General features: G+C 61.7%; 3 protein-coding genes across 8 annotated transcripts; 2 read left to right on the top strand and 1 right to left on the bottom strand.

Annotated features, from left to right (window-relative positions):
- Positions 1–7,073: 7,073 nt before the first annotated feature.
- TTC34 (tetratricopeptide repeat domain 34) lies at positions 7,074–24,608 on the top strand. Its single transcript, XM_040459048.1, has 8 exons — positions 7,074–7,892; positions 13,324–14,164; positions 15,387–15,612; positions 16,722–16,926; positions 18,133–18,299; positions 19,302–19,572; positions 20,287–20,501; positions 22,508–24,608. Exons 1-8 carry the CDS (start codon positions 7,112–7,114, stop codon positions 23,033–23,035), a joined length of 3,234 nt encoding a protein of 1,077 aa, XP_040314982.1. The 5' UTR covers positions 7,074–7,111; the 3' UTR covers positions 23,036–24,608.
- Positions 24,609–27,086: 2,478 nt separating this feature from the next.
- On the top strand, positions 27,087–58,985 carry MMEL1 (membrane metalloendopeptidase like 1). 5 transcript variants are annotated; one of them, XM_040459027.1, is made up of 24 exons: positions 27,087–27,448; positions 29,462–29,628; positions 42,118–42,195; positions 42,833–42,892; positions 43,845–44,006; positions 44,232–44,312; positions 45,401–45,496; positions 45,951–46,039; positions 46,543–46,608; positions 47,863–47,997; positions 48,086–48,175; positions 51,634–51,770; positions 52,099–52,192; positions 53,429–53,557; positions 54,017–54,115; positions 54,592–54,675; positions 55,051–55,154; positions 55,402–55,460; positions 55,912–56,031; positions 56,886–57,019; positions 57,131–57,196; positions 57,846–57,941; positions 58,382–58,458; positions 58,580–58,985. In XM_040459027.1, exons 2-24 carry the CDS (start codon positions 29,472–29,474, stop codon positions 58,677–58,679), a joined length of 2,313 nt encoding a protein of 770 aa, XP_040314961.1. In that variant the 5' UTR covers positions 27,087–27,448; positions 29,462–29,471; the 3' UTR covers positions 58,680–58,985. The 5 variants fall into 5 exon arrangements, with proteins under 5 accessions (XP_040314961.1, XP_040314952.1, XP_040314966.1 ...); XM_040459018.1 differs by having other exon boundaries at positions 27,089–27,448; positions 45,896–46,014; positions 58,580–58,679; XM_040459032.1 differs by lacking the exon at positions 42,118–42,195 and having other exon boundaries at positions 27,091–27,448; positions 45,896–46,014; positions 58,580–58,679.
- Positions 58,986–60,005: 1,020 nt separating this feature from the next.
- PRXL2B (peroxiredoxin like 2B) lies at positions 60,006–62,867 on the bottom strand. Of its 2 annotated transcripts, XM_040458975.1 has the most exons (7): positions 62,746–62,867; positions 62,354–62,558; positions 61,732–61,783; positions 61,185–61,248; positions 61,025–61,100; positions 60,626–60,744; positions 60,006–60,177 (listed from the first exon to the last, which is right to left on the bottom strand). In XM_040458975.1, exons 1-7 carry the CDS (start codon positions 62,806–62,808, stop codon positions 60,151–60,153), a joined length of 606 nt encoding a protein of 201 aa, XP_040314909.1. In that variant the 5' UTR covers positions 62,809–62,867; the 3' UTR covers positions 60,006–60,150. The 2 variants fall into 2 exon arrangements, with proteins under 2 accessions (XP_040314909.1, XP_040314915.1); XM_040458981.1 differs by lacking the exon at positions 60,006–60,177 and having other exon boundaries at positions 60,666–60,782.
- Positions 62,868–67,237: the final 4,370 nt, after the last annotated feature.

The following is a 67,237-nucleotide window of genomic DNA, read 5'->3' as shown; positions in this document are numbered from 1 at the left end:
GAGGCCAGGCTGCGTCCTCCTGGGCCTCCCGCGGCGATGACACCTTCTGGAACCATGCGGGGCTCCCCAAGGCCCGCTGCCCCCACCCTTGCCCCCCACAGCCCTCCCCGCTGGGCACGGGGCCACAAGCAGGTGGCGCTCATGCCCCCCCTACGCCTGTGGCTCATCACTGGCTCCCAGGGGGCTTTGCAGGGACAGGGCGGCAAAGCCCGCACGACGTGCTGGAGAGAGAACACGAGGGCATCCCGCTGCCCGCTCAGCACAGACAACGGAAGCCCCCTCTGCGGTCCCCATGCTCCCGGGGGCCGGCTCTCTGCTCTGAGGACCCTCGGCGACCCAGCGCTCCGGCCCTGCCCCCCCCCCCATTAGACGCCGGGCCTCGTTTTCAGCGGGGTCTGCCCTGGAAAGGGGTGGGGATCCAGCCCCAACCATCACGGAGGCTGCCGGCTGCCCGGTCGGAGGCTCGTCCAGGGTCACACCTCAAGTAGCGTCACCGCCGACAGTGCAGCCAGGGTGACGAGGAGACCCCGTCACCATCCATCAGCACCGTGCCAGCGGCTCGGCCGACGCTCCGGCCAAAGGGGACGCGTGGGAACCAGCGAGGAGGAAGAAAAGCCACGTTGCTTCCAGCCGGCACGACCCCGGACCGTGAAAATGCACTGGTATCAGCTGTAAGGCCGTTCCAAGCCCCGGGAAACATCAGTCCGTGACTGGGGACAGAATGAACGTGGAGAAACCCAGAGCCGTCACGGGTGCAAACGACACGTCCCCGTGTGGTAAGATGCCCGTGTAACAGGGAAAAAGGTGAAGTAGGTAGGAGCGACTCAGAAATGAGGAAGGTCTGCAAATGGCAAAACTTCCTAAATTAATCAATAAATGTAAGAAAAGCTCTCCTAAAATATGTCGCACAGCTTTTTATGGGAACCAATCAGATTGTAAATTTTGTTTTAGTGTTTATTTATTTTTGAGAGAGAGAGAGAGAGAGAGAGACAGAGCACAAGCAGGGGAGGGGCAGAGAGAGAGGGGGACCCAGAATCCGAAGCAGCTCCGGGCTCCGAGCTGTCCGCACAGAGCCCGACGCGGGGCTCGATCCCCCGAAACCTCGAGACCACGACCTGAGCCGAAGTCTGACTCTCAGCCGACTGAGCCACCCAGGCACCCCTGGAACCAATCAGATTCTGAAATCCGTGTGGAAAAGAAAACCTGAAGGAGTGGCCAACGCCGGCCCTGAGTTGGCTGCACAGCCCGGGAGCTGACACAGGTGTCTTCACTTCGTGGTGGCCGGAAAATGTCAAAAGACTTGTCTTTTGTGACCCCTGGAAATAGCGGGACGTAACTGTTCGCAGCCATTAGTGAAGTCTTGTGGGCACGGGCTCCCGCCGTGGGTGGTGAGGACGTGGGACAGAGCCAGCCTGGCCGGAAGTGACCATTCCTCCCGGGGCCAGCCCTGTTCTGGGGCGGCGCGCGGCCACGCTTAACCCCACCCCCCGGGGCTCGCCGAGTCCGGCCGAGCGCACTGGAAGGCGGTGCTCAAGGTGCTGGGTCCCTGCCCCGGTCCGCTGACATCCCAGCCGGGGACGCGGACGGTCGAGGGCACGACGGGGGGCGTCTCGGATGGGGTGGCCGGAGCGCGCCTCTGCAGAGGAGATTTGGAACGGAGGCCCGAGCGTCGCCAGCTCCTGGAGGGAAGGTAGGAGAGGAGAGGCCAAGGCCGCGGGACAGGAAGCACCCGGGGTCCGGTGCGATCAGAGAGGCGACCCAGGGCTCAGCATACACCACAGCCACCCCCTCACGGGGCTGTTCTGTAGGGGTGTGTGTGTGGGGGGGGGGGGTTGTGAGGCAGGGGAAGCCGGCGCAGAGCCCGGCACATGGCAGGAGCCGAATGAAAGTCCCCTCTTTTGAGGAGTGAGACCCGATGTTCGGCTGAGCAGCTGCGGGTCCACCAGACGAGCAGGTGCAAACACAGATACTTTGCACATGGCGACGAACTTCGGGGGACGCTAGGAGCCCCCCCCCCACCCCTGCACCAGCCCCGCCCTCAGCCTGCAAGATGTCGCGGAGTCGTTTTGGCCAGAAGCCCCCTCCCCCGATGGCTACTCTTGTGGTCTCCCCACCCCACCCCCCCACCCCCCCGCACCGAGTGCCCCCGGCCCCGTCCCCGCTGGTAGCTGCTCCTGTCGGGGCGGCCTCCAGGCTTGGCTGCGCCTCTGTCCCCCCCTCCCCCGGTGTCGCCCAACCGGGCCGGATTCCCGGCTCCTCCCGTCCACCCCGAGCCCACCGCCCAAGGAGGGTGCGGGAAGGGTCCATCCAGGGCCGGTGTCGGCGGCCTGAGTCTCGGGGGGACGGCTCGCCGGGCACCCCGCCCTTCGTGCAGCACTGCAGCCAGCCCCGTGTCAACCCCTAATCGCGCCCTGCTGGTGCACGTCACCGGGGCCACGAGGCCGCTGCGCGGAGGGCACCCCTGCCCCAGGAGGGGCAGGTCCGCCCGACTTCATTAATCTGACGCCGGCTCGAGTGTCAAAGTGCACGCGATTTCTTGTAAAAATGATCTGGTTGCTAATTAGGCTGTTTATAACTTGTTCCCTGGTCACTAATGATAATTAACATGCAAATTAGCTCGGGGAGGGGAGGCTCTGGGGCCCCAGTTCATTACCCCGTTAATTACTGTTTGCATACTTAGACAGCACAGATATAAATGGCGGCGGTTAACGTAACGGGCAGGATGATAATTACACCAACGACATCTCGAAAAGTCATTTCGTTGTGTTATTTCTCTGCGTGATTAATGATTCCGTGCCTGCTTGATAGACTTCGTTTATTCAAACCAGGATACGTTCTGTGCACAAACCAGCCAGCAGGCCCATTAACCCCCGCGCCCCTCCCCTGCCGGCTCCCAAGTCCCGGAGGAAGGGGAAGGCAGAGGAGAGAGTTGAGTGGCTTTGGGGGAGGAACTTTCCAAACTTTCCCCTTCCTTCCTTCCTCCCTCCTTCCCTCCCTCCTTCCTCACTTCCCCCCTCCCTCCCTCCCTCCTTCCTTCCCTCTCTCCCTCCTTCATTCCCCACCTGTCAGGTACCTGCTGGACAACTGTAGCCCAACCTTGCTCTTCGGGAGCCAACATCCCAAGGAAAAAAGCCAACATCAGGCAAGCACACTGTGCCAGGTGGCAAAGCAGATGAGGCGGCAGGGGGGGAAGAGGGAGCTGCTTTAGATGCAGGGGTCGGGGGGAGGGATGGTCAGGGAAGGTCTCTGTAAGGAGGGACGATTGAGCCCAGACCTGAAAGAAGCGAGAGAGGAAGTGTCAGGGAAGAGGAGCAGGCAGTGCAAAGGCCCTGGGGCAGGACGGGCTCCTGGAGGAACCGGTGGGGTTGGGGACCTCAAGGGAGCCAGGACGGCTGGGCTGAGTGACCGGCGGGGGCGGGGGCAGTCCCATGGGCAGGAGCTGTTAGTTCAGGGGAGCCCCAGAAGCCTCCTTGATAGAAACACCTGATGAAGAGCCGTCTCCACTGGCGCCTAAACCGAGGCTTCACCCACAGCAGCGCCCCTGGCGCAGAGACGGCCCTCGGCCAACCGCCAGCCCTGTAATTGAGACTGAAACACGCAGAGCGACAGGTGGGCGGGTGGGTGAGGGGAAGGGGGGGCGCCCCTCCCCCGTTGCATTATTGATGGGGAGGAGCCGCCCCGGGACAGGTGTGGCCTCCGCCTGCCAGGCCGAGGGACGAGGGACGGGGCCAGGCCTGGGGGCGGTGCCCCGCGAGGAGGAAGCCCCAGGAGGAGAGGGCCTCCCCGCAGGCTCCAGGCTCCAGAGGACGCCGACACCCCCTGCATCGTGCCTGTTTGGCCGCAGGGACGAGAAGCTAAAATTTCATCTGGTGACGACCAGGTCCCCACCCACTGCCGTCCCCGGATCCCTGCTGGTGTCCAGCCACTGTGGCCACAGGTAAGCCCCTCAGGGTGAAGTAGGGGCTGCTCAGAGTCCCGAGGGCGTCCTGAGCTTGGCAGCCGGGGGGAGGGGGGGGGCCGGGCGGCTCACACGCCCTCGGACAGCACCCCGGGGCTCACGGGATGCTGGATGGATTCTGAGCCCAGAGAAAGAATGGAGCCTCGAATGGCCACCCAGCCAGGAAGCAGCCCTGAGCGAGCCCAGAGTCACCTGTTAGGGGCCCAGGAGCACCCTGCCCACCCGCCTGACACGAGGCGAAAGCCACAGAACTGTGAGGTCAATCCCAAGGCCACAACCAGCAGTCCGCATCCCTAAACCACTTCTGTTTCCAACTTCCCTGCCATGCTTCTGCTCACACCGAAGAAAATTCTGGTGACGGGGCTCAGAGCTCCCTTTCCAGCTGGTGGGTCTTTATCCCCGAGTCGGCCATGACCGGGACGGCATCCAGAGCGGGGACCACGCACCCCCGCGGGGGGTCACGACATGGGTGCCCGTGTCCCTCGGAGCTGCCACTCCATGGCTGTTTCCGGGACAGCAAGGAGTCCTACAGGAGACCCCCTCCCTCCCTCTCCGGGCCGGGTCTGATAAGCCCGGGGCGCCTCTGGCAACCGGGAGGGACAGCCCCTGCGGCCCCTGTTCCCACCAGGCTCGTGACCCACACAGCGCTTGAGGGCTCCTCACCGCAAAACCCCGTTTCCCCTAAAGCTGGGGATGAGCCGTGGCCTCCCCTCAAAGACGCCACCTGTCCTGTCCTGTTCTAGAGGACACAGCGGCACAAGGGCTCCACCTGACGCTGGTCAGGGAGTCAGCTTCCTGTCGAATTCAGGTCAGCCCACGCATACGTGACACCTGCTCGCGGTCCTGCCTCCTGAGCCCCCCACCCGGTGGCAGGAGGCAGGGGCCCTGGGCTTATCCGCCAAGTGTATGGCTCTGAGGCCGGGGGGCCGTGGCCACGGCTCGTGGTCCACTGAGATCACCGGGATCGTCTGGCCTGCGCCTGCAGGCGTGCGGGCTCCATGTGCAGGGCAGAGAGGCAGGGGGCCCATCAGAGCTGACGTGCTGGTGAAAGGCCTGCCGCCTGTGCGCCCCGGGCCCCGCACGGCCCCATGTGGCGTCCCCACTCTATTATGGCTTTTGCCTAATTAGGGTAATTTAAGTGAGAGTAATCAAAGCGACGGGAGAGCTCTTCATAAACTGTCACCACCGCGTTCGTTCGCGGCTCGGGGGCTCTGCCCTTGTGAAAGTCGGGGGGACGGGGCCCTGCCAGCCATGCCCCCCCGCCCACCGCACATCTGGATCCCAGACTCTGCCTCTGCCCGTGGTGCCCTCCCTAATGGGCCGAGAGGCCACATCCCAGGAGCGGGATCCCCGGGAAGGACGTCGGAGATGCGACGGCCCCCACTCCCAGGGCCCCCACCGCCCTGCCTCATGGCACCTGTGTCGCCCCCCCACTCCGCCAGAGGCACCCCCGCCTGTTTCCCTGAGCCCCGCAGAGGAACCTGGGTTTACCTGGCATCTGAGCAACCTGAACTGGGAGGGGCCTCGCCCAAAGCAAGAGGATCTCTCCAGGGACATGCAAATCACCGACTCCCCCCCCCCCCCCACCCTCCCTCCACCAGCCACCTGTGCAGGGCTCAACATCTCAGAGCCTTGCTGCTACCTCCTGTGGGGTAGGGACAGCAGGAGGCGGTGGGGGTTCCTAAAAATAGCACCTTCCTCAGCTGCAGTCAGGTTGACCCTGGGCCAGCAGGCTGAGGTCGCTGCTCCTTACAGCCGCTGGACCTCTCCCCAAGCAAGGGCAGGCCCTCTGCTCAGCACGGGTTGTCTGGGCCGGACCCAGGAAGTCAGCAGAAAGGGGCTGGATGTGCAGATAAGGGTCCACCTGCAGGGTGTTGGGAACAGCCCGCGGGAACACCCACAGGAGCCCACGTGGAGGGGGTGGCCCGAGAGCCGGCTTCCACGGAAGCAACCTGCGGGAAGAGGGGCTGGTGGGGAAGGGGCCCCGAGGCAGCCAAGGCAGAGTTCTGGGCGGCCAGGCCTCAGGCTCTTCTCCGCAGAGCTCCCCCCTCCTCGGTGAGGACGGTGAAGATGCGGTGAGTGCTGGTCCCGGTCCCCAGTGGCCCGAGCCCCACCTCCCGCAAACTCGGGGTTCTCTGCTCAGAGGCTGCCCAAACCCTGGCCCTGCAGGGCCGCTCAGCCCTCCTCCTCCCGGACCCTTCCCGGGACAGGGCCTGGGGGCGTGGCGGGGGTCCGGGGCGGGGCCGAGGGCGGGGCCAGGGCCTGGGGGCGGGCGGTGTCTGGGGTGGAGCGGGGCCCGGGGCGGGGCCAGGGCCTGGGGGCGGGGCGGGGCGGGGCGCGCCCGGCCGCTGGGGGCGCCGCTGAGCAGCCGGGACGCCGGGTGTTGACTTTCTCCCGGGAAACGGACCCGGCGACGCAGCCTCCCCCCCCCCCCCCCCCATGCGGCGGCGCGCGCCCCGCTCAGCCTCGGAGCACAGGCGAGTGTGCGTGTCTGCACGCACAGGCGGGTGCGAGTGAGCGTGTGTGCATGCGTGTGTGCCTGGGTGAGTGTGCGTGCGTGTGTTCTGTGTCGCAGGGTGCTTGTGCGGGTGTCCGTGTGTTGGACAGCGTGTATTGGGTGGGGCTTGTGTGCAGGCGCTCTGGGACCCGAGAGAGAATGTCCCCGAGTACTGTCGTTAGGACTTCAAGTCGGGTTTGGCAAGGGAGGGAGGGGACTGGCAGGGGCTAGTCCCCGGGAACCGACCCCAGAACTGACACCCTGGCCTGGGCCACCGAGGCTCCCCACCCCCACCCAGGACCCAGGCAAGTGCCCCTCACCTCCCCAGCTGCCCAGGGCACCCACGTGGAATGGTGGACCGGGGAGGTGGGCAGAGGTGTGGCCCTGAGTTTGGGCGGGTCTCTGCAGATTCAGACAGCTGAGAAGGTGGCCCCTGTGACCAGGACAGGGAGGAGGTCGGGTGTTCCACCTTCCTGAGGGGTCCTCTGCCTGGGTGGGGGCCAGGGGTGGGGGGGAGGCAAGGGCCTAGAGTGCCTGACCCCGCAGGCCCTGACACTGGGGTCTCAGTGGGGAGGGTTGCGGACTAACCACACAACCCCCTCCCCACCCTAGGTGCCCGTGAGGACTGGACACGGGCCCTTCGTGGGCACTGCGTGATGTCGGCCCAAGAGCTTGTGGCCTGCCTCTGCCGGGAGGGAGACCGGCACCTGGCCCTGGGAGAGCCCCCGTTGGCCACCGCCTTCTACCTGGCTGCCTTCAGCTGCCACGCCCCCTCGGCCGTGAGGAGCGTCCGCGCTGCCCTGGCGGAGGCACGGGGGGCGCCGGTGGTGGCCACACTCGAGGCCTGGTGCCGAGGCGACAGCCAGATCCCGCCCATCCACTGGGACGGTATGGCGGTTGTGTCCCTCACGGGGACCCTGGCCTCCGCGTTCCTGGCCGCCCTCTGCCCGGACCACCCGGCCACGGTCCTGCACTCCCTGGCCGGCCTGCTGGCACACGGGCACCACGAGGAAGTGGTGCGGCGCTGCGGCAGCCTGCTGGATGCCCACGGCCAGCAGGCCCTGGAGCTACAGCTGACCCGCGCCCTGGCCCGCGTCCTGTCCGGGCCGCAGGCGGGAGTGGGCGCGGTCGACTATCTGCAGGCCTTTGCCTCGAACGCAGACCGGACCGTGGCCTTCGTTCGAACCCACCAGAAGCCCTACCTCCCCGTGCTGATCGGCACCCTCCAGGACTACATCTCAGGGCGCCGGGAGGCAGAGGACGGCACCGGCCTGCAGGAGACTGCCTGCCGGGGACTCCTGGCAGCCCTGGACCCCGGGGGCACCTGGAGCCACGCCCTGTCACCGGAAGCCCTGCTGCGCAGCGGCAGGTATGAGGACTGCCGGGCAGCGTGCAGCCGGGCCCTGGAGTCTGACCTGGTGGGCAGCGGCCCCCAAGGTAAGAGTGTGACTCTTGTCCCCTATGTGCCGGGTGGAAGTCGCCCAGCCAAGCCTTCACAGCGTGCTTCAGGGCTGGTTACGGTGCAGTGGGGGGGGGGGGGGGGGGCGGTGTTCCCGGAGTGAGGACAGCACAGTGACCAGATGGACAAGCCCCTGCCCTTACAAAGCATCCAAGAAAAGGAACAAATAAAAAATGTGCTTAGCAAAATGGACCGTGCAAGGTGCCACTCTGGCTGGGTGGTCAGCGGGGGGCTTCTTGGAGGAGGTATCATTTGAGTTAATACTGAAGGGTGCCAGGCAGCAGAAAACAGAACATGGCAGGTCCGTAAGAGAGACAGAACTTGGGGTGTCCGTGCCACTGAATGGAGCCGTAGCAGCCGTCAGGGGGCAGGAGCAGAGGGAGAAGGGAGGCCCTGAAGAGATAGCTGTGGCTCAGCCCTGCTGGCCCTGAAAGGACTTTGGACTTTACCCCCAGAGCAGCAAGGAACCATAGAAGAGTTTTAAACTACGGAGAGATGTGCTCTCGGCTGCATTTCTAGTTTCTTCTGTCTGCCGTGTGCAGAATGTGCTGAGGGAGCCAGAGTGATCACAGAAGACGCTAAGAGGCTGGGAGGCTGGGAGGAGGACCAGGCTGGGGGGAGGACTAGGGTAGGAGGAGGACCAGGTTAGAAGGAGGACCAGATCGGGAGAAGGACCGGGAGCAGATGGGAAAGGGGGCCATGGGGGACTTAGGCACCCCCAGTTTGAGATACTGCTCCTCTCTGGTCCGTTTACTGGGTCCTCCTCCGGTGGGGGGCTGGGACAGAGCGTGGGTCAGTGGGTGAAGTCCCAGGAGCCCCACACCACCCTACCACAAACCCTCTAAGATCCTTCCCGGCCGCGCGGCCTCTCCCACCCTCCCCATGTGCACGTGGGGCTGGTGGCTGCACTGGCCTCTGAAGCTCGCTGTTGCGGTTCAGTGAAAATATGTGTCCAACCTTTAAAATGGTGTCACCCATTAAGTACTCAAAAACATGTCCCCTTGTGCCAGTCATGTGGACATGTCATTTGGCAGCTGAGCACATGAGCCTTGAGATGAGAGGGAGCTTGGTTTTAGGAAGAGGTTTCAGAATCCAACACACAAAGAAGGGGTTCAGAGTTAAGGGTCTAGACAGGGAGACAGGGGCAGCCGGGCACCTAGAGATGGGGAAAGGCAGTGCCAGCCGCCTTCCCCTGAACGCTAGGTGGGCAAACCCGTTTTAAGGTTTGACGTGCATCCTCACTGAATGCACACAGCAAGCGTCGGGGGGGTGATCCAGCCACACCCCCGGGGCCGTGAAGTTAGACCAGTGAGCCACGGGGGCACACGGAGAGGGAGGCTCCACCAGGCCACCACCAAGGCCCCGGGCCTGGGAGTGAGGCCACCTTACACCTTCCTGCCCAGGCAAGCCACCAGATGACTGTAGACGTGAGGGAGCCCAGGTGAGATCACCAGAACTGCTCACCTCCACCCAAGTAGCCCAAACTGAGAATGAATCACGGGCTCTTCTGGTTGTTGAAACGGTCATTGTTTTAAGCCACTAAGTTTCAGGGTAGTTTGTCACACAGCAGTAGTAACCAATACAATTGCCGACTCACGGCAACAGTCTTTGATGCGTGTTTCAGCCAAAACTCAGTGAAATAATAGAGGAGTTACAATTTCACGTGTCCACGATCATATTATTCACTACCTTCATTAATGGAAGGAGAGTGTATGATCGTCGCAAGGAACTCAGGAAAAGCAGCTTGGAATATTTTTAACACAATTTTGACAAATTTACGCAAAGAATAGAAGGGAACGTCCTTCACTGAGAAAGCTGCTATCAACACCTGACCCAAATGCCAACTTAACGGTTGGGAGAAGTCTTCCGTTTAAAGTCAAGAATGTGGTGGCTCCCCGCCTCCCCTGGGTCCATGATTGTACTAGAGATACTAGCCAATGCAACAAGATAAAAATAAATAAATGTCGGACTAGAAAGGAAGAAACAAAGTTATTCCAGACAATGTGATTAGCTATGCAGAAAGCCAACAGATACAGCAAAAAGGTATTAGGCATAGGGACAGAATTTAAATGGAGGTACAGACAGCACTTACATGTATAGACACGAGCAACAAACATAAACTTTATCATTTGAAAATATACCACTGACTGTAGCGATGGAAAATAATTGGTTTCAAAGAGCTATAAAACTTTGTGGAGAAAATTATAAAACTTTATTTATAAACTTTTTTTTTTCAACATTTATTTATTTTTGGGACAGAGAAAGACAGAGCATGAACGGGCGAGGGGCAGAGAGAGAGGGAGACACAGAATCGGAAACAGGCTCCAGGCTCTGAGCCATCAGCCCAGAGCCCGACGCGGGGCTCGAACTCACAGACCGTGAGATCGTGACCTGGCTGAAGTCGGACGCTTAACCGACTGCGCCACCCAGGCGCCCCTAAAACTTTATTTAAAAACAATAAAGAATACCCATATAAGTAGATATCCAATGTCCATTGTTAGAAAGGGTTGGTATTACAATAGAAGGGCAAAAAACAATAGCAGACAACACAAAGAAGAAGAAGAAGAAAGGGAAGGAGACGAGCAGGAGGTGGGGGGGAGAGGGGGAGGGGAGAGAGAAGACAGTGGTATAAAGATTTCCCCTACCAGTCGATACAAAGCTATACTAACCAATACCAAAGGTTACTGACTTCAGGGGCAGATGGAAAGGGCAACAAGACAAATTCAAAAGGCCAGACACAGACCTGTGGGCATCCAGAAGTTAATATGTGAGAGTGAGCATCACAGGTCTATAGGGAAAGACGACGACCATTATTTAGCGGGTGCTGCTGATTCTGCAAAAAAAGTAAAAATAAAAATAAATAAATTCCAGGTGGATTATGTGATAGCTACGTTGTAGAGTTTCTAAAAGAAAATGTAAGAGAATGCCACTCTGATTTCTGTGGATAGCTGGACTTCTTAAGACGCAGAAAGTGGAAACAAAGGGAAATTTGTTGTGTTTGATTAAATTTAAGATTTTAAGCTTCCATTTTGCCCACAACTAGAGGAAATTAAAGGAAAACCGACACCCGAGAGAAAATACTTGCAAAATATACAATGGGCAAAAGATGACTACTTAGAGTATTTGGAGAATTCCTACATATCAATAAGAAAAAACATTCAATATGAGAATTGGCAAAAGCATTTCCCATAAGAGAAAACACAGATGGCAGAGAAATATGAAAAATGTTCGCCATCATGGTAATGAGATGAATGCAAATTAAAACAATGAGATACCACTTTCCACCCACCACATTGGAGAAAATAATTAAGATTTTAAAAATTGGCCTCGCTAGTAATCAGGAAAATTAAGATTAAAGCAACAGTGGAATAGCATTTATATCCCCCCATGTTGTCGAAATGTTTAAGTCTCACAATAGAAGCGTCTGGCTTCCATAATGGTGGACTCGCTTGACTGCACTGTGTCCCACAGGTAACAGTGATAAAATTTGGCCAAAATATAAAATGCAGTCCTTTGAAGGCACTGAACGGTGACCAAATGCACACCATGTGAGAGGCACAGGCTTGCAGCTTTTTGCCAGAGGAAGCCCCCTCAGTCCGCGTGTTAGCCAAGTAAAACAGGAAGCTGCTGTTGTACCGGCTTGAGAGGTTGCAGGACAGAGTTCAGGCTGAGAAAAGTGGCTGGAAAGCTTAGAAGGAAAGTCCTGAAGAGGGGGGAGCCACAGAGGGGGTTAGACCCCAAATCTGTGTATTAAATCCACTTGAATCCCTGACGGGCCACCAAACTGCGCATCCGTGGGAGAGAGTGGGTGGTCTGAAAGAGCAGCTGCTGGGAGCTTCAAGGACTCGCCAGAGATTTTAGCTGGGCCCAGCAAAGAGAAGACGGAGTCTGGGGGTTGATCCTGTCCACTGTAACTGCCTGCTGACACAAAATCCCCTTCGGAGGAACATAACTGAATCCAGAGTCTCTACAAAACACCGACCGGACATGCAAAGAAACTGGGAAATGAAATGGAAGCCACAGTCAGGAGACAAAGAAGTCAATAGAAACCAAGCCCAAGATGATCCAGGTGCTGAACTTAGCAGACTAAGGACTCGAAAGGAACTATTCCAGATCGATTCAAGAACCAAAGGAAAATACGGTTACAATGAATGAACAGATGTGGAATCTGAGCCGGTAAAAGGACACTGGTGTTAAAAAGAATGAAATGGAGATTCTAGATTTGAAAAATGCAGAGCGTATTGGAGAAAGCAGAAGAGTCCGTCAAGTTGAAGATAGAAATTATCTGGTATGAAGAACACGAGAAAAATGAGCAGAATCTTGGTGACGTGTGGGATAGTGTCTGGAAGTCTGATTGGGTAACTGGAGCCTCAGAAGAACAGAGAACACACTTCCATGTGGGTAAATAGATAGCAGATCCCCACGGGCCCCAAGGGCTCTCCACCTACCACAACTCCCTAGGACGTGAAGTCTTGTAAAACTCAGGCATAGAATGGTTTTGTTCAGGAACGAGTAAAGGACAGGAAAGGCCCAAAGCATCCTACTTTGCCACCAAGACTAGACACGGTGACCTTGTTGGTTGGTTAATCTCAGGGTGCGAGATTTTTCTTTTTTTTTTTTTTAATTTTTTTTGTTTACATTTATTTATTTTTGATAGACAGAGAGAGACAGAGCATGAGCGGGGGAGGGTCAGAGAGAGAGGGAGACACAGAATCCGAAGCAGGCTCCAGGCTCCGAGCTGTCAGCACAGAGCCCGATGTGGGGCTGAGCCAAAGTTAGAGGCTCCACTGACTGAGCCACCCAGGCGCCCCAAGTCTAGACCATTTTTAACCCCATTATAAAACAGAAAAGGAAACTGAGGCACAGCGAGATTCGGTAAATGGCCCAAGGCCCCCACTGTGTAAGCAGCACTGGGTGTATCCACCCTCTACTCGCTGGCCCTGACCCGGGGCTCGGCTCCAGAGGGAGGCGCTGGGTCCCAACCCAGCCCAAAGGAGGCCAGCAGCAGAATGCTGAAGTTCCAGCCATCCCCTACCAAGGTCACAGGGTCAAGAACCTCAGCATTGACCCTGGGGGGTGGCCTGATCCCAGAGAGGGAACTCAATCCCCAAATCCATGGTTAAAAAGGAAAGAAGTTTTCTAACTAAATTTCCCTGTGGGCTGAGCGGTGAGACTGGCTTTGAACCCGCGGGCAGAGAACACTGCCGGACAGGCACCCCGGCTGTCCCGCCGGATTCTGCCCTGTCACTAACGGTCCATCTTCGGGATGCGATGTCCTGGGCTACTGGGACACTTTCCGGAGATGCCACGAGGTGCTCCAGAGGGTCCAAAGCGCCGCACGGTCGGGGGCTATAGGTGACACCCCAAAGGCCCAACAGGCAGGACCAGTGCCTCTGTTTCTCTCCCCAGGTGAGCGTCTGGCCGCCCTGCTGGTCACCCGCGCGGCCGCGGCCTTATTCCTGGACGGTGGGGCCCGGGACCTGCTTTGGGACCTGCACGAGGCCTTCCGCCAGAGCCCCTCGGGGGCGCGGAGGCAGTTCGAGGCGGTGCTCTCCGCTGGGGACCGAGAGCGCGTGCGGGCCCGGGCGCAGGAGGCGGCGGATGTGGGCTTCGCCCACTTCCAGGAGGCCGTGCGGGGCCGCGCTGAGCTCCGCGAAAACTCGGGCCGCGAGCTGCTGGCCCCGGTGACCCGCGCGCTCCGTGTCCTGCTGCGCATTGCGCCGCCCGGGGAGCGCCCGGCCCTGGGCGCTCGCTTGGCTGAGTGCCTCCTGCTGGCCGGGGACACGGCGGGCTCCCGGACGCTGTGCGAGCGCTGGCTGCGGCCTGCGCGCCCCGGGGACCCGGACCGCGCTGGGGACCGAGCGCCCCTGTTGGCGTTGCGGGGCTTCTGCGCGCTGCACGCCGGCGACGCGCGGCGCGCCCGGGAGGACTTCCAGGAGGTGGTGGAGCACGGAACACCGCACCTGGGCAGCTGCGTGCGCGCGCTGTGCGGCCGAGGGCTGCTGCGCGTGCTGACGGGTAGCGCGTTCCTGGGCGCGCTGGACTATGTGACCGCCAGCCGGCTGCAACCCGAGGAGGCCTTGCTCGTGGCCAAGGCCTATGTACCCTGGAACCAGCGGGGCCTGCTGCTGACCGTGCTGCGGGAGGAGGGCCGCAAGATGCTGCAGCGGAGGCCAGACCCGGGACACATGGGCGCACCGGGCCGCCGGAGGAAGGCCGCCGAGATGCACAGCCCCGCCGCGCAGGAAGGGTAAAAACTAGACAGGTGCACCCCCCGGGGCTGCTGCTTCTTTCTGGTCTCCTGCGAGGTAGCTAGGGTTTGTGCGTCTTCCCATTTGACGGATGAGTAAACTGAGGCAGGAAGCAGCCGCGGGCGGGGTGGGGGGGGTCCCTAAATCACGGATGGCAGCTTCAGCGCGGAGCCCAGTCTTAGGACTCTCAGTCTCAAACGATGTGATGCTTTGTGGGCCTAATGGCCCTAGAAACTTAAGAACTCAAAAATGGGAATGTACGACTTGCCCACCACCCCACCGACAACGTTCCCTTCTAGTTGTTTCCCCGGTGCACACACAAAATAGAATTCACCAGAGCGTGTGCTCTGTGTGCAATTTTTAGCCCACTGCTTTTTATTCAGCAGCTCCTGAACGTTTCCTTGGCCCCTAGATTCCTTCTGGGGCAGCTGGATAGCGCACCCCGGGAACACTCCCCGCGCGTTCCTAGAGCTTTTGCCCTTTGTTATAACGCAACCATCTCCACGATGCTCCTTCCGCCCCGAGAATGCGCGCGGAGGTGGGGTTTCTGAGTCCGGGCGCACGGCCCCCTGGGAGGCCCTTGAGCCCAGGAGCCGCCTGCCTGCCCGTTCAGCCCCACACCCCCGCCCTGATGTTTGTTTTGCAGATGTTTTGCCGGTTTGTTCAGTCAGTGGGTGAATCTGCAGCTGTTTTGACTTGCAATTCTGTTTGCTGAGAGGGGGCAGGAACGTGTTTCCGCAAAGCTAAGAGCAGGGAGCTGGGAGCCTCCTGGGGGGGCAGGGAGTGTTTGAGGTCAGCTCCACTGCCACCACCCACCCTGCACATGCATGCGCGCGCGCACACACACACACACACACACACACACACACACATCTTCCTCTGCCTCCAGGATGCTCAGTTCAAATCGCCTTAACGTGCTGCTAAGGAGGAACTTTCCCGAATGAGATCGGGGGCCCTTTGGTACTTCTTGTCTCTGGGAATTGACAGATTCCAGGCTCCGTGGCAGGACAGGGCAGAGAGTGAGCGCCCAGGGTGCACGTCAGAGGGCGGCTGGAGCTCTGGACACCACGTGTGTGAGGGGCCTTCCGGCAGGAACCAGGCCTCTGTAGTCGGGTGGGAAGGGAGGTGCGCGGACCAGGTGCCGGGGGTGGAACTTGCCCGTGGCCCGCCTCCCTGGGCAGGTGAAAGGGGCGCAGCTCTCCCCCGCTATTCTCTCCACAGCGATGCCCACGGCGTGTACCAGCTGGCCATGCTCCTCACGGAGCTGGACAGGGGAGACGAGGCTTCGGGCCTCCTGGGGGCCGACGCCCTGTACCGCCTGGGCCGCCTGGACGACGCCCACAAGGCCCTGCTGGTGGCCCTCTCCCAGAGGCCCCGGGCGGCCCCTGTGCTGGCAAGACTGGCCTTGCTGCAGCTGAGGAGGGGATTTTTCCATGACGCCCACCAGGTGAGGAGGCCCCAGTGGGCCACAGCCCCCTGGAGGGCACCAGGCCCTCTGGCCTCACTCTGCAACCCTCGGCCTGGACTCCGGAGCGGGCAGAACTTGTCCCAGCCCCGGGCTCTGCCGTCTCGGGCAAGGCCCCTGGCCTCTGTGACCCTCAGTCTCTTCATCTGTGCCCTGGTCTTACGGGTTTTTGCTGAACAGCTAGAGCAGGTGCCCCAGGGCCCAGCAGGTCTCCGGCATGTAGTAGGTGCCTCATGGTTGCTTTCGTTGTGTTGTGAAGGGAAAGGGCCAAGAGTCAGGTGTAGGCGGAGCTTCATCCCAAGTCTTCCAAGTGAACTAGGCTTGGAGGTGACCCTGCTCAGGGAGGGGGATGGCAGAGGTGCTGCTGGCCTCGCCTCTCTCCGACACCGCTCTGCTCCCAGGAAGAGCAGGACTTCACCTCCCTCAGGTGGCATGAGGGCTTCCCGTTGGAACCGGGGTCCGAGGTCATGTTCCAGGGGTTAGGTGTCAGGCTTTGGGTCAGACATTAGGGTTCCCTGTCTCCCTGCGCTGGGCCACGCGGGTGGGCGGGGAGAACGCCCGGGACCTTCCGCTCTGGGACCTGGGTCTTCAGCGAGCGGCCGGCAGGGGCAGCAGCGGGTCTCTCTGTGGGACCGAGCGGCTCCGAGAGCCGCGGCCACGCCCACCCGGGTCTCGCTCCGCCCGGAACGGGCTCCGGTCCCAGGGCATTTGCTCCTCGCCTTCCGAAGGACTCCGGTGCCCTCTGTCCCCTTAGGACTTGAGAGCCCCCTTTCCCCGCGCTTCCCGTTTGGACCTGCAGCGTGTGGGCCTCCGTGGCTCGGAGGAGGAGGTGCGGCTTGGGGACACTGGGACCCCCGCCCCCACGCGCGAGCAGCCCAGCGCGTCCCCCGCTTCCCGGAGCTCTCGGGGGCCCGGGACGCGCCGACCCCGCCAGGGAGCCGGTCCCCTTAGCCCCGCCCCCTAGCCCCGCCCCTGGAAGCTCCCGCTCGTGGGCCACGCCCCTGCCCCCCTGCGAGGGGACCTGGGGTTGGAGGGGTCTGGGCATCCGGCGCAGGGGGGAGGGGGCACCCGGTGACTGCCCTGCCCTGCAGCTGGTGAAGAAAGTGGTCCAGTCCGGGGACACGGCCTGCCTCCAGCCCACCCTGGACGTCTTCAGCCACGAGGACCGGCAGCTGCTGCGGGGTCACTGCCACGCTCGGGCCCTGGCCATCCTGCGGGCGCGGCCCAGCGGGGCCGAGGGCGCGGCCCACACCAGGGAGGCCATCGCCTACCTCTCTCTGGCCATCTTCGCTGCAGGTAGGAGCTGCCCGCCCGCCCCAGGGTTCCCATCCTGTGCCGGGTACGTAGGGGGAAGATGAGCCACGCGGGGGTAGGGGGTCAGAGACCTGAGGGATCCCAGCACGCTCTCGGTTCACGCCTTGCCCTAGCCCCTAGCCCTCCAGGCGAGCATGCTAAAAAGCCTGGGAGACCGGCCAGACCGGCTGGGACCCCCAACACACACACCCTGGACCCCGGGTAGGGCCCCCAACACACACACCCTGGGTAGGAGGGAATAAGGCCATTCCCCCAGCTTGGTCCCCTCCCTCCAACCGGGAAGAGTCCTGGCCCCCTTCAGCCCTTCCTGGAAACAGTGGGGGTGTGTCTGTAGGAGTGAGCCTGCTGTCACCTTCTGCCCAGCCAGCGCCATCCTGGGCGACGGGGCCTCTTGGAGTGGGGCCTTCTCGATGTGGTGGCATAGGGCGCGCATGCTGGAGGGGAGAGGCTTCCCCAAGGACGCGCCTCAAATCCCTGGGGTGCGTGGAGATTCAAAGTGCGGACTTTGGATCAGGTCGTCAGGTGGATTCCTGGCTCTGCACTTACTAAGCATCTCCTCGTTGTCATCTTCTCAAAGTGGGTGATGGAGACGCCGGGGTGAGGGGCCGGGGTGGTGAGGACTGGACGGCAGGGCTCACGGCCTGCACGCACCAGTGGGGAAGGGGACGTGAGCCGGAGCATCCTGCGGGGCCCGGTGTGCTGTTCTCTGTGCCCATCGCTGGACAGACGACCAGAGGGAGTGGTGGTGGTCTCCTTGGGGAGGGGCCCGAGAACTCAGAGCGCTCCTCCCTGCCCACCTGGCACCTTCCCGTTTCCAGCTGTTCCAGCCCCAAGGACCCGTCTGCCTCCGGGACCCTCGGCTGGCCTCACCTCAGACGCAGCCCCGGTGCCCCCTCCTCTTGGGACCCCTGTCGGACTGTCCACCAGCCCTCCCGGATGCCGCCCTTATGGCTGGGCTCCCTGTGGCCCACAGCCAGTGCCCCCAGGTCAACCCAGACACAAGATCGTGTCTTGGTGCCCAGGGGTCCGTGAGCTCCCCACGGTGGCCCCGAAGCTGGTGCGCGCCCCCGCCCTGCCCCACTGCTGGGCACCAGCAGATGCCGGATGGGGGCAGATGCTGTACCCCCCCCCCCCCCCGCCCCGGCCCAACAGCGGCCACGTCCTGATGCCACAACCCCCTTCCTCCAGGGAGTCAAGCGGTGGAGTCCCTGCTCATCCGGGCCCACTGTTATGGGCTCCTGGGCCAGAAGAAGACCGCCATGTTTGATTTCAATTCAGTGCTGCGGGCTGAGCCGAAGAACGTGCAGGCTCTGTGCGGTCGGGCGCTTCTGGCCCTGGCCCTGGACCGGCAGAAGGTACCAGGCCCTGCCCTCCCCGCCTGGGACCGGGCAAGCGGGGTTAGGGGAACAGTGCTTTAGGGGAGGGCCACCCAGGAGGAACCGGGACACCGCTTTCCTTCTCGGGCCCAAGGGGAGAGGGAGCAGGGCCAGACCGTCCTGAGCGTGAGACGCCCCTTAAAACTCCTCCTGCACGGGGGCTCCCGGGACACTCATCATCACGTCCCGTCATCCCAGGTTTCAGGAGGTCTGTCCCTTTCATCTGAAGAGTCCCCGTGCCTCCCAGCCTCAGTGAGCACAGGATGTGCAAGCCCCCGGGGCTACTAGACCCCCCCCCCTTCAGCTTAACATAACAAGACCGCAGCTGCCTTCTTGGGAACCACCCCGAGCTGTCTGCACAGAGCCCAAGGATTCGGGTGGTCAGCATGCAGGGACAGAAGTGGGAGGGGACGCCCTGGCAGACCCAGGACAGGGGCTTTTCCCAGAGAAAACCTGCACGCAGGCAGCCACAGCTGAACAGCCCTGGACAACGGCACCTCTCAGCCAAGAGCAACGTCACGGCCCGGTGGTTGAAGCTGGGTGGCCGCCCTGAGGCGCCGCGGCCCAGAGGTGGCCCGCCTGCCAGGGTTCCTAACTGTGTGAGGGCCGTGTGCTCGGAGGCAAGGAGAGATGGTTCCAGACGCTGAGTTGAGAGCCTCTAGAGACGGTGCTGGCGTCTGCCCCTCGGGAGTCCTGAGTCTCCCCCAGGGGCGCTGGCAGCCTGGCTTCCGTTCCAGCCTGTGGCGGGCTCTTCCTCGGTGTGCCCTCCCTGGTGCCAGCCATCCCTCCCTTTCCGGAACCCCAGCATCCTGGCCGCAGCTCCCCATGCTCTGCTCTGTGCGGCTCGCCGGCCGGGCCGTCCTATCGTGCAAAGCCAGCAACCCGGCTACGTGCCCCTTCCGGCGTGGCCAGCGCCCAGGCCCTGGGAGAACACTTGACAAACGCCCGTGGGGACGCCTTCTGCCCCTGCTCTCCCCACAGGAGGCCGTGGACGACATCCTCTTGGCTCTGAAGCTTGATGCGAGGACAGCGGTCCCTGAGATCCGCTCTCTGAAGCCAGAGGCCCAGGCCCTCGTCACCCGGGGCCTCTCCTCCCGCTGCCGGGCCCTCCTGAGCCAGGCGTCGGACGCCGGGGCCCCCCTCAGCGACAAGGACGCCCAGGGCCTCATTGCGGCCGGGGAGGCGCTGGTCGAAATCGATGGCGGGCAGCCGGGCTGGTACATCCTGCTGGCGGACGTGCTCACGGCGGCGGGTACGCTCAGCCCGGGTTCGGGGCACGCGGGTGTCCGGCTCCCGTCACTCCTGGTGCTGTTCTGTAAAATGAAAGGGTTCGGCGCCTCCTGGGGTCCTTTCCACCCCAGACCTCGGCCCTGTGACCCGGTCCCCGCGTGGGGCCTGGGGTGTAAGCGTCCAGAGCTCTCAGTCACCATCAGGGCCCCCTGCAGGGAGGAGAAACAAAGGAGCGGTTTGGGTTTTCACAGAAGGACCGCAACACCGCGGCCTCCTCGGCAGCTCGCCCACGCGGGGCAAAATCCTGAAGTTGTTCGAGCACTAACGTGAAAGGGGAGAGCTCTCTGCAGCCTGCCTTTCCCTGGCCTGTCACTGTCCCCCCCCCCCCCCCAAGCCTGTGAGGTGCCCTCCTCAAGGCCTAGACTGCCCTGCAGTAGAGTATGAATTCCTGCGAGTGCTCAGGAGGGACCCTCCAGGTGACCACTGTGAGGCTCAGAGCCGTGCCAGGGGCTTTCGTGACCCCCACCCCCACCCCAAGTGGGGGGGGGATCGGGCCAACAGGCAAGCTGCGACTGGCACGGTGTCGGCGTCTCCTGTTCCCGGAGCCTAGCCCCTCCATCGTCTGGCCTCTCCCTGGGCCGGCACTGAGCAGGAGAGGCTGTGGCCAACTTCCCACCTCTCTCTTCTGTCCCCCGTCCCCGCCCCACCGTGACCGTCCCTCCCCGATCGCTGACAGGCAGCTACGAGGAGGCCGGCGCCTGCCTGCAGAAAGCCCCGCAGGCCACCCCCCTGTCGGCGGCGGCCCGGGCCCGGTGGGGCCTGCTCCAGCTCAAGAAGGGAGACGTGCCAGCCGCCGCGCGGGATCTTCAGTGCCTGGCAGAGGCGGACGCCCAGGAACTCAGCTTCCTGCTGCGACTCCTAGAGGCCTCGGAGCGGCAGGGCCTCACCCAGGTGCGCCCCACGGAGCCCCCACCCGGCGCCCCAGCCCCTCGCCCCGGGCTGCTCTGCCCTCCCCGTCTGCCTGACTTCAGCTGCAGTGGGGGGGAGGGGGGGTGGGACGGGACGCTGGGCTGGGGAACAGACGCTGCGGAGCAGACCCCCGGAAGTGGCTGAATTGCACCTGTGGGGAGGGGAGGGACGTGAAGGGACCGCCTGGAAGGGGAGGCCAAGAGCATAAGCGGACCAGAGTCCGAGGGACTACCAATTCAAGCGTCCTGCGACCTGGGGCAGGTACCCCACGTCCTCACGCCTGCTGTGCCCAGGACTCTAGTGGGTTCTAGCTCTCGGGGTCCGGCAGCAGAACGGAAACCCTACCGGGGGCTTCAGCCAGGGGGCTTAAGAGAGGAAGTGGCTGCAGAGGCATTAGGGGTGGAAACAGCGAAGAGACGCAGAACGAGCTGCCACCTGGGGGGGGGGGGGGGGGGGGTCCCGTCTTCAGGACCTGGAGCCCCCAGGGAATCTCTGAGACGGGTCTGGCTGGGGTCTCAGCACGGAGGAGACCGGTCTGGGCCGGTTCGTAGGAGGGAGCTGGGTGGTCTCTGGGCTCCCCTGAGGGGTCTGGGGGGAGGGTGTCTCTGAGATAGGAGGAGGGGGGACGGGAAGGGGTGTCCGACTCCCTGGCGGGGATGGTGCCAGGCGGGAACGGGATGGGATCTCCGAGCGGGAAGGGGGCCCGGGGGGGGGGGCCTCCGAACAGGAACAGGGGGCGCAGAGGGGCGGCCGGCAGGCTGCTCGCGGCTCCGGGGCGCAGACCGCCCGGGTGAGCGCCTGCGCGACGCTGGGCCGACGCGGAAGTGACCCCGAGAGGTGGAGCCCGCTTCCGGCGCGCGCCCCGACCCCGGGCGGCCCGGCGCCTGCTCCGCAGCGGCCCCTGTCGGCCGCCGGGACCGGAGCCTCGAGGTTCCCGGCAGGTGCCGCCACCCGCGGGCTCGCGCCCCCGGGCTGCCGGGAAGGCGGCGTCCGTGCGGGCCCCGCGATGCTCGGCGCCTCTTCGGGGGGCCGGCTCGGCTGCACCCCGCCGCGGGGCGGAGGGAGAGGGGCGGCGGGAAAGGCCGGCCCCGGGGGCGCCGTGTTCTCCAGCGGGAGCCGCTGTGGGTTCCTGGGAGAGGGGTTCATCCCAGGGGGCGCTGGGGGAGCCGGAGCGCGTGGGGGCAGGCTTTGAGAGTGGGCTTCATCGGCACCCACGTCGGCTCAGAAAGTGAGCCGGGGGGGGGGGGTGGGAAGAGGGGCGGCCTATGGGCCGCAATCCCCAGCCGGGCCCCCCCCCCCAGCCCCCGCTGTACCCCGCGGGGGGAGGGGGCAGGGCTAGGTTGGACGGTGCCCGCTGACCTCTGGCCCCGCCCTCCTCACGACACCACTACCAGTCCCGGGGGGGCGGGGCAAGCACAGTGAACCCAGCCCCCGGAGGTCACGGTGGCCGATGCGGGAGCAAATGCAGTAGTTTCTCCGCGTTGAGTCTGGCTCTGCAGGAGCGGCTCGTGGACCAGAGGGAGAAACCCACCAATGCTCAGCGGCCACCTTCCTGACCTCGGGCAGAGGAGGGGGCTCGGGGACGGAGCTGGGCAGAGGCCGTGCTCGCGAGGGTCCCCAGGGCCAGCGCAGCCGCGGGAAGGTGGGCAGTGTGGGATCCGTGGGCCCCCGTCGTCGGGAAGGTGACCGCAGAGAGGGGCTGAGGCAGGGAGGAATGAGGGAGGAGTTCACCAGATGGCAGAAGCAGTGGGGCTGTGAGGAAGGGGAGGACCAGCGAGGAGAAGGGAGTCCAGGGGGGACCCCTCTGGGCGGGGTTGCAAGGTGGAGGGCTTGCAGCCCATGTCCCCTCCCCTGTACTTCCCCTCCTGAAGCTGCCAGCCAGAGTGCTCTGGCAGGTCAGGAGCAGAGGCCAGGTGTGTAGGGCTGGTGAGGGGCCCGCAGCTTCCTGGACCGACCCGCCCTGTGTCCCCTCTGTCCCCTCTGTGCAGGCTGCAGCCCGGGAAGCCCACGCCCTCCTGAACTCAGGGCAGCCGGGGCGAGCGCTGGGCTACTGCTCGCTGGCTGTCCTCGCGGGGGGCAGCGATGCCCGTCACCTGCGCCTGAGGGCCACCTGTCTGGCTGAGCTGCAGGAGTTTGAGCGGGCACTTGAGGACCTGGACCGTGTGCTCCGGGAGGATGGGAGCGACGGTGGCCTCCCGACGCAGGTGGAGGATTTGTGCTCCCGGGGACGCCTGCTGCTGAGCCTGGGAGATGAGGCCAGGGCCACGGGCGCCTTCACCCGGGCCCTCGAGCTGGCGCCCGCGCTGGCCCAGAGCAGCCTGTGGGAGCGGCCAGGCCGGGACCCCACTGCCCAAGTGTTCCTGCATCAGGGCCAGACCTTGATGGAGGAGCAGCGCTATGCAGAGGCCTGGACGGCCGCGGAGAATGGCCTCCTGGTAGACCCCGAGCACAGTGGCCTGAGGAGGCTGAAGGCGAGGGTCCGGAGGGAGGCCTCCTTGGGCTGCCGGCTCCACTGACCCCGTGCTCTCCGGGCCCGGGGCACGGGTCGCCCTGTCGCCCCCCGCCTGGGGCTCCTGAGCAGCAGGATACCGTGGGCCTCACCCATGTAGATCGGACTCAGCTGGGAAGTGAGAGTCTACAGGATCACCACGTTTCAGGTTAGCGAGAAGACGTTCGCGATAGCGCATGGATAGCATTACGTCATCGCAAGATGACAAAGCTGGAATGGGCAGGCCCCAAGGAGATTACTAAGCAATGGAAAGAAAACAAAGTACGTGTTCCATTCCAGGAGTCAGGAAAAGACAGTAAAACAAGGGAAGTCAGGAGCTAGGAATCAAGGACAAAAGCAGAAGTTAATGAATTAGGAACAGAAGGATAGAAGAATCAGTAAACCTAAAACACGGTTTCTCAAAAATAAAGCAGGTGAACCAACAGCTAACTTAGCGGAGAAAGCCCAGGGTCCCTCCGCTGGGCCGTCCTGCTGCTGTCAACTCCGAAGGTCTTTAAACTCGTTCATGCCAAGAAAAAGAAGAAAAGCTTTCAAGTTCATCGTTGAAGAAAGCATAATCTCAACCCAAAGAACGCTACAAACCAATTGAATTACCCGTTCCAGAATCCTAAATGTCATGCTCGGCTCAGCAGCACACGAACTGAAATTGGAACGAGACAGATTAGCGTGGCCCCTGCATGCACTTGTCTTGCAAAAATCCTAAATATCAACAAGCCCAAGCCCAGCGGCGCATTCACACTACACCTCGAGCAACGTACACGGCAATACGAGGACGGTTCAGGGTGGGGGATGCTACGGTCTATCGTAGTAACCGAGCTACGAGGAGACAAGTCCCGTGGCCCTTCTTGGGGGCTGCAGGGGGCAGGGTGTATGGTCACACTGGACAGATCCTACGCCTTTAGATTCCTTCTGTTGTACTCGGGAAGTTTTGGCATCTCGTCTTCCTTCACTAGAGACCACGAGTGAGGGTTGCACTCAGCCACGGGGACTGGCAAAACCACCGGGCGCACTGTCTCCAGCGTCTGGGGGGGGCGTGCCCACGGCCTTAGTGCCGACCCAGCCCAGAGCTGTGTTCCCTCCGCCGTGGCCTAACACCCTCAGACTCCGTTCCCACGCACGATTCCCAGGGTCCCCTGTGTGAATTAGCGCAATCTTGCGATTATCGGGGCGCATATGCTATTTTCTCCAGGATCAGACATTGTACCCGCCCCCTCCCCCAGGATGCTGAGATCAGACCCCATTTATGGGTCTAGAGTCCCTGGGTGAGGGAGGGGGTCATGGAGGTTGAAGAGAATGAGCATCCTTCTTTCTGGGCCCCTGACCCCCATGAGGCTCTCAGGGTTGATGATGAAAACAAGGCTCGTCTCCTCCCACACGAAGATGGGCTGCACCCCTGGAAAGGGACTCAGGGACTTGGGGTTCAAAGTTCTCAGCTTCATCTGAGCCCCCTTCCTACTTCCAGGGTCGCATCCCTTCGCAATCAGCGCCCCGATTTCTCACAAGAAAGTTGACGTGTCTGTAAATGCGACCAACTTTGTAATTACACGGCTCACGGGATTACCTGTCACGTTTGACATTTAGCAGCATGGCCCGTGCTCGTAACCGGGTCCTCTCAGGGCCGCCATGGAGCCCCCTGACTCCCGGGCTATGACCTGAGCTGGTCATTTTCTTCCTGTGTGTGCTCCAGGACGCTCAGGAGAGCCCACCCCCTGCCACAGTCCCTGCGGCCACCATCACTGCAGGAACAGCCACGCGCCACAGCGCCTGGGCTCCCACGCCCCCTGATTCAGTGGGTGCGTCACAACCACCACAGTGACCGCTCCATCACCATCAGTCGTGAAGCCCCCGCACACCACAAGTCTCCCTTCCCGACGAGCCTGGCCGCGCAGACAGGCCCAAGGACACGACCGAGCCAGGCCCCAGATCCGTCTTTGTGGGTCTGGTGGCAGGGACCACTCTTGGTACCAATTTACGTATCGGTCAGGGTCACTCGAGGTGGAAACCACACCAGTGATCGCAATGGTGAGGGTTTAATATAAAGAATCGCTAATCAGCTAAGAAGGTGGCAGTTATGTAATGGGCAGAACCCTAGGGACCGTGGAAGCAGCAACCACACAGTTCAAGACGGATGAGCAGCCTCTCCGAACAGGCTGCCGTCCGTCACCTACAACCCTCCGCTGGGTGACCGAGCTCCCCTGAGCGTGCCCCGTGCCCCGTGTGCTATTTGCCGGCCACACCTCTGCGCCTGGCACGGACCATCCGTTCTCTCAGACTCTTTGACGGCTCTTCTAGGTGCGGGGACTGGCTTGGTGGCTCAGTGACAGAGACCAGGGGCGGTCAGACGTCGGCCCCTTCCCTCCTGTGCGGGGGACCCAAGGCCTGTTGTCAGGAAGCAGCTGTCCGGGAAGGTGTGGGGGTGCTCCCACAGGCCAGGCTCTCACCACAGCTTTGTGAGTGCTCCGGGAATGTCCTCAACTTCTTCCAGCCCGATTGTCTTCTCTGAGCAGGGCGCCTCGCGCCTGTCCACAGCACGGGTGGACAGACCCGCGGGGAGATCCGATCCATGCCCTGCAGAGGCCCAGAGACACCTGCCAGGTGGGGCCGGGCTTCGTAAAGAGGACAGGAGCTGCCCCAGACGATCCTGCCCGAGAGCAGGGGTGGCGACAGTCAAGGGCAGGTCTTAGACCTGCCCTCGTCCCAGGGCTGATGAGGGAGGTGGTGCCCACCCCTCCCCCCATGGGAGGTTCCTCCAACCCCCCATCTCCCATCTTTTGCCCAAGATACAGGCAGGGGTGAGCAGGGAGCCCCCACTGACCCCCGAGCTCACTTAGGAAAAAGGCTTAAGTCCACCCTCCAGACTGTCCTGGGCACGATAAGATGGGGGCTGGGACTCTGCACCCAGGACCTGGCCAGGCTGGGGGTCTGTAGCTCCCTGCCCTGTGGAGCCGTGGCTTCCCTTGGCCGCCAGGTACCCGAGCACCGCCTTGCCGGCCCCACCAGATGGTGTCGGCCTCAGCACCACGCCCCGCTGGCCCCTGGCTCACAGCTTCTGGACGGCTGCAGACAGAACCCACGAACCGGCAGCTTGGGTGGGAACGGCGGGCTGGGCTCCGGCCAGCAGCCAGCATCTGCATCCCGGCGGCCTTGGTGGCGGGGTAAGAGGTGGTACCCTGGCTGGACCGTGTCACCTGTGGGGTCCCCAGAGCCGTCATGCTCTGGGAAGGAGCTTCGAGCTGGCCGAGCTGGCCCCCGGCCCACCTCAAGGCCCCCGGGATGGGCAGTCCCCCGGCGGTTCACTCCCCTGACATTGACGTCGTGTCCTTCCAGGCCAGCAGCCCAGGTGCCCCAGGCTGCCGGCTCCTCGCTCTGCCTGGGTTTCTGGCCTTCAGATGGGGTGGGTGCTGGGAGACAGACCAGACAGGGGAGTGAGGAGAGCCTCGCCTGGGCAGTGAGGGTGGGGTCGGGTATCAGCCCCTCTCCCTCAGTGCTGCCCTCCTCTGGGGGGGGGGGGGGGGGCAAGCAGAGAGCTACCCCAAAAGGGTGTGCCATCTCCCAGCAGGGCCCAGCATGGGCGGCCCTGCCCAGACACCCTTCCAGAGTCCCAGGGGCCTGGGGGACCGCTTGTTCCGTGGGGTTCTGAAACAGAAGCAGAACCATGCTAGCACCCGAGTGGGGCCCGAGGAAGCCTGGGTTGTGGCTGGACCTGCTCCGCCCGGAGCCCCCGGCCTCCGTCAGCCGGGCGACTGGTTCACGCTCAGAAGCACTGGCGTGCCCCTGTCAAGTCCAGAAGCCTCTCCTGTTCCCCTAGCCAGGACCGACTGCCCCTCAAGAGTCCCCAGGGGCAGAGGGAGGCCGCTGAGCCCCAAGCTGGCGGAACGTGGGCGTCTCGGGTAGGGAGCACCACCTCCCTTTATACCTGGCGAGGCCCCCAGAACCCACCAATCTCACTGGAGACTAAGGGGCAGAGCCCCACGGCGGGGCCTTGGCAAACCCCGCTGCCAGCGAGGGTCTCTGGTCCCCGCCTCTCAGGCAGGGCGGGGGGAGGGCCTGGCCTTCCTTCCCCGCAGCCCCCGCAGTCCCCTCAGGACGGTGGGGTCGAGGAGGGAGGAGGAAGCAGGACGCAGGGCCAGAGGCCCGCAAAGGGACCCTCGCTCGGCCAGGAGCTGCTCTCGGCCCCTCCCCCACACCAGACCCAGATGGAACCCCCTGCCGCTGAGTGGGAGATGGTCCCGCCTCCGGGGAACCCTCGCCTGCGTCACAAAGGAGGCCCGGAAGCCTCAGTGGAACCCCACCTGAAGCCACTGCTCTCCGGCCTTGGGAGCCCTCCCACCTGGCCCCAGCTCACGGGAGCTCTAGGCCAGCCCGACCCAGCCTTCTGAGACCTGCCCGTGGGACGCGGCCGCCCCCGAGTGACCTGAAGGTGAGCCGAGGGAGGGGGCCTGCCTGCCAGGGCCGGCTTTCCTGGGCAGCACGGAGGGAGCACCCTAGCAGCGCCCAGCCCGTCTCCCAGGGGCCGGGCAGAGCATTCTGTGAGCACGCCCACACCGTTCCCCTCCGACGAGCCCCATTTCCTTGGCTGGCCACCATAGCCCGGAGAGGCCTGCTCCGATTCCCTAGCACTTGGCTTTGCCCTTAGCCCTCAATATGAAAGTGTGTGCGCGCTTTTCTGCCAAACCGAGTTCCTGGAAGCGAGCGGCACAGAAGGAGAGAACGCATTCACTAGTTCTGATCTAAGACAAAAGCCATTGGAGAGGCCAGAGCCACAGACCCTAGGCCAAGGCTCGGACCCGTCCAGCCGAACCCTTTCCTTCGTTCATCGTTCAGCAGACGTTGGTTGATGCCTCTGGGGTCGTGGGTACCAGAGTGGGTGCTGGGGACCCAGGCAGACGGAGCCCCGCGCCCCCATGGTGCCGACATTTCCCATGGGGAGGGGGACCATGGAAACAGAAGTCAGGGGCATCGAGCCTGAATCGCACATCTGGTGGCAAAACAGAAATCAGGTCCGGGGGTCAGGCTGGTGAAGACGGACCCAGGGAAGGCTCCACTGGGAAGATGGCCTTGAGCAGGGGCTTTTGGGGAGTGAGGGGGCGGGGGGAGGGTCTGGGGGAAGGGCAAAGCCTCCGAGGAGGGGGTCTGCCGGGCGCTGAGGGCGGAGGACCACATGGGGTGCGCAGAGAGGTGACGGGCAGGGGCTGCGGAGGGTGCTGAGATCAGAGCAGGCCTGGCTTCTCTCCATTCGGGTCATGGAGCGGGCGAGGCCCGGGGAGAGTAAGACCCGCCTAGGGCCACCCACCCACCCCCGCCCCCGCCCAGAGCGGGAGACAGAACTCAGGCAGACCCCTGGGCATTGGCAGGTAGGGACACCTGCGCCAGCCCCAGCGTGTCTCAGCAGCCGCGCTTGCCTGCCCACGGGCCCGACTGGCATGGTCTTCCTCAGGCTTTTCCCGAACTCGCGGCCCTGCCTGGTGCAGCGTGGGCGCTGGTGCGGGGCTCGGCTGTGTCACGGTGTTTGAGGACCGGGAGTCTGACGCACAGGCCAGCGGCCAGCTGTTCCCAGCTGCACAGCCGTCCCAGGGGCAGGGCTGTGCGCACCACCAAAGAGGGGCGTGTGCACGCCCACTTGCGAAAGGGAGCGCAGACCTCAGAGCCCTCGGGGTCTGCTGTCTCCGCCTGTCCCCAGGCAGCGCGCCCTCTCCTGTCTGCCACAGCCCTGACGGTCCTCCACCGCTGCCCACCCCTGGAGTGGCGGGGGCAGGGGAGGGTGGGGAAGGGGGACACAGGGATGCACGCCGGCCAGGTGGCTGCTGGGGCTGGCCTTCATGGTCACTGCCTGCGTGGGCGCCCGTCCTTCTGGTCTCCCCAGGGTCCACTCCTGGGCTCCTGGTGGGAAAGGTGGGCAGGAAGCCCAGTGGCCCATGCCACCTCCCAGAGGGTTTTCAGGGCCCCTAGCTCCAGGACCCCCTCCCCAGCCCCGGAGAACTAGGGCCCCAGGCCGGCTCCGCTGCCCTAGCCCCTTGGCAAGCATGGGGAGCTGGGCCTGCTGGGTCCCTAGTGCCCACCCCCAGCTGTGAGCAGAGTGGTCCCTGGACGACCCCTGCTAGAGAGCGGGCTTGGAGAAGCCGACCTTGGGGAGAGGTTGCCACCATGGCCCGCGGGCCGCACCGCCCCCGCCCCCCCCACCGGCGCCTCAGGCCCTCAGAGACTCTGGCCTGGGGAGACCGGCTAGCGAGACACAGGCCGAGAGCCGGCTGTGGACCGGGCAGTGGGGACAGGAGCCCGGTGTCCTGAAGGGACCGGCACCGGCCTCCCAGCCTCGGGCAGGGCCCCAGGGGCTCCACGCGCACGGCTCTCCACCCTGGCCGGACACACAGCCCTTGCCCTTGGCCTTGGACTTTCTCAGCTGTGCACTCCCCCCCCGCCCCCCCACGTCTAGAGACTTGGCGATGGGGAAGCCCGAGAGCCCGGTAGGGATGGTGGAGATTGCCGGCTGGTCGGGACAGAAGCGCCCGGGCCTCCTGGAGGGGGTGCTGCTGCTGCTGCTGCTGCTGCTGAGTGTCGCCCTGGTGGCCCTGGGCCTCCTCTACGCCGCCCGCGGCGGAGGTGAGTGAAGGTGCCCCCCACCCACCCACCCCGATGCGCCCGTCTTGTCGACGGGGCAGGCGGGGGCCCAGGGTCCGCACCTGGCACTAGCCTGCAGGGCGCCGGCGGCCCCTTCCAGAAGGCTCTGCCCAGGGCCGGCCGCCCCAGCCGGTTCCGCAGGCTCCGCGCAGCCCCCTCCCCTCCCGCACTGCGGTCCCGGCCGGCGGGTGGCGGGAGCCGCGCTCTTCCCCTGCGCTCACCTGTGTCTCACGGAGGCGGCTGCCTTCCTCCTTCTTCCCCTCCCTGCAGAAGTCGTGACCCCCAGACAGGCTCCCCTGGGTGCAAGACGGTGGGAGGGGTCAGACTGGGCTCCCGGGGGTGCAGCCGGGGCTGCTGTGCAAGGACACTCCTCTTCTGGTTCCCCCTCCGCGTGGATAGGGAGGGGCTGTCCCCGACTTGGGTGGGGGGCCTGGCGGGGGTGGGGCTTACGTGTCTGCACCTGGGCCGCACCCTGCTGCTCACAGGCGCCACCCTAGCCCGGATGTGGGTGCTGACCCCCCACCCCCACCCCCAGGGCAGCGGGCACGGGACTCCGGAGAGGGGCTCCCAGTAGGGCATCACGGCCTTTGTCACTAGAATGACACTGGCCTGGCCCTGGCCCCTTGCACCGCAGGGAACCAGCCATCCATTGCCAGACGAAGCTATTTCTGGGGACCAGAAGTGGGCGCAGCCTGTGGATGTGATGGGCGTCCCAGCCCAGCACTGCTCCCAGCCTGTCCAGGCGCCCGGAGGGCCCCTGCCAGCTGCTCTGGTCTCTGGCCCCTCTGGGACCCCCACCAGGGTAGGGGCACTGCCAGCTCCAGGGGCAGGGGGCAGGGGAGGAGCCTCTGGCTGCACAGAGAGCCCTGGGGAGCCCAGACCTCGAGGAGCCTAGTTCGGGGCTCGCTGGGCTGGAAACACCTGATTCAGAGGCTTCCGGAGGACAGGACTGTCCCCCCCCCCCCCCCCCGGCCCCGACCCCCCAGCTGATCTCGGCCTCAGGCCCTTTGAGTCCGCGGAAGAATTTACATGCAGTGTTACTGTGTATTTCTCAGTGCTTTCTCATTTCCACGATGATTTTTTTCCTGGATTCCTGAGTTATTTCGAAATTTTTTTTTTTCTTTTTAATTTCCAGACGCACGGAGATTTGACCAGTTACCTTTTCTCGTTGGCTTCTCGCTTAACTGCATTGTGGTCAGAAACCAGGGTTTACGCGGTGCTGATTCTTGGGTGTTTGCTGAGGCTCGCTTTGGGACTGCCACGTGGGCAGTTTTGCAAACAATCCACGCGTGTTCGTGGAAGACACCCAATCACTAACTGTTAGATGAAATTGGAGATACAGATATATCCACACCAATCGAATCTTCTATATATTTGGGTTTTTTTTTTTTTCAATTTTCTTGTGTGAGAACCACCAGTTTTCCTCGTATTCATGCCAAATATTAATTTGCCTATTTTAAGGCTACGTTATCATGTGAAGACAAGGTTAGAAATGGTGTCTTCACACAGCCGATCATTGCACAGTGACACCTTCTATCTTAATATCTTTTGCCTAAAGTTCTGTTCTGCACGATGTGAATATAACCACTCGGCCCGTTTTCTTCCATTCTTTCTCTGTCAGACCTCTTGTGTCTTTCGCCTTCGATGTGTCTCTTGCAACCGTACGAATCTGGATTGGATTGGGGACTTTGTCTCTTACCGGAGAATTCAGTCTTACTGGCCTTCGTTATGGCTGCCGTCCGCCTTCTTTTGGGTGGCTCTGGTATTTTTTCCTCCTCTATTTTCCCTCAGCTAGCTTGCAGGTTTTCGATCACTGTCCATTTAGGGGTTCTCGTTGATTTTTTGTTTGAACAGTTGTTTTAAAAGTTATGGATGGGGCGCCTGGGTGGCTCCGTCGGTTGAGCGTCCGACTTCAGCTCAGGTCACGATCTCGCAGTCCGTGAGTTCGAGCCCCATGTCGGGCTCTGGGCTGATGGCTCAGAGCTTGGAGCCTGCTTCTGGTTCTGTGTCTCCCTCTCTCTCTGCCCCTCCCCCGTTCATGCTCTGTCCCTCTCTGTCTCAAAAATAAATAAACGTTAAAAAAAAAAAGTTATGGACAAGTGCTTTTCGGGAAATCGCACGCGTTTTTATAGAAATTACAGTAGGAGATGAAGCCCCATGTCCGCGGTCCTGCCCCTCCTGGAATCCTGCTCCTACAAAGCAGCCACGTTCACTTTCCAGCACGGAAGTCAGCAAACTCTGGCCCGGGTTTTGTAAAGAAAGTTTTATTGGAACACAGCTGGGCCCACTCATTTATGTATTGTCTGTGGATGTTTTCCTGCTACAAGAGCTAAGTTGAACTGGTCAGACAGAGTCTGTGTGTGGCCCACAAAGCCTAAAATATTTATTGCCCGGCCCCTGACAGGAAACTATTGCTAACCCTTGGACTGGGGTGGCTTTCCGTATCTAAACCTTGACTTTGAACCTCTTTTACTGTCAGTGTTGGGTCGTGAGGAGGCATTATAAGGTTGTGGTTAATGCCCAGGCATGGCTAGGCGTGCCGCCCCCCCCCCCCACCTGATCCTACTGCGTGACCTTGGCAGGTTTCTTCCGTGCCTCTGTGCCTCAGTTTCTCCGTCTGTGAAATGGAACATAACATAGTACACACACAAGAGGCTTACTTGAGGGCCCATGATTTAATGCATCAGTAACACTTAGAAAAATGCCTACGTCTGTCATGGTGTTCGTGAGCAGATTTAATGGCAAAATAGCCGATTTGTCATTTACCCACTACCAGTATGGTTATCGACGTGCCGAAGGGAAGGCAGATTCAGCTCCCTACACAACCCAGACCCTGCCCTCGCAATACAGACGTGTCCGTGCTTTGTGGTAAAGACTGAGGGTCATACACAGCTGAGCTATGAAGAAAAGTTGGGTCGCGTCTCCTCTCTTTGCCGTTATCTGGTTTCCTTGTCATGAATATGTACCTCGTTCCAGAGGCTTCCTTTTTTTCGGTCACATTATTTCATTACCAGCCCGTCTGCCCCTCAGATGTCACCCTCTTGGTCCTAAGATAGATTTTCGTGGGTTGCGGGATGGGGCTTGAGTACCCAGTACTGATGGTTCCCCAACAGTGAATCACTTTGGTGTGAGTCCCTTCAAAATGACATTTCTAGGGGCGCCTGGGTGGCTCAGTTGGTTGGGCGTCCAACTTTGGCTCAGGTCGTGATCTCACGGTTCATGGGTTCGAGCCCCGCGTCGGGCTCTGTGCTGACGGCTCGGAGCCTGGAGCCTGTTTCTGATTCTGTGTCTCCCTCTCTCTTGGCCCCTCCCCTGCTCATGCTCTGTCTCTCTCAAAATTAAATAAACATTTTTTTAAAAAATGACATTTCTGGGGCGCCTGGGTGGCGCAGTCGGTTAAGCGTCCGACTTCAGCCAGGTCACGATCTCGCGGTCCGTGAGTTCGAGCCCCTCGTCGGGCTCTGGGCTGACGGCTCGGAGCCTGGAGCCTGTTTCCGATGCTGTGTCTCCCTCTCTCTCTGCCCCTCCCCCGTTCATGCTCTGTCTCTCTCTGTCCCAAAAATAAATAAACGTTGAAAAAAAAAATGACATTTCTAAATCTGCAAGTTCTGTTCCCAACCTCTCTGATCTTTCCTCCAAAGAATTTTTCAATGCAGCTCAAGGAGCTACACCTGCGGTCTCCTGCACGAAAAGGTCCTTCGGATGGTTTGTAAACTGGGACGCAGCTGGCTCACTCCACCTGGCCTCAGGTTCCGCTCCTCCAACAAGAGGCCAGATCGCTGGGGTCCCGTTCATGTCGAGGAAAGCCAAAGAATCCGTCATTCTGCGTTCCACGTATCAATTATTAGGTGGTTATGAGGCGTGGTAATACGGTTTGAGCCTACACAGATATACGGTATACAGTTATCTTTCCAGAGTCCCACAGATCCCGGGTCTGGGGGAGCCTTGCCAGGCTCGCTTACTTGTTTTTGTTGTAAGAAGAAAAGCCATTCCGGAGTTCTCTGTTCTTTTTTGTTTCCGGCTTGACTCATTTTCCTCCTTCCTGGAGACCCTCCGTCAGGATTCATCCTAGGCGGTTGTGCTGGAAATGGACTTCCTCAGCTTCTGCTTCTCTGAAAAAGCCTTTCTTTCCTCTGCGCGTTGCAAGATTTTTATCTCTGAGTAGAGAATCCTCGGTTGACGGTTTGGTTTTTCCCTCAGTCACTCCGCTGCCTTCTGGCTCAGACGGCTGCCGCGGGAAAGGCCGCCATGACTCCCGTCTCTGTTGTTTCCATCTGTAATGTTTCTCCTCTTTCTGTTGCCCTCGAGATTCTTCTCTCCGACCTCGGCTGCGGTGTGGCCGGGGGAAGCGCGGGCGCGGTTCGGTATTTTAGGATTCGTGCCGCGTGTGTTCTTTGGAATCTGGGGTTTTACTTTCTTCGACTCATCTTGGGAAACTCTCAGCCATTATCTTTTCAAATATTTCTTCTGACCCCTTTCTCTCTCTCTCTCTCTCTCTCTCTCTCTCTTCTTCTTCTCTTGACGGTTTGATGCTGTCCCGCAATATTCGGATGGCCTGTTCAGTGTTTCTCACCCTTTTAGTCTTTGGGCTGCGGATTAAAGAATCTGACCCAAATTAGTCTCCACGTTCGCTGTGTCTTTCCTCAGCTGGATCCAGCATGCTGGGCAGCCAGTCAGGAAAATCCCCCACCTGTAATAATACGCTTTTTATTTCTGATACTTCCACACGACTCCTTTTTATAGTTTCTACCTCTTTGCTGAAATGTCATATCTGTGCAAGCATGCCATCCTCCTTTTTCATTAAATCCTTTAACGTATCACCCATAGTTGTGTTAAAGTTCAGCTCTGATGGTGCCAGCATTTGGGCACTCTCTGAATCTACTCTTTTTTTTTTTTTTTTTTAATTTTTTTTTTTTTTTAATGTTTATTTACTATTGAAAGAGAGTCAGAGCATGAGCAGGGGAGGGGCAGAGAGAGGGAGGGGGGACAGAGGATCCCAAGCAGGCCCTGTGCTGACAGTGAGAGCCCGACGCAGAGCTCGAACCCACAAACTGCGAGATCATGACCTGAGCCGAAATCAAGAGTCGGGCGCTCAACCAGCCGAGCCCCGCAGGCGCCCCTCCGTAAATCGAGTTCAGCCGATTATTTGGTAGCAGCGGACCGCTCGACCGCTTTTCTGGGTTTTGCCTGTGTGTGTCTCACGCACCTTCGCCGAACCCTGAATACCACGTGGGGAAGGGTAGAGACCGAGGCACATCGCGTTTGTGGCCGGAAACGGGGACACGTGTCCTGCCAGTCTATTGGTGTGTGGGCTCGACTCAGCTAGTCACGAGTCACCCTCGGGGCGCCACGGATTCGAATTCCTCCAGCAACCGGCTGGCTGCCATTATCTCCCGTTTTCCCCTCGGCCCTGCCTCAGCCTCACTGGCAGCGGCCCCCGGACGCCTGTGACACAGAGGGGCCTCTCTCCGCGCCTCAGTCCCTCCACAAAGGGTAGCGGTCAGTGCTCGGCTCGCGCCGGGGGGCACGCGATCTCCGATGCACCGGCCGTGTCTGGTCTTCAGCCGCCCTGGGCCCTGGACCGGAGCATCCCTGTGCTGGTCCCCTCGTCCACCAAATTTTGCTCCACCCCTGAGTTTCCCACCCTTGCTCTAGAGGCAGTAGACGTCAGCTTGATGTCATGCTAAGATCCTGGGGCCACAGGGGGCTCCTGTCCCTGTCCCACGGGCAGAGGATTTTTGGTTCTGACCCTCCTCCAGACCGGTGGGCTTTTGCCTGACCCCTGGAGGTGCGAGCTTTACTGCCTTTTCCCCAGCGGCTCAGGCCCTTGCTCCTGACGAGAGGAAGGTGCGGGCAAGCAGGGGCACCTGGTGCGTGTGCCTCAGCGGAAGCGGATGACGTCTGGCCTGGGCCCCTGAGGGGGCTCTCTCTGGCCTTCTGATGGCTGCCCCCAGTGTCTCTCGTCAGCACCTGCCGAAGACCCCCGGCTACAACACGCGAGTGAGGCAGCGTTCCCTCCCGGCTGTTCCAAACCAGCGAGCCAACGCACGGGTGGCCTCTAAGAACGCGCGAAGATTGCGCCTCCCTCCGTCCCTCTTACCCACTTGCGTGGTGACCAGTCTCACTCCTGGGTCCCGTCAGAGGGCGGACGCTGTCGTCCCTCCTTCGAGGGGCTCCTCGTGCTCTGAAACTGTTTCCCGAGTTGCTCTCTGACCCCAGGCCCTAGACGGGGCTCTCCAGAAGCCGTGACGTCTGCGGACGATCTAGACTTCTCTTGTCGTTAGGACGGGCAGGGTACTGTGGCGGCTGCTGACGTTCCAAGCAGGAAGCGGACCCCTTCTACCTCAGACGTGCGCGTGCCTGGTTAGCTAGTGAGGCGCTCAGCCGATGGACACCTCCGTTCTGCTTCCAGACACGCAAGGATTTAGAGCCGTTCGAGTCTCTCCCGTGCCGGCTCCGTGTGGTCGCGGGCGAGACTCGGTTCTCTCTCTCTCCGGTCTCTCACGGAGGCAGCGTTAGTGAATACAGCCTGGCTCATTGGGCTCATCGCACACCCCGCGAGCTTTCTTTGTCCTCCCGTCTCCCAGCTCAGGATGTCCTTTCGAAATCATCTTTCTTCTCTCCAAAGCACGTGCTTCCGGAGCCTCCTATCCAAGGTGTGGGTTGCGGACCAGGGGGTGGCAGCCTCACCCGCCTCTTCTCAGGAGCTGGGCCCCACCCTGATGACTTCATTCAACCTTTCTCACCTCCTCGGGCAGGCCCACCGGGAGCCAGGACCTTGGCCTATGAACTGGGGTGAAGCCACGTTCGGTCCACAGCAGGCCTCAACCTCTGTACTATGATGGACACTTGAGGCCCTTCTTGTGACCAGGCAAGTGTGGGGAGCGCCGCGGTAACAATTTTTCCGCGGCAGGGACGCCTGGGTGGCTCAGTCGGTTAAACATCTGACTCCCGGTTTTGACTCAGGTCACGATCCCAGGGTTATAGGATCGAGCCCTGCGTTGGGCTCCATGTTGAGCTTGGAGCCTGCTTGTGACTCACACTCTCTCTCTCTCTCTCTCTCTCTCTCCCCCCCCACCTTTGCCCATCCTTCAGTGATAGTTCGATGAGACAAATCTGGACCCCGTTCTCCCTCGATGGCTTAAAGATTTAGTCTCGTGGTCTCCTGGCTTCTGCAGCCGCTGTGCAGAAATCTGGGCCCGTCTAACTGTGGTTCTTTGTCGGGTGAACGTTCTTTCCCTCCGAGCTGTGTTTCCTTTGTCTCTGGTACCTTCTCACTTTTACCATGAGGCATCTGGCTGCGAACACTTGTTTTGTTTATTCTGCTCTGGGCAGGCCGTGATTCCCGGATCTCCGCATCAATACCGTGTATTCGTTGTGGGAAGTCGTGCACTATCTTTCTGAACGCTGTGTCTCCCTCACGACCGCTCTTCTCCCGCTCTAAGACTCTGATTACGCGTGTCCTCAGTCCTCCTCGCTCTATCCTCCAAGTGTCTCTGGGAAGGTTCCGTCTCTTTGTCCTGCCTCCTGGGTAGATTCTTTTGGGCTATATTCCAACTCACTAACCCTCTCTTCACCTGTGTTAGATCTGCAGAAATTCTCCCCCAATTAGCCTGCAATAACTCGGAATACACACCCTTTGGGACGCTGCCTTCCCTCGGGTGTGAATTAAAATGTTGGCTGCATTTTGCAGAATGTTGATGCTCCAAAAATATATCTGAATATGCCTGTACCTGCAGTGCAGTAAAGATTCCATGGAACCCCGGAATTTGTGACATGTTGTCACTTAGGTTTCAATTAGCAAAATAAACAGCGCAGCCCGGAGGGAAACATCCAGAAATGTGATCTTGACAACCACGTTCTTTCGTGTGTCTAGAATTTACAATTTATTCTTTCACTCACTGATTCTTGTTACATGTTTCTTGCCCTTGTTTTTAGTGTTTTCTTTTACTTCTCCAAACATACTCGGATTCGTTTCTGCATCAGCCGGGTTATTGCTTCCTCACAAACTGCCCTGGTGCTCGGGGGTCAAAGTAACGTTCGTCTGTTGGGACGCGCACACAGGCGCACAGCCACGGCCAAGTCGGCCCGCCCAGGCTGGACTCTGTTCAGCCCCTACAAGGACCAGCAGGCGGGCCTGGGCAGAGTGGAGGAGGACGGCTTGAAGCCCCCAGGCCCCCTAGGGCCTGGGCTCAGGACCGGAGTAGGCATCCTTTCCACCACATTCTGTTGGCCCAAGCAAGCCACGGGGCCAGCCCACAGACAGGGAGAAAACGTCCTCCGGCAACAGCATGGGGGCAGAGAGGAGTCGAGATTGGGGGCCCGTGATGCCCCAGACATTTGGGATCGGAGAGTCCCAGAATACAAAATCCTTGGGGTTCACGGTTCTGCCACGTGCTGGTCACCCCCGTGGAAGCTTCTCGCCGTGTTAGGGTGAATCCGTGCTCGCACTGGCTTTACCTGTGGGGACCTTGTGTCTCTTGGGCCGAGAAGTTTCCCTCCAGAGAAGGCTTGTTGTTTGTTTCCATCAGGCACCTGGGGAGGCCACCTGCTTAAAACGCACGTCTCAGCTTGAGGTTTCCTTGGCCACACGGTCAAGCTCGTACGCGCACCTGCCTGACGACCAGCCCGTGCTCATTCTCCAGGGAGGAAGGGTGTTTTCCACCCTCTGAGATTTCTGTGGCCTTTTTTCCCAGAGAGAGAGAGACACAGGACGTGGCGACAGACAGAGAGAGGGAATATAAATCCTTCAAATCAAGGCCAACCTGTATTATTTCTTTTAATGTTTATTTTGTGAGGGCGAGAGGGTGGGGGAGGGGCAGAGAGAGAGGCAGGAGGAGGACGGAGGATCTGGAACAGGCTCTGTGCTCTCAGCACAGATGCGGGGCTCGAACTCACGAGCCGCGAGATCATGACGTGAGCCGAAGTCGGACGCTTAACCGACCGAGCCACCCAGGCGCCCCATTTGCCAATGACTGTTAAGTAGGTCTACACTTTCTCCAGATTTCCTCTGTTCCTCCCTCATGTCCTGTTCTGTCCCAGGATCCTACGGGATGCCACGGAGCATTATTCATCAAATCTCCGTAGGCGACTCTCGGCTGTGATGGTTTCTCAGACTTCCCTTGTTTTTATGATCTGGACAGTTTTGAGGTGTCCTGGCCCCATATTTTGTAGAACGTCTCTCAGGCGGGACTTGTCACATGTTTTTCTCATGGTTGGATGTGTTGTGGGGAGGGAGGCCCGTAAACGAAGGGTACGTACTTATAATGACTCGTCACTGTCGTTGACCGTGACCACGTGGCTCCGGCATATAACGTTCGTCGGCTTTCTCCACCATAAAGTTACCTTTCCCCTCGCTTTCCATACTGTCCCCTTGGAAGGGAAGCCACCGTGGACAGCTCACGCCCAAGGGGTGGGGGGAGTTGGAATCCACATCTCTCCGGGCAGAGCACCTCCATCAACGATTTGGAGTTCTTCTATATGGGGGGTTTTTTCTATTTCCCCCATTTATGTATTTACTCGGTGATGTATTTACGTCGGCATGGACTCGTGGATGTGAATTTTATACTTTGGACTAGGGTCCAGAACTAGTTTATTGTGTTCAAATCGCCCCAGCTTTGACCTTGGGGGCTCTGCCGTGGCTTTGGTGCTCCTCTGACAATCCCCCATCACTGTGGCTTTGGGACTCTGGAGGGGAGGGGAGCACTTCCTTCCTTTCTAGCCTTGTGAGATGTTCCAGGCCCGTTTTGTATCTTTTCTGCCCCCGGTTAGAGAACCCAGCGTTTCTCCAAGGACCCCTGGCTCCCTTCACGGGGAGACGGTGTCAGAAGCCACGCTCGGGTTCCTAGATGTGATAATTGCTGGCGGGTCACTGCTTCCGGCCGCTCTCAGCCGAGGGCGTGCTCAGCCCCGTGTGTGCACCATCTGTGTCTATGTCGGGCTAAATACGAGCTTCCTTCCAGCCCCCTGCCCTTGCCGACCTGCCCTCCCCCTGCAGCGGTGAGGAGTCTGGACTCCCGCCCTCCCCTGCTTACTTAATCCCAATCGTGGTCTCAGAACTGCCAACCTGCATTCCCGTGGGGACCAATTTCACCGACTACACCGCCGCGCCGACGGTCAGCTCCTTTTGCCTTTTTTGGTTTATTTTTGAGAGAGAGAGAGACAAAGCACAAGCTAGGGAGGGGCAGAGAGAGAGGGAGACACAGAATCCGACGCACGCTCCAGGCTCCGAGCTGTCGGCACAGAGCCCGACACGGAGCTCCACCCCCACAAACCACGAGATCGTGACCTGAGCCGAAGTGGGACACTTCACCGACTGAGCCACCCAGGCGCCCCTCGCTTATTTCTTTTCATTGCTTCATAATAATTCCACCATGTGGCTGTAATACGGTTTATTTCTTCGTGGCTCTGTGGCAGGACACCATGGTTGCAGAACCACAAACAAAAACACCCACCGCACCTGCTATAAAATTCACAGTCCGGCTTCCGTGTGGACGTGGGTTTTCCAACCACCTGGGGAAACACGCAGGAGTGGAATTGCGGGGTCACCTTGTAAGGCCGCGTTTGGCTCTGTAAGAAGTTGCCAAGCCGGCTTTCGAGGTGGCTGCCCCACCGGGGTTTCTGCGGGCTCTCCTCTGCTCTGTTCTGTGTGTTTTGTGTCTCTCCCCTGTGCGTTGGCCTGGATAACTTCCGTTGACACAGATTCCTTCCAGTGCAGACTCAGCTTGTCGTGAAGCCCACAAAACAGATTCTTCGCTTCGGTTCTTTCCGACCGTGTCCGTGTATTTGGCGATGCGCACCGCGTATCTGTCGACACGTTTCCCGTCTTTTGTACCAGATCCTTTAATCTCATCCTAATCGCTGAAGACTCTGTCCGCTAACTCTGACAGCTGCTCCCCGGGTCCACTTCTTTGGACTCTGTTGGGTTTTTCTCGATGATGGGCCACGTTGGCCTGTATCTTCACGCACGGGGATTTCTCGCCGCTTTCCTGCCCCGCCCGTGCCCTCGGGGAGGCCCCGGAACAAGGACCTGGCCCGTGGGGGAGCGGTGTGGGACCCCGTCCCTCACACCAGCCCCAATGCTGGTGGCCTTACTGGCTCCTCCAGCCCGAAGCCCCCTTTGTGCAAGACCACCTTCCTCGAGCCGTGGCTCCCAAGGCGGTCACAGGTCCCTGTTGTCCAGGGAGGGCACATGCCTTTCTGGAATTTGGTTCTGCGGGTTTCCTGTCCGCAGCTCTCGGGTGGGTGTTTACAGACTCCCGAGACTCCTTCTCCCGGCCAGGGAGGGAACCACAGTCGCTTTCAACTTTCCGCATCCTCATCAGAAGCAAAAATCCCTTCTCCTCCTCGTCATGTCTTTGGCCAGAACTCAGATGGCCTTGTCCACTGTCACTGAGTGTCACTGAGGGCGTGGCCCTTTGGGGTCCGAGGTCCGGCTCTTGTCCCAAGGGTCTGGGTTAACGACCCTGACAGACCCCCTGGGGCAGCCATGCCTTCGTGCCCTCTCGGCACTGCATTTTTGCTTCTGATCGGCATCGCTGTCCTGTCCCCACAGGCCGGGGCTCCCTGAGGCAGGGCCCGTGCCGGACTCGTATCTGAACGCTCAGGGCCCGGCACCGGGGCAGGCTTGTCACAGTCGGCAAAGGTTGGACTCATGGGTGCACAAACGGTGGGCACAAAGAGCGGCAGCCACAGGTGGGGGCAGAAACGCCCCCAACCCCACACTTCATAAGCGGGTCTTCCCATGGCCAGGGCCCCAGGGAGCACCCAACGCTCCGGGAGCTTTCTGCACCCTCTGCGGCCTCTGACCTGTGTGAGGTCCCTCTTTCCCGCCAGGTCTCTGTGCGCCTCCGTAGTGGGGACACTGGGCCACAAGCCAGGTCTGTAGGGGGCCAGGCCCAGCAGGCCTTCTCCCTGCACCTCGCCCCTGCCCCACCCCCTTCTGGGCAGGGTCCCCACCCTCCCGGAAGCTCCCCATGCTGACCAGGTGATGCCCCTGCCCTGTGCAGTGGACGGATGCAGGGAAGGCGGCCAGTGAGTCAGACAGTGAAAGTGGCCTCCCGTCCCCCTACACAAACCTATTGTTCCTGCCTCGGTTGGACCCCAGGAGCTGCCCACCTTGCGTGGGTGCGGCCCATGACCTTGAGATCGAAGAGGAAGGTCAAAGGAGACTTCCCTGAGGGGAAAGAATGCGGACTTCCCCGACTCAGGAGCCCTCTGGACCCTGGCAGATGGGGGTGGGTCTGGAGAGTGGGGGTGGGCAAGCCAGGGGAGCCCCCTCGCCTTCCCCCTCCCCGCCGAGGTAAGTTCCGCTGGGCTCCCCGGTGACCCGGCCTGGCTGTGGGGAGGCAGGCAGCCCCCCGGAGAGCCCTGGACCCCAGCACTGCAGGGAAATGGCAAGGCTGCCCCCGGCAAGCCCCGAGGCGCCCCAGCAGGGGGAGGCAGGGGGCTGAGTGCTGTGTTTCTCCCCAGGGAAGCAGCCGCCGCCCTTTCCTAGCCGGCTGTGCTTCTCAGAGGACGAGAAGACCCTTGTAAGACGAAAACCCCGAGGTAGCTTTGCCTTCCCTTGCAAAACATGGCCCAAGCAGGTGGGCTGGAGACGGGGCCCCCGGTGGGTGGGGTGCGGCAGGGGCGCGGGGCCCCGCCCAGGGCCCCCAGAGGCCCGCGGAAAGCCAGGGCAGCGGCAGGGACACAGCACGTGCTACAGGCAGGGTGTTCCCTGCTCCCCGGCTTGGGGCGCCGTCCCTCAGACCGGGCAGGTGCACACCTATACAACCAGCTGGGGCCCGGCAGGGGGGTCAGGGGGGCAGCAGTGTGCAGAGACCAGCAGCACGGGCACCCTGCCTGGAGGAGGTGACCCTGACAGGGGCAAGAGCCGGCTGGCAGAGAGGCAGGAAGGCAGAACCACCAGCTTCAGTCCTGGGGACCCGGGGGCCCTGGGGGTCAGTGGAGGCAGAGGGTGCGTCCGTGGAAGAGGCTCCCGGGTTACGGAAGCGTTCAAGCCGGCGTGGGGCTCGCCCTCACGTAAGCCCTAGCCCTGGGCCACCTGGGGAGGACCCCAGGTTGGACTGCCCCCGGGGGCTGGGGGCGGTTTGAGGCCTGGCCCTGCCCGCCCCAGCAGACGCACCTCACCTGTGCCCCATCCCACTCTGCCTCCCCACTCGCTCACGCCGCGTCTTGCCCACAGCCATCCAACGGCCCCAGGTGATGGGTGAAATCTGCACCACCCCTGGCTGCGTGATAGCAGGTAAGCCCCTTCCCCACACCTCCCAGAGCCCTGCCCCGGGGCGCAGGGCCTCCCAAGGCCAAGGGGAGCCACCTCCAGACAGGGCATGGGGGCCAGTGGGCAGTCCCTGGCCCCGCCTGCAGGCGGGGTCTCTGCAGTGGGTGAGGAAAGCGGGTCTGCTCCCTCTTCCCAGCCCTGTGCCCCCAGGAAGAGGTCCCTGCGCCCACAAGGCCCCTGTGATGGGGAGGAAGGTAGTTCGGGGACAGGGGCTCTTTCCTGCAGGTACAGAGAGAAAGATCACATGAACATACAAGCTTCCTCCCACGAATTTGTCTAAAAATTGGGGATCATATGCTGCCATTCGCAGACTGAAAACAGAACGGTCTGAAGAAACATCAGGAAAAATCTCAGACCTGAGATTTTCCTGCCCACGCTGGGGTCGCGGACGAGCGTCCGTGGTCGGTGCTTCCCGCGAGGCCCCGGCCAAGTGGGACAGAGGGCAAGGGAGGGTCCCGGGCTGGGGGTTCCAAGTGGGGAATCCAACTGAGAGCCTTCGGCCGGGGACCCCCGACCAGTGACGCGGCACATTCTGGTGCTGGGGTGACACCGTCTCCTCTAACAGCACACAGGCTCCCTGTGGCGGCCCAGAGCACCCCCACCCCCACCCCCGCTGCAGACACTCTGACGAGTGAGGGGGCTCCAGGGGCAGCAGACCGCCTCCTGGGAGCCGGGCAGTCCTGGCCGTTGCCCCAGCGCCGGACCGTGGGTGTCCTGGCAGAGGTCACGGGATCCCAGGTCATGTGGCTAATAAGTCATAGCCCTAGAACTTGAATTCCTGCTTCCGACCTCGCTGAGGCTCAGAGAGGGTGACTCACGCTGCCGAGGGCACACAGCCACGATGGAATGTCGAACGGTCCGCGGCCACCCGCGACTGGGTCCCCCCTCTCCCCCCACCACCCCTGTGGCCGAGCAGCCGCCAGGATCCTCCGGAACATGGACCCGTCCGGGGAACCGTGTGACGACTTCTACCAGTACGCGTGCGGAGGCTGGCTGCAGCATCACGTGATCCCCGAGACCAACTCCCGGTACAGCGTCTTTGACGTCCTTCGAGACGAGCTGGAGATCATCCTCAAAGGTGAGAGCCGCCGTGACCTTGGGGGTGGAGCTGGGCAAGGCCGTACGTCTGCCCCACTCGAGGGTGGCCGTGGGGCCCGCAGAGAAGAAACCCCCTGGAATAAAGGCCCCGCAGGGGCAGAGGGGCCTCCTCTCACTAAAGAGGGACGGGTGACACCAGGACCTTTGACCTGGCTCTCCCGGCGGCCGCCTCAGGCCTCTGTCCAGCCCCCTCCTCTGCCCACAGGAGTGCTGGAGAACTCCACCGCCAAGGACAGGCCGGCTGTGCAGAAAGCCAAGATGCTGTACCGCTCCTGCATGAACGAGAGTGAGCGGGGGGTCCGGGACCCCACAGTCCCCGCAGCAGTGCGTGGCAGCTGGACGCCACTCAGGACTCACGGCCACGGGGGCTGTGCCCCCACCTGGCCGCCGGTCCCAGGCTCCCCCGGGGGCAGGGACTTACTGCCAGCTGCCCGTGATCCTGTTTATACCCTGACCCCAGACCGGGCCACACCGTCCGGGCAGAAGGACACCGCTGAGGGGCACACCTGGAAGTCCCAGGGAAGGCGCACACGTGTGTGTGTCTGTGTCCGCGTGTGTCTGTGTGTGTGTCCGCCCATGTGTGTCCACGAGTGTCCACACGTGTACCCGGGTGCTGCTATGGGACTGGCCTGTGCTCCGGCTCCTAGGAATGGCTCCCCCACACCCTGCGCCCCTCTGGCCCATCTCCCCTCGTGTCCCTGCCTGGGGGTCTGCAAGCCCAGCTTGGGGTGTCGGCTGCTCTGTGGGGAGCACCCCCCCCCCCCGCTTAGTACCGAGGGCTCACTGTTCTGTCCCCGCATCCGACTCCGGAGCAGCCAAAGGAAGCCGCCAGCTTCTGGCTCGTGCCTCCCGAAACCACGGCCCCCATCTGGGCTCGCCCGGAACCTTCCCTCTTTCCACCATGAGGCTCCCCCGTGCCCCTGCCTCCCTGTGAGTCTCCGCCAAACCGAGTGACCTGGCGCCCTGCCACCGGACCCTCACCTTCACCTTTCATGTGACCCCAGTTCCCCAGCTCCCTGCCGGACCTCCGCTGCCCTGCGCAAGTTGTCCACGTCCAGTCCAGAGTGTTCGGCCGGCCACGGTGCTGGCGGCCCCCACCCGTGCAGCACCCCCGGGCCGCAGGGCCTCCCTCGGCCTGGCTCCCCCACCACCCGGTCGCCTGTCCCCCTCCCACGCCCCGTGTCCTGCCGGCGCGTCTGCTTCGGTCACCCCCCGGGGCCCCTCACACCTGCGTCCGTCTCTGCTCCTCCCGGGCCCTTCCCCGTCCCCGTCCCCGTGTGATGGGGGCCTGGCTTTGTGCCGGGCGTGCAGCGTCCCCACGGGCCTGTGTGAAGGTGGGTGGCGGGGAGGCGAGTGACCCTCCTTCCCTCGCAGGCGTGATAGAAAAACGAGACTCGCAGCCCCTGCTGAACATCTTGGATCTGATGGGCGGCTGGCCGGTGGCCATGGACAAGTGGAACGAGAGCGTAGGTAAGGCCGGGGCCTGCGGCAGCCTCGCTCAGCACACAGGTGTCACCGCCCGGGGCTCCCTGGAGCCGAGCCCTCCCGGGCTCAGGCTGGCGAGTTCACACCCGCCGCCGGTGGGCTCCCCAGCCCTGCAGAGGGCAACCCTTCCAGGCCCCTGGGGGGGGACTCACCTCCCAGACCCCGGGGCGTGGGGGCGGGGCACAGGGGCACCAGGTGCCCGGCCATCTCTGGCCCTGTTGTCCCGCAGCGGGTCCTCAGCGCCGGGGCCCACAGGTGTGCTTGCCACCACGATGTCCCCCGAGCTCTGGGGCTTAGGGGGCTGGGGTCCACTGTCCGACGAGGGCCTGGCCTGGGACCCCCGAGAGCGCAGCCGGTCTCCAGCGTGAGGCGCTGACCCCCCAGGCCCCAAGTGGGAACTGGAGCAGCAGCTGGCCCTGATGAACGCGCAGTTCAACAGGCGCGTCCTCATCGACCTGTTCATCTGGAACGACGACCAGAACTCCAGCCGGCACATCATCTACGTACGAGCCGCGCCGGGGGGCCGGGGTAGGCCGGGTCCCTGGTGCCTGGCTGGGGGCGCCCGCAGGGCCGTGGCCAGGGGGCGGGTGAGCCCCGGGGGCGTTCCCAGGGCCCTGCCCTTGTCCACGTCCCGCCCAGGGCACCGGCTGCCGGGGGACCGGGTCCCAGTCAGAGGAGCCGCCCGCATGCCGTCTGTCCAGGCCTCGGGCTCCGGGGCAGGAAAACTGACCTCAGAAAGCCACCGCCGGCCACAGCGAGCCCGCGCCACGCAGGGAGGGCGAGGGCGCCGTGAGGCCCTGCACGTGGCCCGCACCCCTTGGGTCACCTGGTCAGCGGACCCTGCAGCGCGTCCCCCGGGGCCCTCCAGCCGTCACTCGCAGAGCAGCACCGGGTCGCATCCCCCTTCCGGGTGGAGCCCACGTTCCCGCCGGGCGCAGTTCGGGGGGGGAGTCGAGAGAGCTGCTGTCCTCCCCAGCCAGGCTGTGGGGACCCCGGCTCGTTGCCCAGGGTCACACCCTCTGTGTCTCCAGATAGACCAGCCCACCTTGGGCATGCCGTCCCGAGAATACTATTTCGACGAAGGCAACAACCACAAGGTGAGTCCCACCGGCCCCGGCCCCTCAGGCACTTTGTTGCCCCCCCTCCCCGGCAGCTCTAGGGCGCCCCTGCGGCCGGCCTGCCCGTGGTCCCCTTGACCCCGCCCCCCACGGCTAGCCTTTGTGAATGCCTGCGGGGCGCTGAGAGCTGCGGACAAGCTAAGCACAGCCTTCGTCCTCACCGTCGAAGGGACCGTCCCTAAACACCACGTGCCACGTATGGAGACAGGCTCAGCTGAGCCGGTGGCCCCGAGGCCCACACCCTTCACCCCCGTCTCACCGGTGAGGACTGTGGTCCACACTGCCGGTCTACCGCGTAGGGCCCGTCGAGATCTGAACTCAGGCCACCTGAGCGCGGGGCTCTCGTAACCACTGGGTTCCTGGTCCAGGGAGGAGCGAGGCAAGGAGCAGACAGCGGCGAGCTGGGCCAGAGGGAAGAGCTGGGAGCCGGCTGTGGGAGGTGCAATTGTGAAATAGCCCTCGGCCAGGAAGCAGGATGGTGGGCCTCCTGGTGGAGGCGGGCTGTGAGCCGGGCCATGAAGGACGGTCCAGCCAGGGGCAGAGACGAGTGTGGCTGACAGAAGGAGCCACGGGTGGGCTAGCGGAGCGGAGACAGCCAGGCCAAGGGCGTCCACGGGCCTGACACCGGAGGTGTGGCCTCTGCGGACCCTGCCTGGGAGGAAAGCCCCTCCCAGGATGAGGCGCAAAGAAGGCAGGTCCAGGAAGGGCATCGACCCTCCGGACCCAGTGACTGACCCCCTGGCTGAGTCCAGCCTGGCTAAGGGCAGCCCACCCTGGACCCTGGCATCTGACAGCCCTGGCCGGCCCGGAGGCCTTTACGGGGCACCCGCTAGGCGCCCAGCCCTTTGTAGGCAACCACGGAGACAGAACAGGTCTCTCCGTCCCGTGCAAGCCCAGGGACGTGGGGGATGGGGCGGAAGCGTAGCCCCGAGCCGTCGGGGCGTGACCTCAGCGTGTGGCTCCCCACGCAGGTCCGGGGCAGCAGGCCACTCACGCGGAGCCCGCGGCCGCTGCACCGGCTTGTCCGCGAGTGCGAGTGGCGGCTGCGGCCCGGCCCGGGAGGGCGCGGACGGTCTGGAGCGCCCCATCCCGCCGCCCGCCGGCCGAGGTTGGCCCCCGGAGCATCCCGGGGGCCCGCTTCGTGTCCTACGCCCACCCCCGCCCCCACAGAGAGCTCCATGGGGGCCGCGGGGGCCGAGGCCGCCAGACCGAGTCCTGCCTCCCTCGGCCCAGGTGCGGGAAGCATACCTGCAGTTCATGGTGTCGGTGGCCGCGATGCTGCGGGCGGACATGAACCTCCCCGAGAACGGCTACCTGGTGCGGGAGGACATGGCGCAGGTGCTGGAGCTCGAGACGCAGCTGGCAAACGTGAGGCCGCGGGGCGGGGCGGGGGGGGGCGGGGGGGCGGGGTCCCGGCCGCCCCGCCCCCGGTGTGACCCCCCGGCCCCCGGTGCAGGCCACGGCCCCGCAGGAGGAGAGGCATGACGTCACCAGTCTGTACCACAGGATGGGCCTGGAGGAGCTCCAGAACAAGTTTGGCCTGAAGGCAAGTCCCCGCCCCACGACGGGCCCCGGCCCGGCCCCCGCCCCCCGCCCCCCGCCCGGCCCCGCCTCCGCGGGCCAAGCCGCAGAAACACGTCCATGGGCGCAGAGGTCACCCGGACAGGGACACTCTCGCACTGGGACGGCAGGTGCAGGCGGGCCGTCCAGGCACGCAGGGCCACCCCATCTGTGAGGTGGATACCGCGAGGACCCCGCTTTCCTGAGCAGGAGACAGGCCGGGAGGGGTCGACGACTCACCAGAGCGACCCTCGCCCCGGGCACTGCGTCCCTGGGGCCTGTTCTGAGCCCCTGCCTGACCCGGCCCCGCCCTGCCAGACCCTCAGGCCCGCCCTCCCTGCTGCCCAGGCCTGACCGCAGGGGGCTGGGGAGGAGCAGCCCAGGCCAGACAGAGGGGAGCCGGGTTTTGCACCCCACCCAACCCCAAACTCAGGTGGCCGGTACCCTGAGTCGCAGACTCGTCCGGGGCCTCCCCTCAGGAGGGACAGAAATGCAGTGGTAGCCAGGCCAGCCTTACAACCGAAGCCCGAGTCGGGGCAGAGGGCAGGGGTGGGACAGACGCTACAGCTCCTAACTCCTGACCAGAAAACACGAGGGTCTGGAGCCAGAGAACAAAGCAGGAGAACTCCAGAGACTCCTGCCCAGGGTTCATGGCACTTGGTGTTCCAGAAGGCTCTATGGCCCCTGGAGCCTGCCCTCTTCCTTGGCACCCGCTCCCAATGGTGATCTGCTTCGACCGGCCCCTCAACACAACCCAACAGCTGCCCCCCACCCCCACCCCCGCCACAGCGGGCACTGTGGGGGACGAGGCCCCCCTCTGGCTCGGGCTTCAGCAGTGAGCCAAGCGGGCAACCCCCGCCTCGTGTCTACACTGCAGCCCAGGCGGGGAGGCCTGCGTTCAGAGAGCAGGGAGGCGGTGGGACAACGCAGCCAGGAAGGGCTGCACTATGAAGCTGATGCAGGAGAGAAGTCTCGGGAGGAGGGACCGTCTGGGGTGTGTGGTCCAAACAAAGGGGCAGCCGGTCCTGAGGCAGGGGCTGCAGGGTGACTGGAGTCAGACGAGGCACCGGCGGTGAAGGGGTGGACGATGCCAGGCCTCCAGGGCACGTGAGAGGGCCTGGGGCACAGACTTGACTCACACTGAGGACCAGGCGGTGAACGCTGGCAGGTGGAGACGCTAGCCGACGTGGCGAGAGGGGTGGTTTCTGATCCACTTGGGAGATAGAGCCAGCAGGATCCGCAAACGTACTAACAGTGGGAAGAGGAGAGAGAGAAGAGAACGCCCACGGCCTGCAGGTGCCGTGCGGCGGAGATGGAGAAGAAGCTTGGGGGAACGTCCTAGAAGCCAGGCGTTGGGCTGTCTGCCGTAGAATGCGTTTATAACGCTTAGACTTGCCTCCGAGTGTGCACGTCCACACGGCCCGTCCCCAAGGCCCCCACCCCGACTTCTCCCTCCACAAGACGGGCCGTCGGACCCAGACAGTTCACTCACCTGCACTGGGTTGCCTTGTCCTACGTTTTGTAGGTGAGACAACATCTCACCGTCGCTACACCCCATCTCACCGGGCCAGCCGTGCTGACGGCCGCACAGTCAAGTTTGAGAACACGGCAGTTTGCGCCCCCGCTGCACTCTTTTTTTTTTTTTGGGTTGTTTTTTTTTTTTTTTACATTTAATTTATTTTTGATAGAGCGAGACAGAGCACAAGTGGGGGAGGGGCAGAGAGAGACGGAGACACAGAATCCGAAGCAGGCTCCGGGCTCCGAGCTGTCCGCACAGAGCCCGATGCGGGTTTCGAACCCACGAGCTGTGAGATCACGACCTGAGCTGAAGTCGGACGCTCAACCGACTGAGCCCCCCGGGCGCCCCAAGCCCTTCGGTTTCTGACACTGGCACGAAAGGTCTTACTGTGTGATGTATCTTCGGATTCTTTGTTGCGCCTGTGCAGAGGCTCTGACCTCGGACACGGCAGTTTTATTGCGCGCACACACTCATTCCAATATTCTCCGTATCTGCAGTTCCTTTCAGGTTTTATGCACGTGAAATCAGGCCCTTTGTGAACGATAAGTTTTATTTCTTCCCTTTCAAACCCTTACTGATTTTCTGTCATTTACTTGTCTCGTGGAGCTAGCAGGGACCCTCAGTCACGATAGTAGATGTCCCGTTTCCTCCCTCAGTTTTGACGTTTGCTGTGGGCGGTTTTGTTTTCGGGGTTGCTGCTGCTGTATGTGGATTCCCCTCACCAGACTGTTGAATTTACCTTCTAGCTCTAGTCCGCTAGGACTTCTTGTCATGAACAGACGGCAAAGTTCATTAAACGCCTTTCTTCCTGCATCCATTGAAATTACGATGTGATCGGGGCGCCTGGGTGGCTTAGTCGGTTAAGCGTCCGACTTCAGCTCAGGTCGCGATCTCACGGTTTGTGGGTTCGGGCCCCGCGTCGGGCTCTGTGCTGACAGCTCGGAGCCTGGATCCTGCTTCGGATTCTGTGTCTCCCTCTCTCTCTGCCCCTCCCCTGACTTCGGCTCAGGTCTTGATCTCACAGTTCATGGGTTCAAGCCCCATGTCCGGCTCTGGGCTGACAGCTCGGAGCCTGGAGCCTGCTTCGGATTCTGTGTCTTCTTCTCTCTCTGTTCCTCCCCCACTCACGCTCTGTCTCTCTCTCTCTCTCTCAAAAATAAACATTAAAAAAATTTTTTTAATAAAAAAAAGAAATTAGGATGTGATTATCCTGCTTTCTCTAGTTACCACCGTGAGTTACTTGATTCGATTTTCAAATTTTACACACCAAACTTGAATTCTTGAATAAATCAAATTTGGCTGTGATGTATTATCCATATTATGTAGGTGTGGATAAATCCTAATTGCTAATATTTTCCGTAGGATTTTTTTTTGTCTATGATCATAAACGACACTAGCCTGTTACCTTCTTTCCTTGTAATATCCTTATTTGGGGATTCAAGTTTTTCTTGGCCTCATAAATCAAATTGAGAAGATTTTTCTCTTCCTCTGTCCTCTGGAAAGTTGAGTAGGACTGGCAGTATGTCTTCCACAAATGTCAGATAGCATCCACGGGAAAAGGCAGATGGTTCTAGACATTTCCATGTGGGAATATTTCGAATGAAAGATCGATTTATTACCTATAAGACTATATTTCTACTGTTCTTATATTTATTAGATATATACTCTATAGATCGTATTGCTAAACTCTTTTCAGGAATCTTTCCATCACGTTCAAGTTTTCAAATACGTTGGCGTGATCTCTTTCCACAGTCTGTAGGCTCTGTGGTGATGTCACCCACCCTCACCCTGACTCTGATCATCTGTGCCTTCCCTCTGATTCCCCAGATATTCTCTGGTGGGGGCTGGGTTTCTTGGATGCCCACGAGCTGTGTCTACCTACCTGTCTGTTCTCTCCCTCTTTCTCCGCACGCCCGCCTTCCCAGGGGTTTAACTGGACCCTCTTCATACAATCTGTGCTGTCCTCTGTCAAAATCAAACTGCTGCCAGATGAGGAAGTCGTGGTGTATGGCATCCCCTACCTCCGGAACCTCGAAGACATCATCGATGTCTACTCAGCCAGGTGAGGCCCCGGGAAGGTCCCCAGAGGCCTCGGCATCTCGGCCTCTGCACCCCCCTCCCCACGTCTCCTCATGGGAGAGTACCCCAGGGAGCATCTTCTCTGGGCAGATAAATATTAGCGGCCGATAGAACCTTAGTGAGAGATGCGAGCCCTCCCTGGGACTTTTTGGGCATCTAGGAGCAGACAGGCTGTATCTGGAGGTTGTCCCAGAGGCTTTCTCCACCATCCTGCTTGGGGCGAGCGCCTGTTCGTCACAGAAGCCCAATCCCCACTCTGGACAAACTCCACATGCCTGTCATATGCCCCGCCCTCTGCCTCCTGCCCACAGGACCATGCAGAACTACCTGGCCTGGCGCCTGGTGCTGGACCGCATTAGTAGCCTGAGCCAGCGATTCAAGGATGCGCGAGCTAACTACCGTAAGGTGAGTGGGGCCCCACGCCGGTGGCTCCTACCCCTGGCCTGTCGTTTGTTCCCTTAGTTCATGGTGCTGGGCACCTGCTCTGGGCCAAACGCCAAGGTCCACGCCGGGGGCAGAGCCGTGCAAGAGGCTGACAACGCCTGCCCTCTTGGGACAGTCGCCAAACCGGAGAGCCACTCTTTCAAAGCAACAAGTGGGACATGACAGGAAGGTATGGGACAGAGATGGCCTTTCTGTGCGGGTGACACCGGAGACCTCCAGGCAAGAATGACCCAGACACGAAGAGGCTGGGGGCGGATTCCCAAGGCAGGACGCCCCCGGGCCACGTGGTGGGAAGGAAGGAGACGGGGTCGGGGAGAGAGGTGGGGGCCCGCAATCGTGGGACTGAGCCGAACGTGGATTCCACGTGCCTTGAAAGCCGCCAGGGTGTTCAGAGCGGGAACCACAGCCTAGCGTCCTGCTTGTGTGGTCATTCCGGCTGCTGGGGGTGGGGGTGCGGGCAGGGCAGAGGCAGGGGACCCACCGGGAAGGCCTGTGGTCACGGTGGCTGTTCCAAGGCCTCGATCAGAGGGGGCGTGGGGTCAGAGTGCAGACACACGTTGTCCGGGCGGGGTGACGGGTTGGACCAGGGCCTCAGGAGCAGACGCAAGTGTGGACAACAGACAGTCGAGGCACGAGCAGGGGGCTGAGGGGCAGGGGAGTCAGGCGGACCCCCAGGTTCTTCGCTAGAGAAATGGGACGGACAGAAGCCCTCCAGCGCATCAGGGAAGTTGGGGCAAGTCGGGGCGTCTGCCTTGGCGGGTTGGGTGGAGACACTACTGGCCAAGCGTCTCCACTCTGGTGATGGGAAAACCCGCTGGGGGCCGGAGAGCCGGTGGCTTAAGGCTGAGCTGGATGTGGCCCCCAGGGCCCCCAGAGTCAACACCAGCCTGTGCTTCAGTGGGGGGCTGGGGTCCAAGAGGTCAGAGTCGGGCTGGCCAGCCAGGCCAGGGCGGCGAGAACAGGGGGCAAGGTGGCCCTTGGGGCTGAGCAGGGTCCGACCCCTGTCCCGGGGCAGAGGCCAGGCTTCCAGCCCGGGTGGGGAGCCCTCCCCTGAAAAGCGCAGACGCCGTCCCGCCCACGCCCACGGCCGGCACTCCCCGGGGAGGTCAGAGTTCATCGGTGCCCCGCTCTGGCCGCTGGGCGCTCGGGCCGAGGACAGGGAGGCAGCAGTGCGTGAATGGGTGCCCTACGCGGCAGGTGCTCTACGGCACGACCGTGGAGGAGGTGCGCTGGCGAGAATGCGTCAGCTACGTCAACAGCAACATGGAGAGCGCCGTGGGCTCCCTCTACGTCAGGGAGGCCTTTCCCAGAGACAGCAAGGATGCGGTGGGTGCCCTGTGCTCAGTCTGTCTGTGGCCCCTCCCCACAGGGACGCTGCCCGTGGTGGGTGGGGGCACGGGTCACAGCCCCCCTCCCCCACAGGGTGACTCCGGGCTCCCAGTGCCGGGACCCTGCTGGCTCCCCAGCAGCCCGTGTGTGCCCAGGGGGTACCGGGGAGCACACGTTTGCCTGGTGCCCCGTCACGTGGGGAGGCCAGAAGCCCCACCCCCAACCCTACAGGCCTGTCTGGGAAAGGCCTACAGGCCATACAGGCTGTGAGTCCAGGGGCGGGCAGGCCCTAGGCTCACCCAGGAGAACGCCCCGCAGTCAGGACCCCTGTCCCGGAAGGGGGGGAGCATTCCACACCCCCAGCCCCAACGTCACGGCAGGGACGAGGCTTTGGACCGGACCCCTGCAGAGACCCCAATGCTGGACACGCAGGACGAGAGCCATGTGTCCCCCCAGGTCAGAGAGCTCATTGACAAGGTGCGGGCGGTGTTCGTGGAGACCCTGGATGAGCTGGGCTGGATGGACGAGGCATCCAAGGAGAAGGCCCAGGAGAAGGTGCGCAGGTGGCTGGAGCCCCACGGTCAGGGCATCCTGGCTGGAGAGGGCAGCCCCAGCACGGGGACACAGGGCGACCGTCGTCGCACCCGCTTCAGAGATGAAGACACTGGGTCTGGGTGTGGCTTGCTCAGAGGCGGAACTAGAAGCCAAGTGTGGGAGACCCTCCCGGCACCCTTGCGAACGAGTAGGGGTGGCCTCGGAGCAAGCCCCCTCTGGGCCAGGATGTCAAGTGGAAACCGTCCCACTGCACCCGGCCCCCGCCCCATCTGACCCCTGGCTGGCTGTGGGGCTGAGCCGGTCCTCACCTGTCCCCATTAAACCTCCCCATGGCTTGCAAGCAGGGGGGGGGGGGGGGTGGGGGGGGGGGGGGGGGTCGAGTCCCTCAGCCCCTGAGCCACGCGGCAGCGAGTGAGGGGCAGAGCCGGGGTTCCCACGGTGGGGCAGTCACCGACCGGCCCCGATGTCGTCCCTAGGCCATGAGCATCCGGGAGCAGATCGGGTACCCAGACTACATCCTGGAGGAGAGGAACAAGCACCTGGACGAGGAGTATTCCAACGTGCGCCCCACCCCCGGCCAAGGGGGCCCCGAGAACTTCACCTGCCCCCTCACCCCCGACCCGATCCGCCCCTGAACCAGCCCTGTGAACCACAAGCCTTCAACTCCCTGGCAGGTGGTGCCGTCTCGGCCACCTCGCTGGATGGGCAGCTCTCCAGAGTTCCCCGTTACAGATGGGGAAACTGAGGTCGGGAGGGAGAAGGAACGTGCTCCGTGGCACGAAGGCCCAGAGCCAGCACCGGCCCCCCAACCCCACCACCCGCACCCGCAGCCCGTCGGCCTCGTGCAGGACTGCCCAGCCAGTCCCAAGGCCGGTCCCCAGCCACTGCCGACCCCCCTGCCTGCACACCCGGCAGTGACCACCCCTGTCCCGTAGCTGAACTTCTCGGAGGACCAGTACTTTGAAAACGGTCTTCAGAACCTCAAGGCTGGTGCCCAGCGGAGCCTCAAGAAGCTTCGGGAGAAAGTGGACCAGAACCTGTGAGTGGCGGCACGCGGGAACCAGCGGGCCGGGAAGGGCGGCCGGGGTCTGACCCGGAGCCCCGGGTTCAGGGAGGATTCAGATCTGTGGATTGCCCAGACCCGGCCCTGGCTGCGGGCAATGCTGGTCTCGTGGCACAGCCACTGTGATGGGGGCCCTAAGGGTGGGGGCTCTGGTCAGCCGGGAGGGGACCTGGAGGAAAGGGTCCAGGAGACGGGCTCCGGGTGACCGGCCTGTCTATCACAGCTGGATCATCGGGGCGGCCGTGGTTAACGCATTCTACTCCCCAAACCGAAACCAGATAGGTACGTGTGACCCCTCCATGACTGAGCCCAGCCCTCCGGTGCCAGAGAAGAGCCCTCCCCTCCCTCCTGGGGGGCACCTCCAGCCTCTTCTCGGGAGGAGAGAACCTCTCCCCACCTGTAGGGACTTCACCCCTCTCCCCACCTGCTGGGAAGTTCCTCACCTTTGTCTGAGTGGTAGGGCCGGGTTTAGAGACTGGGGAGCAGACCCCAGTCCCGAGGGCAGCAGAGAATGAGGGGGGGCGGGAGAGCTTGGGTCTGCCGCATGCTGGCCCCGGCCTCTCACCTCCGGGCCCTGTATTCTCTGGTCTGTAACGTGAAGGGCGGAGGGGGGGTCACAGCCCTGCCCCCCCGGGCCGTGTGGTTTGATGCAGGAGCCCCAGGGGTGCCTGCCCAGGGCCTGGCCCGTGGGAGGGTCGTTCACGGACATGTCTCCACCCCTGTCTCCGGGCAGTATTCCCCGCTGGGATCCTGCAGCCCCCCTTCTTCAGCAAGGAGCAGCCACAGGCCTTGAACTTCGGGGGCATTGGGATGGTGATCGGGCATGAGATCACTCACGGCTTTGACGACAACGGTAGGGAAGCTGCGTGGGGGGTGGTCAGAGCTACACGGCCTCCTCCCCTCTCCACTGAGCAGCAGTCCCGGGAGGGGACCAGGGGACAGGGGGCCTCGGAGCTGTCCATCCAACCCCTTCACGATTTAGGTGGGGACACTGACACCCAGGCAGAGAGGACTTGCTGGGTTCCCAGGGGAGCTATGGTGGCAGAGAGGTCTTGAATGGCAGGCTCGGCCCCCGTCCGGCACCCTTGCTCTGGGCAGAGACATGGAGAAGAGGGTGTGAGGGCTCGCGGGCCAGATCCTGACTCCACCTAACGGGCCGCTCTTCCCTGGGCCCGTGAACCGGCGATAGTGACACTACCCCGGGCATTTCCGAAGCTCCAGGTCCTGGCCTGGCATCACCCCAGGGCAGCCAGCCTCCTCCGGCCCAGAGATGTGCTGACCCGATGTCCCCACCTCCCATCCCAGGGTGCGGCCCCTGCCTGCTCTAGTGGCCTGTGACCACGCACGGGGGCCCCAGCTGGCTTTCCCACAGGGCTTGACCATCGGGACCTTCTGAGGGCAGCCTCGTGGGCCCCAGGACCACGTGCTCCCCTTACCTGGGGCTCACAGAGTTTGGACATCACGGCGAGGGGCATTAAGCCACGGTGCCCCCGGGCCCCGAAACCCCAGGCTCTGACCTCGGGGGTGGGATGGTAGGCCACCAGAGCCCCCTCCCGGGCCTCAGCAGCCCGATGACCTTGTGCCAACCCTTCAGGGGCCCGTCCCCTGCCCCCATGAGCTCTAGATACTGGGGCTTCTGGGAGGACGTGCCGGTGAGGCCGGCACTGGGCAGGCAGGGCCACGAAGGCAGCCCCCTCTGCCCGCCAGGCCGGAACTTCGACAAGAACGGCAACATGCTCGATTGGTGGACCAACTTCTCAGCACAGCACTTCCAGGAGCAGTCGGAGTGCATGGTCCACCAGTACGGGAACTACTCCTGGGACCTGGCCGACCACCAAAACGTGAGCAGGCCATCAGCAGCGCCGCCACCGCCGGGGACCCGCTCCCCAGCCCCGGCCCCCGGGGGGTGCAGGGGAGCCCGGCCGCCCTACCGTCCCGCGTCCTGTGTGCAGGTGAACGGGTTCAGCACCCTCGGGGAAAACATCGCTGACAACGGAGGAGTGCGGCAGGCATATAAGGTGGGTCCAAGCAGGGTCCCCTCGAGGACGCAGGGGAACAGGTGCCTCGGTGAGGCGGGGACCGTGCCCTGCGCAGGCCGAGGCACCCCTGGAAGGAACCCTTCTCCATCTGTCCCGGAAAGCAGCTGTGCCCTGGGGGAGCCAGCCTGGCTGCGGGTGAATGGGCACCTGGCTGTGCTGCCCACATTTTACCCTGACCTTACCTGAGCCTTCGAACCCCAGGGGAGCCACTGACTCTCCCCCGGTAAGATAGTGGCGCTCACCACGTCCCCACCAGCCGTGGCATCGTCCCTGCACCTGCAGCCTGAGGCACCGGGCCTCGGAGCTCCTTCTAGGTGGGCGCTGCGTGGCAGTCTGAGCAGGGATCCTACCAGACGCGGGTACCCACCGCCCCCCCCCGCCCCCCAGCGCCCCCACCCCGGCCCCAGGGCCAGGGCCCAGCCACTGTAGCACGGAGATGAGCACCAGACCGTCAGGGCAGGAGCGCTGTCCCTGGGGTGCTCGAAGGGCCGTCAGGTGCTGAGGCAGGACCTCCGCCGGGAGCAGGGCCGTGGAGCCAGACCTCCATTCTGCCCGGACCCCAGGCCGGTGCTGACCCCAGGAGCAAGGAAGGACAGGCCCGGGCCCAGCACCTGTTTGGCGTCTGCAGGCTTACCTAAAGTGGATGGCAGACGGTGGCAAGGATAAGCAGCTGCCAGGGCTGGAACTGACCTACGACCAGCTTTTCTTCATCAACTATGCCCAGGTAGGAGCCACAGTCCCCACCCTGCCTGCTGCCTCAGCAGCCGGGCACCGGTTGCCCACCAGGTTTTTGGAAGGCCTCCACTGAGGGGTACTTCCAGGGCCATGCTGAGAGGGCAGGCCGGGCAGAAGCAGACTTGCCAGCCTGGAAGGCTTCCTGGAGGAAAAGAAAGCAGAGGATTGGAGCTGGGGGGCTTCAGGTGTAGCTGGGCCAGTTGGGGAGGGGAGGCTGGCTTCCCTCCCCCACCCAAGAAGGGACGGCCTGGGACAGGACAGGCGGGACTCCCTTGTGCCTAGAAAGACGTGAGAGCACACGCCTGTCCCTGCCCCCCTAGGCCCACCCCACCCCCGCCTGGATGCCCTCAGGGCCCCCCTGATTCCTGCGTCCCATCCCCCCAGGCCCGCCCCTCCCCCCCCACAGCCACGCCCCTCACGCCCCCACAGGTGTGGTGCGGGTCTTACCGGCCTGAGTTCGCCGTACAGTCTATCAAGACCGACGTCCACAGCCCCCTGAAGTACAGGCGAGTAGCCCCCTGCATCCGTGCGCGCCACCCCCATCCCGCCCCCCGCCCCCCGCCCCCGCCCCCCAGCGCCCACCCCCGGGGCCCAGGCCAGCTGGCTCAGGCCCCTGGCCGCCCGCAGGGTGCTGGGCTCGCTGCAGAACCTGGCGGCTTTCGCGGACGCCTTCCACTGTGCCCAGGGCACCCGCATGCACCCGCGGGAGCGATGCCGCGTCTGGTAGCCGTCGCCGGCCGCACTGTGGCCACGCCCACCCGCCGCGGCAGGCCAGGCAGCCCTCGCACGTGCAGCTGGAGCCACGGGCAAGGCCAAGGCGCACACGCTGCCGGCCCCGCGCGGGGCCTGGAGCGCAGCCGCGGCCCCAGCACCCAGGGCAAGCGGTGACTGCCCGGCGCCCTCCGTGCCTGCGGTGAGGGGCACGGTGCCCCAGCCCTGTAGACGCGTTTACCTGTCTGCACCCTCTCCAAACATCCCAGTCAGCTGTCCATGAGCTTCAGACTTGAGCTAAGTAAACGCTTCAAAGAAGCCATCTGCCTTGTCTGTTGGGCGGGGGGGGAGGGGGGTGGCCGAGCCCCTGTCTGTACGCGCAGCTGACTGTTGGGGGACAGCATCTGGCTGGGCGCTGACTGCTGGTGGCCTTGGGCAAAACAGAAGCCAGACAGGGAAACAGCAGGGCACCCTGCAGAGGGAGGGCCACGCCTGGTGAGCCCCCCAGGGTCTCTGTGCCAGGACGCCCCCAAACACTGGCCCTCAGGGACCGCCGGTTCAGATGGGAGGAGGGGCCACTGACTCAGGAGCTGGCTGAGGTCAGGAGGTGGACCGAGGGAACCGGGGAGCCATAGATCAGAATCTACGCTTCGGGTTTTATGTAACTAGAGGCCGGTGGCAGGGTTAAACCACAAAGGGACACTGTCACCTGCTCTGATGTTTTAAAGACCCCCGAGAGTAGTACCAAACCGGGCAGGGGGGGAAGGTGGGAGGAAGTTGGGAGGCCAGCTAGGAGGCCACTGTGGTCATCCTGGCCAATTCGAGGGGGGCGGGTAGAGGGGTGGTGCTGAGGTCATCTGAACGCACCCAGACCAAAGAGCCCCAGGCATGGTGGGCAGGGGCAGGTTTCCGCTCTGGACACTAGGTTCCAGGTGCCTGTCACATCCCCCCAAGGAATGGTGTAGGGGGGGTTGGGGGCGTGGCAGAGCTGGATGAACCAGCTGGGCCAGGCCAGCCACCCCAGTCGGGTGCAAATGACAGATCTCATCGGAGAAGGTCCTTCCAGCCGACTAGCCCCCTCCCTAAGCCTCACTGTCCACCGTGCCCAGCAGCTGCGGGGCAACATCGCCCTGGACACCCACCCAGAATGAGCTCTGACCTGACCATATCCTCATCTCCCGCACCCTGCAAGGTCCTCCAACCCCTGACCCTCCTGTGCCAAAGGCCTGAGGCCCTCGGGGAGGCTGCAGGGCCATTTCCTCCCCTCTGCCGGCCCCTCCCAAGGAAGCCTGCAGGCCCACGTCCCCTGTGAGGAGATCAGAGCCAATGAAGATAAACGCCACCCAGAAACGAGTTTAATGCTCATTGTCACAGAGGCCCAGGCAGAGTTGGGTGCCCCAGTCCAGAGATTCCAGAAAGATTCTTCACATCCAGCTCCCAGTGTTCAAGGCAGCAGACGCCTCCCAGGCCCTCGGAGGCCTTGGTCTTCACCTTGTGCACGCCCCCTCAGCACACTGTGGGCACAGCAGGGTCCCCGTCAGGCCAGCCGCACTCCCCAGAGTCCAAAGCAGCTGCTCCCACCCACCAGCAGTCTGGGGCCCAAGTGCTAGAAAACCCCCTCTATTCGGGACACAGGAGGTCAGCCACCAGGACCCCACTACCACTGGCTGTGGTCACCTTGGGCAAACTGCGACCCTCCCCAGGCTGAGAGGACGGGCAGCCCCCTGCCCTCTGGGGAGAGCCCTGCTGTGCCAGGCCGTCTGGCCACCCTTGCCCCTGGTTCCCCACTGTCCTCAGCCTGCTTCCCCCTGCACAGTGGGGTGACAGTGACATCCTGGGCTGCCACGAGCGCAGAAGTACGTCAACCCTGCAGGTGCAGCCTGGCACCTGGTCGTACCCAGCACTCAACCCAGGGGAGCTGCTGCCCTTAGCGGGCGGCGTGCTCCCCAGGCCCAAGCTCACCTGGGGCGCCTCGCTGGCACAGCCCTCCGCCGGGATGCCCAGGGCCTGCAAGATGCTCTCCCGGGGGACATAGTCTCCCGGAGACTTCTGGACGAAGTGCAGCAACACTCTGTCACCACCTACAGCGGTGGGGAGGCGGTCAGGATGCCCCTGCGTGCTGGGAGGAGGGAGACACCCCTCGCTGTCCGAGACCCCACCTGGTTACCCTGACAAGGGAGCCGTCCTGGCCGCAGCCCACCCAGCACAGAGAAGACTTGTCAAGGTCAGGAAGCCAGAGGAAGGGAGGCAGAGAGGGTCAGGACATGCCACCAAGTTCAGCCAGACCTTCCCAGCCCAGGATGTGACCTCGGCCCCCCATGCAACCAGGCATCGGCCTCTGACACCCCTTTCCCAGCCCACCTTTGGTGACCACCAGGAGCCCTCCACTCTGCAGCAAGTCCCCAGACAGGTTCCCCTGGATGCCAGCAGCTTTGGCCTGAAAGGAGGGAGGCAGGTCCGGGTCAGCCCTACAGGGAAGCCCCACCACCTCAAGTCCCACCCGTCCTTGGCCATCACAAACCTTGAGGGCCACATCGCGCACGGGCTTCCCCAGGGCGGCCGGCAGGATGCTCAGGCTGTTGTACCTGTGAAGACACAGCTGGCTAGTCCGGGCCCCGGCTCTTCAGCGAAGACTTGCCCAGCAATTCTATCCCCAGTCTCTACAAGATACACCCACCAGATTCTCACAAGCATCTCACCAGGGACTCGGGGCAGTGCTGGGGGGGGGGGGGCATGGGGCAGCCAGCCTGGGGGCCGGTAGGCCTGGGGCCCCGCACATTTGGGGAGTGTGGGCTGGACCCCCAGCTGGGTGAGCCCAGAGATCTGACTCAGCTGGGCACCACTAGTCAGGCCCAGCAGCCAGCCTACGACACAGGCACCCGAGGTGGCCGGAAAGGGGGTAGATCTTGGGTGAGAGGCCTAACCAACAGCCGTAACGGACACCCAGCACCCAAGAGAGAGTCCTTAGAAGGACCGACCGAGCAGTGGATGCCCCCAGAGCCTCATGCCCAGGAAGAGGGCAGCAGGGGGAAGAGGAATGAGAAGAGGCGGCTGCCCCGCCTGCTCACCGCTTGAAGCCCAGCTCCTTGTAGAAGCGCTTGCTCTCATCCAGGTAGAGCTCTGGAAAGCAGAAGCCACAGGTGTGCACTCCCCCCCCCCCCCCCCCCGCTCACCTGCCTGCATCCAGCCCCCCGCTCCCCTGGCTTGCCCACCCAGGACGTAGGAGCAGAGGACTGAGTGTCCCCACTGTTAGTGGAGGGGCAGAGGCCCAGAGGTGGCAGGAAAAGGGAGGCACGGGGCTGGCCTGGACTCTGCCACCGGGCCCAGGGCTCTGGGAGGGCATATCCTGAGTGCCAGGGAGAGGGGTCTAGCAGGGTGGGCTCCTGTCCCAGCCGTACTCCTTTAGGCTCCTGGGAAGGCGGGATCTTGCTGCCATCCAGTAGAGACCCTCGGGGATTCGAGGCCAGCATCACCGCTGGGCCCTGCCTCTGTCCAAGGTGGGAGGGACTTCGTGCCTGAGGGACACAAGTAGGGGCAACAGGTGGAGAGCCCCGGAGACATGACTGGAGCTCCAGGAGACAGAAGGGTCAGGCCTGGGCAAGGAGGGGATGGCCACTGCCCAGAGCTTGGGAAGGGGCTCGAGGTAGCTGGTGGGGCTACAGTGGGAGGAGGGGAGGGGGGCACAAGCACCTCCCGCGAAGTAGCCGCCTTCCAGGAACTCCTGCAGGCCCAGGGCCTCGGGCCCCACGCCCACCAGACGCACGCCGTGCTGGTCCAGTAGCCCCCTGAGGCTGCTGAGGTCCCGGGCGATCCAGCGACACACCGAGCAGCCGAAGCGCCGCAGGCCAGCCACCACGCACGCCTGCTCCAGCCACAGACTCCGCAGCTCCACTGCCTGCGCGGAGCGGGTGAGGGGCGCCGATGGACCACCTCCCACGCGCGTCCGTGCCCCAGCCCCGCACCGCGCAAGCCCGGACTGCGCCCCCAGCTCCACGACCCGAAGCCCGCTGCGCATGCCACTGCCAGGGCGCCCGGGCTGGTGCCAGGGGCCCACCCACCGCCCTGCGCTCGTCCGGCCTCACCTCCCCGGTCACCGCATGCCTCAGGACACACGCGCCCACGCGGGCAAGGTCCACCGCGCTCATGTCCACTTGCCACCGTGCTCTTCGGCTGCGCGCCAAGCTCCCAGCCTGCTTGGCCACGCCCCGCCCGTGCCCCGCCCGTGCCCCGCCCCCCTGTGGATTCTCGTCCTGGCCGCGCCCCCAGGTCACCTCTCCTCTGCCGGCCCCTCCCCCAGACGCCCGCTCCTCTGCCGGCCCCGCCCCCAGACGCCCGCTCCTCTGCCGGCCCCGCCCCCAGGCCGCCGCTCCTCTGCCGGCCCCGCCCCCAGGCCGCCTCTCCGCCACCGCCCACAGCAGCGGCCCGGGCCGCGCTTTGTCACTAGTTTTGCATATGCATAAGCCTGTCGGCCAATGGCGTCGCTGTGCTGGCTGCCGGAGAAGCTGGGCGGTTGGGCAGCGGACACGTGGTGCGCCTGCGCGCAGCGCTGCCCCACGTGGGGGCGGGCTCCGTTTTGCCCGGCCAGGTGCAGAGCCGGAGAGCGACCGGAGTCCCCTGATCCTAGGTCCCGAGTTTGGGGTCCGGGGCGGGCGGGAAGGCGGGAGCGCGAGCGGGACAGCGGCTACCTAGTGCCCGGTTTGCAGGGCAGGGTTAAGGTGAGTGCGGCGAGCACTCGAGTCCCGGCTCTGGGGCCCGGGCCTCGTCCTATAGGCCGAGGAGCCCAAGGGCTTAGCATTTACCCTTATCTTATTTCAGCCTTAAAATCCACGCGAATGCTTCGCTTTCTCAATTGGATATCTGCGTTGGCTTTAATTATAATGCTGGTAATTTCTTAAAGCAAAGTCTTCTTTTAGCCCCCAGACTTTGGGTAAAATAGACCTGAAAGAAGTAAGAGCAGTTTACTGCGTGCTTTGCGACTTTGTTTATTGCTCACCGCAGTCTTGTGACACCTGTGATCACCCGGTTTTACCGATAAAGGCCCGAGACATTGGCGTGAGAAATGAAGCCAAGACTTAACCCGGATAATGGGACACGCAGATCTGTCTGGGCCCCAGCCCTCAGCCTCACTCCCCAGGTCCCACAGAGAGCCCCTGGACCAGGCTGGAGACCTCGGAGTCTCCCAGGTTCGGGAGAGTCATTTAAGGCGTTAAATGTGTGGTAGGTGGTGTTAATCATCCTGCAGACTGTTTTGTTTAGTAAGCAATCAGGTAATTGGCAAGAGGCACTTTTACGGCAACAGAAAATAGAGTAGTGGTTAGAGCAAATTATAAACCCAGTGTCTGAGTCTTGCGTGCTGCCAGTGAGATTTGCAGATGTCAAGCTTGGAGTGGGAACACGCAGGAATCAGATGGATTTGTCTGGTTTGTAACCCAAATGCCTCTGGAGGTCCTTGTGAATGGCCCACCGAGCAACGGGCACAAAGATTGTATGTGAGCCTTCTGGCAGTTTCTCTGAAGTTTACCTCAAGGTGTCCAGCTTTGGCAAACAACAGACACTTAAAGGCAACCAGGAGTTTAACGTCTGCAAAGATGTGTTACTGAAACATAATTTTTCTCTCCCAAATCACCCTTATTTCCAGAGATAGCCAGATCAAGACTAATTTGTTTGTGGAACGAGTCCAGTTTTAGCAAACTTGGCCTAATTATTTACATACGCTCAGCAACAAGAGCAGATTGATAATATAAATCTTTTAAAATTTGCTGTGCTGGAACTTTTTATAGGAAATCTCAGCTGAACTTCCGGTAACCTCTCGAGGCCGAAGCCAAGCCAAATACTTACTATCAGACAGGCCTGCGATACCTGAAGATTCGGGTAGATTCGTCTTCACGAGGTCCCCAAGATCTCCTGAGGTTCCGGCACCTGCCAGGAGGTGACTTTCTTTACTCACCCGGTGAGGCCGCTGGGAACTCTAAGCAAAGTGTCAGGCCAACATTTCCGTGTTTCGTGAAGTCAACCTCAATTCCTTTAAGCTGTTTGGTCATGTCTGAGTCTATGCGTCTCTCTCTGAAATATGACTTTCCAGTTGCATTTGTTTAAGAAGTCCAAGAGGACTTTTATCATAAAGATACAAGTCTCTTTGAAGATGAAACTCATTTGGTAAATTGCAAAACACAAATGCAGTTGACAAGGGAATTCAGTTATTTCTGCAACATAACGTTTCACCAGTTAGAATGTTAAGGGATGACCTTATTATCAACACAAATTAAAACGGCAGGAATTTCCTATAGTATATTTGAAGTTCTAGCACTTACCCGGGCAATACAACCTAAGATGTATCATTATTTGTTTGACAGGGCTTTCCCAGTAACTTAACATACCAAATAAGCCTAATTGGTCAAAAAGACTTCATTTACAACTTAAATCTTGGGGAAGTTTGTTAAAAACTTCAGAAAATTATGAAGCACGTGCCTAGATAGGATTACAGATCATTATAAAACTTAAAACTTTTATTTATTTATTTAACCAAGGTGGCAATAAGAGATTCCAAAGGCAAATATGTAGGGTTGGGTTAGGGTTAGCAAAACTCAGCTCCTTTAATATTGATGAGTTTTAGTTCTTAAGTAACCAAAGACTCAATAAAGACAGAGCATAAAAACCTTGATTTTCCAGGGAGACAAAAGAGAAAAAACCCTTGGGGCGCCTGGGTGTCTCAGTCGGTTAAGCGTCCGACTTCAGCTCAGGTCATGATCTCAGGGTTCGTGAGTTCAAACCCCGCGTCGGGCTCTGTGCCGACAGCTCAGAGCCTGGAGCCTGCTTCGAATTCTGTGTCTCCCTCTCTCTCTGCCCCTCCCCCGCTCACACTCTGTCTCTGTCTCTCAAAAATAAACATTAAAACATCTTAATAAATAAAAATAAATAAGAGGGAAAAAATCTTTTATTACTTTTTTTTAATCAAGAGCAGACCAACAATCCAAGAAAATTTTGTCTTTAAACAGAGAGAAAAGCAGAATTTTAATGTTATACCGGTGTACTTTTATTTTTTTAATATTTATTTATTTTGAGAGAGAGAGGGAGAGAGCTCAAGTGCGGGAAGGGCAGAGAGAGGGAGAGAAAGAATCCCAAGCAGGCTCCACAGGCTGTCAGCACAGAGCCCGACCACGTGGGGCTCAATCCCTGAGCTGTGAGATCATGACCTGAGCGGAAATCAAGAGTTGGGCGCTTAACCGAGTGAGCCACCCAGGCGCCCCCTACCAGTATCCTTTTAAAATATATTTAGGGGCAAAATGAACCGTCATTTCAAGGAATCCCTTTGCCAACAATTTGCAACAGAGAGAACACGAGCTTATTTGACCTTCAGTAAACCTAGGTAGAAAAACTTTCATATTTATGTTGATGACTCTAAAGACATGTCTGTCATAATTGAGCCAACAAATTAGTGTAAATGCCAAATGTGTTCCACCTGTGTGTCCCCCGCTGTCGATTTTTCCCTGGGGCTCCCGTAAAGGGGGTGCCCTTCGCTCCTGGACACTGAGGAGGAGGGGCCGGTGGCCCCCGAGGCACCCAGAATTGTACAGGAGCCGGCTATGCAGGCCGCACCCAAGGCGGTGCACAGACAAGAGGAAGGGGAGGGGAAGGGGGAAGAGGTGGGGTGCAGGAATGCTGGAAGCTGGAAAAAAAGCCCAGAGGACAGAGAAAGAGGCCTCCCAGTCCCCAAGCCGATGCATGAGCCGATGCAGATTAGTTTTTCGTCCACAAGCAAGTGGAAATGGGCAGTCGTGCCGGACCAGAGAAGACGGGGAGCTTCCCTGAAACAAAAGGAGTTTCAGCAGCTGCTTGGGAATTTTCCATAAAGTCCCTGTCCCTGGATAGACTGACCAGAGCCAATTGGCTCCAGTTATCACACTCAATAACCCCGGGAATGAAGGAGGGAGAGGCCCCCACACACAGCTAGAATAACCTGAGTCTGTCAGGAGGAACAGTGAGAGAGAGTCCCCATCCCCGTTAGGGATGGCCTGTGCTTCCTCCAGCAACCTGGGTTTTTCCAGACGAGGCCTGTTTAGACAACCATCCAGTATATGAGGAGGGAGTTCATCGCCTGGTTAGTGGCCAAACACATTCTGCAAGAGGCCCTTCGATCGGGGTCGTGATTTAGGGCCATGCAGGGCTGGACACAGGGTGCCTCAGACCGTTTGCCCCGTTTCCTGCAGAAGAGGTCTAACTGATAAGTCGTACTGAAGCTTTAAAAGTCCCGTTAATGGGCTCTTTTTTCTTGTCTCCTCAGGAGTACTGAGGCCGTGCAGTTTGACAGAAGACCTTTTTTGAATCTTGCGATCTGAATTGATTCCAGTGGATTAAAAGGCATCCCAAGGGAGAGACCTTGGGGACCAAGGAAGAAGCCTAGAGGTTCATTACCAAGAATCCCCCCTGGCCCGACTCCCGGGTGACGTCTCGTGCGGAATGTGTTACAGGTTCCCGGTGTCAAAGTGACTGGAGGGGTCCCTCAAACAAAATCACTATGATCACCGGGCAGCTGAAAAGGCCCCCCGTTCCCCGACGCATGCTAGACTGCAAAAC

Source organism: Herpailurus yagouaroundi, unplaced genomic scaffold (assembly GCF_014898765.1).
Source record: "Herpailurus yagouaroundi ecotype Mexico unplaced genomic scaffold, PumYag 77, whole genome shotgun sequence".
In the NCBI taxonomy this organism is placed as follows: domain Eukaryota; kingdom Metazoa; phylum Chordata; class Mammalia; order Carnivora; family Felidae; genus Herpailurus; species Herpailurus yagouaroundi.
Note: the sequence above shows the minus strand (reverse complement) of the source record. Positions and strands in the feature narration are given on the sequence as shown.

Bases quoted from the DNA above. Each gene is read 5' to 3' on its own strand.
- TTC34 (XM_040459048.1), top strand. From the start codon at position 7,112: ATGTCGGCCCAAGAGCTTGTGGCCTGCCTCTGCCGGGAGGGAGACCGG. The intron at 7,893-13,323 runs GTAAGAGTGTGA...TTCTCTCCCCAG, and splicing joins GGTGGGCAGCGGCCCCCAAG to GTGAGCGTCTGGCCGCCCTG. The intron at 19,573-20,286 runs GTACGCTCAGCC...GATCGCTGACAG, and splicing joins GGACGTGCTCACGGCGGCGG to GCAGCTACGAGGAGGCCGGC.
- PRXL2B (XM_040458975.1), bottom strand. From the start codon at position 62,808: ATGAGCGCGGTGGACCTTGCCCGCGTGGGCGCGTGTGTCCTGAGGCAT. The intron at 62,559-62,745 runs GTGAGGCCGGAC...CGCTCCGCGCAG, and splicing joins GGCATGCGGTGACCGGGGAG to GCAGTGGAGCTGCGGAGTCT. The intron at 61,101-61,184 runs GTTTGTGATGGC...CCCTCCTTTCAG, and splicing joins TGCGCGATGTGGCCCTCAAG to GCCAAAGCTGCTGGCATCCA.
- MMEL1 (XM_040459009.1), top strand. From the start codon at position 29,472: ATGGGGAAGCCCGAGAGCCCGGTAGGGATGGTGGAGATTGCCGGCTGG. The intron at 44,007-44,231 runs GTGAGAGCCGCC...CTCTGCCCACAG, and splicing joins GCTGGAGATCATCCTCAAAG to GAGTGCTGGAGAACTCCACC. The intron at 44,313-45,400 runs GTGAGCGGGGGG...CTTCCCTCGCAG, and splicing joins CCGCTCCTGCATGAACGAGA to GCGTGATAGAAAAACGAGAC.